Genomic DNA, 52960 nt, shown 5'->3' on the forward strand with positions numbered 1-52960 from the left:
AAATAATTCTTATATCTGATTTAATTTACTGTATTTTTCTATTATTATTTTTTATAATACATTCTGATGTTATTTTTCCTCTTTCTTCATTAACTGAATTGGTATGAATGATGGTACTTTATGTACTTCTATTTCAATTGTAAATTTTAACAAATGCTCTTAAAGTTGTTACATTTTCAAAACAACTCAATGTTTGACTTAACTGCAGGTTTTTTTTAAAAAGGGAAAAAATCCAATTGTTACTAGTAATAACTTAAGTGAGAGTAAGTAAGATATCCACAATACATTTGTGGATATCTGCAATTGCATTGTTTCTAGTCATAATTCTAATTGTAGATATCCGGCTAAAGTGGCGTCATTTTCCCTAGAATGAACAGTAGGCTACATCTCTACAACCAACAACACTATGTTTGTTAGTCACAGCGAGTAGCGTTATTAAGTAAAATACCATCTGTTAGGACCAGGAGACAGATTTCAATGCATTGTGGAAAACACAGAGTGCAATTATGTCATGTCACAGAAACTGAGTGGAATGTCAATATTTTATTGTTAAGATGACTCCAACTTTTTTTGGAAACACTTATCAAAAACAAATGAACAGTTGGCATATTCAGTGCATGTACTTACCACAATAAGCTTTACTGGTTGAGAACATGTGGGTCAAATTCTAATATGGATTTCTTTCATGTTCCAAGGCAAGTGCTCTACTTAGATCATTTTATCAAATGCAAAGCAACTTCATACAAACGCTGACTGACTTCAGCACATTTACAGGCCTTTGAATGATTTCAGTACAAAACAAACCCCAAAACAAACCCCAACCGCTGCATCACAGGTCACCCCTTTTGGCCTCTAGCCCCCGATTAGTCGAGTAACCCAATAACCGAACAGAAACTGTATTTTTACTGCAGTTCAAGTCTCTGTGTGAAGATTCAAGCCATCAAGACATTCAATTTCATCTCTTCACACCACAAGTTTAATTCTATTATCTTGTTATCCCTTCAAAGTTGTCTCTCTGCATTAGTCTGACTTCTCCTTCTCTTTCATGTGCAGGAAGACGATGCTGAAGACGAAGAGTCCTGCCATCATGGAGAAGACGCTGGCATAGTATGGGAAGGCTGAGGGGATGAAGCGCTCATACTGAGTGTGCTGCAGGGGACGCACTGATACCTGTAATGAAGGAACAAAGCAGTAGAAGTTAGGCCGCCATACATTAGAGCATGGGTATTAAATGTATTATAAGTAAAAGGAACCTCTTCTAAGCCATAGTACTCAGAAAGTAAACTTATAAATAATACACCAAGGTTTTGACAAAGGTATATAAACTATAAATTATTCGATCTCTAGTATTTCTGTCCATTTGCCACTTTCCATATCAGTATTTTGCTTTGGGTATGCCCAAGTGAAGTTCTGATTAACTTGCCTGAGTGGAGGAGTAGAGATGTGTGAATCCCAGTCGGTTGTAATCCACCTTGAACTGGAAGACTCCGTACACATCAGGCAGCTTGAACTGGACGCTATATATATCTCCTGGAAGAAATAAAACACAGAAACAGCATTAATAGTCAGTTTGTGACTGCAAATGTGCATACAGCTCAAACCCACAAATCACAAAGATGCAATACATTTAAGCCCCGTTTTGACTGCAGGAACTTTTACCCTGGAACTAGGAACCCTTAGAGGAACTTGTTGCGTTTCAACCGCAGGGACCAGGATCTCATTTAAGTTTCCGGGACATTTTACCCCCAAAAAGGCTCTAGTCTAGTCTCTAGTCTATAAGAAAATTAACTGATTTGAATTGAATAGATGAAACAGGTGGACACGCTGAACTGCAGGCTGCTGAGTGTGTTTACTGCTGTGGCCACCTGCAGCCCTCGTCCCATGTGATGTTGCTTTTTTATACGTCAGTGGACTAATTTGACTAATCTTCACAGGTCTTTGGACTGCTATGTAAACGCAGACAACAATGGGCTGAAGGAACCTTTTAATTCCTTTAAAAGTAGTTTGAGGGACTAAAATTACCAGGAACTTCTTGGTAGAGACCGAGCTTTAGACTGTAAGTATCAATTAAAATGAATTAATTAGTACTGTATATGTTCTATAACCACAGCAACGTACCTTTTCTCTTGAGATAAGTCCTGACGAAGGGATCGATCCTCACAAACTCAAGCTGAATATCATCTCCGTCGAAGGGAATCCAGCGGCCCTCAGACAACATCTCAATGACAATGGTGAACTCCTGCGTGGGAAAGTTTTACACTGATTGAGATATACACGTAAAACCACACAGGCAAGACAAACATTTTCAGGGTGATGATTGTTCACATAAGTCACCGAAATTTTAAACTCACCACAAGGTCAGTGATTGTGTATGCGGCAGGGGGAGTGAGCTCTCCAACAGGATGATGGGTAACAGCTCCGACCCTGAGGACTCCAGCCTCCTTGAACACCCAGCGAGACAGAGCCTCAGCCAGCTCCATGTTCCCTGTCTGCTCGTACCTAACAAAAACCACGACAACAAGAGGAGGGCTTTAAATACAGGAGACTGATAACTGGATAGCACAGACAGATGACAGCCTGATGACAACTCATTGACAGAAGCTGCATTGGTACGGTCTAGACATGCTCTACATGAAACGCGTCTTGAGATAACTTCTGTTATGATTTGCCGCTATATAAAAATATATTGAATTGAACATGGTTGAGTAGTAAGTGGACATCTCTTCTAACATCAAGCATTCTTGAGATAGAGAAAAGGAGTGATGTGATGAACAGTGAAGACTACCTCTGGGATCCAGGCGTGGCCTTCTGCACAGCAGAGTTGAAGAAGGCATCACTGAAGAAGTCCAGGGAGCCACTGAAAACCACTCTGGCATTGTTTCTGGCCTGAAGGCCGGCGATCATGAGCGTGTTCTTGCCAACAGCATGGGGGTACTGGAGAGGAAAATATGTTATTAGTCAGAAACAAGGATGTTAAATCCTGTGTAGTTCCTTTTTAATCTAGAGACTATAAGGCTATCTATGGTTTCTAACTCTCCACAGAAACACTTGCATCTCCAAAGCTTAGTCATAACTGGGGGAAACAACAGTATTTCCATTCAGGCCTCCAGTAGCTATATTCCCATCTGTCTATCTTGTGGAGGCATGACAGAGCAAATAATCTGCTTCTAGTCAAGTACAGGACATCAGGAGGAACATTATGAATAAACCTCTTTATAAATTAATAATCTGACATAATTCTTGTGTTCAGTGATTTTACCTGAGAGATGGGTCTGTCGGGGAAAAAGGAGTAGGTAGTAGACGAGCCGGTGAGGATATCCAGGACAAGAGGGTTCTCTGGGTCGGCCACCATGCTGCAAGAGGGGGATGGGGCATTGCATGTTAGTCAGATTTTATATGGCTTCCATTTGCAGTGAGTAATGCAGTTCATCTTTGAACATTATTAAACAGGTGCAACGTCAAATGCCGTCTCTTTATTCAAAAGTCTCTGCTACAGCCAAGTACAGGAAGGACTCTGTGAAAAAGTTAACCTGGGGAGGTGCTGCTCAAAGTAATAAAGTCATCATTTATTTTATTTAACATAGTAATTATTTAAAATTGGTAAACAAGTAAAACAGAGTGAATGTCTTTGAAGCTGCTTTGGAATATTAATAGCGTCGACATACTGAATGTTAGGGTGGAGAAGTGCAGAAATATACTTTGAATACTTGGTTGTTAGCATTTAAAATGTAAAGATGTGCTTACCCAACACCCTTGAATAAGACAGGTTTATTGGTGGGCTTGCCAACAATAGTTGGAGCTTTCATCAGGTTCTCTGGATCAGCAACAATCAGGTTGTGCTGGAGAGAAGAAGGATCACTTGTAAATAACAACATGGATTTGAGAAACAAACTGGATGTGTCTGCTGCCTGACAAGAATTCTGTTTACCTCTCCGGCGTCAGACACATCATAGTTGTGATGGTCAATGACGGAAGTCTTTTCTTCATCAAACTCAATGCCACACTCACTGCCCAGCTCCCTCAGAGGGTCACCTGTGTAACGGGAGAAGAGCATTAATATATGCAATATTATGGCATTTTATATAATATTACAGAAAAGCTGTTGGAAATCAACTGACCAATATCTGAACTGGCAGCAACCAGGACGTTTCCTCCACCATCGATAAAGGACGTAATGGTCTCCACATTTATATTTCCTCCAAAGTCTGCAGATGAACAAAGGCAAATTTATTTTAACGATTGTTTCAACAAGGAAAAAAACAAGCCTGTAAATTTGACTTTGAATTAAAGAGAGAAGAAAATTTACCCTCAACTGATGGCGCGAAGATGATTAAGTGGTCATAGAGGAACTGGCCATATTTGATCAGAGATAGGGAGGGATCATCAGCCGTCTTGAATGAGATGTCAAAGCCACGATCTGAAAAAGGAGAGATACATGATTATCGCTGAAACACTGACAAACTCGTCATGCATTTTTGCAGTAACTTCAACAAAGTGATAGTACACTGCATTTCCAAAGGACTGGGAACGTCCATACTATAACTCCCTGGCAATAAGCGTGGACCATAATCAGCGAAGATCGATAGATAGATAGATAGACGGATAGATAGATAGATAAACCGTTTCCTGTCAGTGGTTATCATCAAGTGTCAAAATTGCAGAAGTTGTATTTTCTAAAATCATGTATTTGTTCTGTTTGATTTCCTATGTACAGTCACCACACCTGATTCAACTATTATCAGGCTATTAAATAGGCGTTATCGGTCGCTATAAGCACTATAGATGTGGGTCAATAGGGGCCTACTACGCTGTAAAAGTGAATGTGAAACTTAAAAGCAACATATTCTAACAATTTTGTTCTTTTATTCCTTCTTTCTGTAATCTACCATGTGAATAGATGATAAAAACCTACTATTGGGTGTAGTAGGCCCCTATTGACCCACATCGATGGAGCTTATAGCGACTGATAACGCCTATTTAATAGCCTGACAACAGTCTAATCGGATACAAATGTCATTCCTTGCCTACAAATGTTAAATTCTACTGTCCAAATGGGAAAATAGGTTTCCCCCACTACATAATGTACCTGCAAATCTTTAAAGCATTTTAGCTACAGATAATAGAATTAAATAGATAAACGACACCTTCTCACACGAAAAGTACCTCAATCATACATCTTATACTGTATATACTGGATATGTTCTTAATGTATATACTATATATGTTATTAATGTATATGTTCTTAATATGCCCTTGTACAAAGTATTTCTTTTTATAATTGTAATATAACTTATTATTTTTAATGGAGCTTCCCAGCAAAAAGCATTTCACACCATTGTACCTGTATAACCGGCGTGACAATAAACATCTTGAATCTTGATAGATTAACAAGCCTTTTACATTATATTAGCATGCAAATCATTAGTTAATTCAGGATAACATGTTAATATCCTGTTAACAACCTTATGTATATTAAAATCAAGGCGTTATAATGTAGCCTCTATCAATGGCATCTGGCATAATTGAATATTTGGTGGATGACTGCTAAATAAATTATAAGATATAACTGTATTAAATTATTAATTATTTGGTGTAACTTTACAATAAGTATGCCGAATTGAAGAGTGACCCTGTGTCGATTGAATGCAATGTAAGTTAATATTACCAAGCACGTACATTTACATTAAATGATAAAAATACATAAAATTGCAGCTTTTTGAATGGAGTTTGGCGAGGACATAATGCAGCCAGCTAAGATGACGTTACCAGCTTTGTTTGCTCAAGTCCAGACGGCTCTAACGTTATATTCCCTCACAGAGACTTGTTAACAATACATATCTAATATAGGTATAAGAATATAGAGTGTTTATGGATGAATCTCGTACTGACCTGCCAGACTGCGGAAGAAGATTGAATGGGTGTCTCTGATGTTGAGGTTGTCCAGCAGAACCAACGTCTTACCGTCAGCTACAGCACAGTGCAACATGCAGGCTAACGACAGCAGTAAGAGGACATTGTTGTCCAACAGTCTGAACCGTCTTTGGGTCATCGTTCCGGTGCGTTTCTTGGAAGATAATAATAAAGAACCGGACTGGTTCGTCTGCACGGCTGTTGTCAACCACGCCATTTTGCTGCAGAAGACGGACGTCAGCGTTAAGAGACGAGTTAACTTTGACCCCCCGAGATTCAGCCAATCACAGAGAGGAACGCGTCATCTCTGACTAGCCCCTCAGCCAATAGGATGAGAGCTTTATTATAAGGCTGACAATCACGGAAGTAGATAGTCATAGATAAATAGATAGATAGATAGATAGATAGATAGATAGATAGATAGATAGATAGATACATAGATAGATAGATAGATAGATAGATAGATAAATAGATAGATAGATAGATAGATAGATAGATAGATAGATACATAGATAGATAGATAGATAGATAGATAGATAAATAGATAGATAGATAGATAGATAAATAGATAGATAGATAGATAGATAGATAGATAAATAGATATATAGATAGATGGATAGATAGATACATAGATAGATAGATAGATAGATAGATAGATAGATAGATAGATAGATTGTAACTTTATTGATCCCGAGGGAATATCAAGTTTACAGCATCACAGTTCCATAGTGCAAAACATGTTAGTAAAAAGGCAGTAAAAAAGTTAGTAGTACAAAGTACAAAAAAATATACAAGATGTAAAAATACAAGGAGATGAAGAAAACTGTTAAAACTGAATATAACAATGTAACAGCTATGATACAGGACTATTAAAAAAGTGAATATAGTGCAGAAGAGACTGTTAAAAGTGAGTATAGTGCATTATTATCCGTCCTGCAGACCGTCCTCCCTTGGCCCCCCCCCCCCCCCCCCCCCCCCCCCCCCCCGCCTCCCTCCTCCCTAGAGAGGTGTTGTACAGTTTGATGGCTCGGGGGACAAAGAAGTAGTCAAGTCGTAATCATAATCATAAATAATATAAATAATTCATCAAGGTGAGGTGCAGTGCCTCCATGACTTTAATTGTCCACGTTTGTTGATGTTTATCTTAAGAGATGCAGCAGTATGTTTGCCAATAATTTGGATGAAAATAATTTAAATGCAATCAATGTGTAAATGTGTACACTATTAGGGCTGCAGCTCACAAATATTTACATTGTCGACAAATCTGTCGACTATTTTCTCAATTAATTGATTAGTTGTTTGGTCTATAAAATTTCAGAAAATGGCGAAAAATGTTGATCAATGTTTCCAAAAGCCCAAGATGACGTCCTCAAATGTCTTGTTTTGTCCACAACTCAAAGATATTCAGTTTACTGTCACAGAGGAGTAAAGGTACCAGACAATATTCACATTCAAGAAGCTGGAATCAGAGATTTTTTTTTTATCGATCATCAAAATAGTTGGCAATTAAATTAATAGTTGACAACTAATCGATTAATCATTTCAGCTCTAAAATTAGTTATGCTATATTCCTGAAAGGTGACTTATTTTCTTTATTGAATTTATACATTTTATTACTTTATATATCTTGAACGCACCTTTCCCTGATATTCTAGATATTCTGAGAGCAATGTAAACTTAAAGGAAACAACAGAACATTGTTTTTTATATAAATAACAGCACAAGACAAGGCTGGTCAGACTGTGTGATGACTCTTTATTGATGAGATGATGACTTCCAGCGAGTCTAATCCATGTTAGGATGTTATGCAATGATATCTAACATTGCATCTGGCAGAGGTCTTAATATAAACAGACAAAATAATGACATAAAACCATTGGTGACAGACGGGGAACCGTCTTGTGACCAATTTACTGCAATACCAGAAAAAAATGTGAAACTGAGAATTTTTGACCAGGTTGTCATCACCACACATTTCTTTTTATATTTTATCAGAGGTATTAAGACTTTTTTTTAGAGGACACATAACAAATATACAAATATTATACATGCACAGCATTTACAATGTTTGCCTGTACATGAATATATGACATTCTACTTCTGGAAAGAGGAGGAGGTGATAATCACCCCTCAAATCTTTAATACCTCCACATGTTCATGTGGATAATCTCTGTATAATGTCATTTTCAGGAAAATACTTACAACTAAGTACAATAAAATAGTTTGACTATTTAAGGAAAATGTACATATCTCATCTAAGTGAGATGGGAAAATAACACAGAGGTCTTTCTTTAAGTGGATAAAGGTAAGACAGAATTGTGATCTAAATACAAAGGACATCACACAGTCCTGCTTTAAACAAACTATACAAAGTAGTATAACCATCTCTGGAAGAATTGATCAACAGTTTTCAACTGGATCTGACCTTGTTTCCTGGAATTAGGACTGCAAAAAACATGATTTTTTGACCATACATTCAAAGGCCTGTTGAAACTCCGAGGCCTCACCAACTCACTTCATTTCTTATATTTCCTTCCTCTGTATAAATTAGATTTCTGTTACCAGCAACATTTCATTCACTCTTCACAAATCTGCCTCGCTACGCCTGACTCTCACATTCCATCTCCTCTTCTTTTTCCTCCTCGACCTCTGCTGCAGCTTCATCTTTTCCTTCTGTGTGGAGCTCAGTGTGAGTTTCCACCTCTTCCTCCTCCCTCCCCTCCTCATGAATATCTCCTCCTGTCCCTTCTTCTTGTTCTTGTGTCTCCTCCACCATCCCTCCCTCTTCCTCTCCCTCTCCCTCTCCTTGTCCCTCTCCCTCTCCCTCTCCCTCTCCCTCTCCCTCTCCCTCCTGGGTACGGAAGATCAGCTCTCCTTCCTGGATGACTTGTTCAGCTGTGGGTTGCCATGTTGTGGCAGAATCCCCCTCGGCGGTGGTGGCTGTGGTGTACTGGTAGAAGTCGGAATCTGCCTGAAACATGACCAAGGCCTGAGCTGTGTGGATGCGTACGTGCTGGGCCAGGGAGCTGGCGTCCAAGAATTTATCACCACATGAATCACAAGCGTACAAGATCTGGGTGTTTGGGTCTGGGAACAGAAGAAGAGTTGACAAACAAAGTAAGTGATTAAAATTTCTCGTTTCCACCAAGAAGTTCCTGGTAATTTCATTCCCGGGACTACTTTTCAAGGAACTAAAATTTTCCTTCAGCCGATTGTTGTCTGCGTTTCCACCGTGGTCTAAAGACCTGCGAAGACTAGGCAAATTAGTCTGCTGATGTATGAAAAAGCAACATGACATGGGACGAGGGCTGCTGGTGGTCAATTTAGACCCGGGTCTAGTGGCCTAGTGAGTTACTGGTAGCTCTTGTTGGAGACCCCTGCTGTATGGTGATTTCCTTGTAGTCTTACCTGCTTCTTGCACTTTCTCTACTGCCTTGGTGATTTCAGCTTTCAAAGCCTCCGTCTCATCTGCAGACACTGAAGCAGCCACTGGAACTACTGTAAACAGACACATGACACAAAGCAAAGAAACACTCATCATTGTCTAAGTCCTTTAAATCCGCATGCTTCTTGTATTTTTCACAGAAGTTCAGGGTTATATCTGCAGCCACAGATCCAAGACTGGGATAATAATATTTCCCCCTAATATCCGTGAATATCACTGAAGATGAAGATGCTTTCTTACCTGTCAGCTGAGCTACAGCACTGGCTGCCAGGGCCTCGGTTGCCAGGGTGACGATGTCCTCTGTGGTGACGGTAACTATGTTGATCTCGCTGTCAGAGGTGGACGCCCCCGCGCACCCATCAACCCCGTCGTCTGTGCTGCCCCCGGCTACCACCAGCCGTTTCATGCCGGCCTTTCCTTGGTGGACGGTCTTGACGTGGGAGCGCAGGTTGTCCACCCGGTTGAACCCTCGGCCGCATTTATCACACAGGAAAGGTTTCTCCCCTGAGAGAGCAGGGCGAAGAAAAAGGAATCAGCTGAATGTAAGGGTGAACGATGTGAGCTCTGCTGGATGTAGAGACAGAGAGAAAGTCTGTCTCCCTATTTTTCTCCATTACCCAAAAGTCCCATAATGATTCTGTCCATACCCGTGTGAATGATGATATGCTTCGATAGATCTCCCACATTAACGAATGCCTTGTTGCACATCTGACACTTGTGCGGTCGGACGTTGTCGTGGTGCCGAATGTGATTGGCCAGTTGACTGGACTGCACAAACCTGTCCAGAGAGAGACATTAAATGCATCCCTCAGTTTGCTTCCTGCATATACCCTGGCATTGCAATTTAAAGGGCCAGTTCATAAATATTATAAAAGAAAAAAAAAGTAGACAAAACAAAGAACAAAACATCTGCTAAGCCATACATAAGACCTGTGATTCCCACACTTTCCTATGGAAGATCTGCTCCTGCATCTGATCTGTAGCTCCTAACAGAGTGAATTGCTTGTGATTAATTGGCTGGTAGTTTATCTCAGGCTTATGTTTGCATATGTGTTCTTATTTAATGTGTTTTATTGTGGTGTCTGGTCTTGATGCAACAATTATCCCAAGACAATTTTCCTCCTTGGGAGACAATAAAGTAACCTTAAGATAAAACTTTAAGCCAATAGTTAATGTTCTCTGCTCTCTTTTCACATATTTCCAAATCTCTTTGTTGGATAATCTCAGGTTATATTCCCCAGGTACAAGTGAATTTGAAAAATTTGCAACAGCTTGCTGACCTTTTGCCGCAGCGATCACACACATAGGGTTTCTCTCCGGTGTGCTGGCGGACGTGAGCGATGAGCGAGCTGGCCTGGGTGAAGGCCTTGCCACAGATGAGACAGACACAGGGCTTCTCTCCTGTAGAATATGAATTACAGTTTCACCATGGGTGGGAGGATGGAGATAATATTCGTGTGGAGTTTCAGATTGAAGAATGACAATATGTTGCTTTCACATTCCATAGTCTCGCTGAATGTCATGAAGTACTGTACCTGTGTGGATGCGTTCATGCCGCTGCAGAGCTCCAGGGTCACTGAACGCTCTCTGGCAGTGCATACAGACGTACGGTTTCTCCCCACTGTGGACTCGCAGGTGTCTCTTCAGATTTCCTAAAGAGTAGAATATCACACAAAGGTCAGGCCAAATGACAACTTATTTTAAATAATGTGCATTGTGTTTGCTCCAGAACTTTAACTGAAATCATGTGACAACAGTGGGGTGGCAACGCTTATTTTCATCATCCCAAAGATATATTTTACATTCATAATATAAGGAGAAAAGCAGCAAAACCTCACATTTGAGAGAGTTTGGGTATGTTGAGAGTCTTTCATTTGTATCAGCAAAAATGGCAACCTCAGCAAACTTACAAGTTAAACTCTCTGTAAAACAGAAGTAAACATAATTCAAGAAAAATATGGTCCATACTATCTTCTTACCTGAAGTAGTAAACTGTTTGCCACATTCCTTGCACTTAAGAGGCCCGTCTGTGATATGGATCTTTAAGTGAGCCTTCAGATTTCCCGGCTAAGAAAAACACAATTTCAGGCAGTGAGTTAGTTAACACACTCAATATAATATGATCAGTAACACATCACTGGTAATTATATGTGGCTTTTCTACATTAAAGATAATCTGTTAATGTTTGGAGTACAGTTGTTTGATACCTGGTTGAAGCGTTTGTCGCAGTATGAACACTTGTTGCCCTTCTCCGTGTCGTGCGTCTCCAGATGTCGCATCTTTGCGGTGGGGTCGGAGAAGGCCTTCTCACAGTAGTCACAGTGGTACGGCTTCTCGCCGCTATGCACCAACTGGTGGCGCTTCAGGTTCCCAGACGTGGTGAAGAGCTTGCCGCACACTTCGCAGCTGTATCGCGCTTCACCCGTGTGCCGTTTGCGGTGCAGGTTGAGCAGGCTGATCTGGCGGTAGCTTTTTCCGCAAGTCGAGCAGCTGTATGGCTTCAGAGGGCTAAGGAGGCGACAAGAGTGCGATTTAAAGACACAAACCTGACAGAGCTCAACAGGCAGGTGTCGGTAAACTGAATAAAATCAGTAATTCACCTGTGTGTTTTCTCGTGGGCTTTACAGGCTGCTGGGTCAGAGAAAGCTTTGTTGCAGTCCCGACAGCTGAACGGCTTCTCTCCGGTGTGAATACGCATGTGTCGCTTGAAATTACCAGTGTGGGTGAATTTCTTCCCGCAGTCCTGGAAAGAAGAAAATATGTCATGAAGAGTGAGCTGACAAAAGATTTTAAAGGAAGAGTGTATAGGATCTGGCGGCATTTAGCGGTGAGGTTGCAGATTGCAACCAACTGAAACTTCTTCCGTGTGCCAAGCGTGGTTATTATAGTAAACCAAAATTGTAACTAAAAAGCTAAAAACAGCATTAAGTCTGACAAACACTAAAGTAAAGAAGTTACAAATTATAGCTGTACTCCGTTACTTCCCTCCTGCACCTAGGCTGATGTTCCTCACCTCACACTTGTGCGTCACGGAGCTGTAAGGCTTCGACTCGGATCGGCTGCTCATAGACGCCGACAGAGTTTGTCTCCCGTCTCTGTCGCTGCCCGAATCGGTTCCTTCCATCTGCTGGATAACCTCGACGTCTTCCTCCTCTCCAGACCCCTCTTCATCATCAGCTTCCCCGTCGCACGTCTCCCCACAGTCGTCGTCGTCGTCGTCGTCGTCGTCGTCCTCTTCTGCGACCTCTTCTACCGGCTCCACCACCTTCTTCTCTGGTTTTCTCTTTGATGTGCCTTCTTCCTCTGAGTCGTTGTCTACGAGGGCAACAATAGAGAGAAAATGACACCCTGTCTGTATATCACATAAGTCTCGACTTGAAATGGCAATTGGTATCACAGCAAAGTCTCTGTGGGTTTCTGTAACCCTGTCGCTGATACCTGGAATTGAATATAAGACTAAAACAAAAGAGACACTAGAATAATTACACTAGGTCTACTGAAACCTTTTCTTTGACTTTCTCTGTCTGGAATATGTTTCTGTATGATGATAAGCTTCAAAGACAGGAGCTGATAAAGCAGAGAAAACCAGCAGCAACTCACCAGGCGGGAAGTTCCGTCGAGGAGGTTTTCTGATTCTTCTCCCTCGAGAACTCATGTAGGACGAGCTGCCGGCAGATTTCAACAGTGATTCTGTAAACATAAAACATTATCTTAAAATCTCTTAGTTTATTGGTCAAATAAAAAGAGCAACACTTGTTTAAGACACTGTAATGCCATGTGGACATGTGGACCTTAAAAGGGACATTTCATGCTCATTTCCGGGTTCATACTTGTATTTTGGGTTTCTACTAGAACATGTTTACATGCTTTAATGTTCAAAAAACACATTATTTTTCCTCCTACTGTCTGTCTGAATATACCTGTATTCACTCTGTCTGAAACGCTCTGTTTTAGCGCCTGTCTCTTTGTTAGTTGCAGCTCTACTCTAATGCATGTGACAAAGGAAGGGGAGCCAAATCTGAAGGGCATTTTAAATCACATGTTTTCTGATCTAGGCAGCCCACAAAAAACTGACTAGGTTGTCTTATTTCACAGTTTGTGGGTTGGTAGGTATTCCAGATACACAAGCATTAAACAAGTGAGTTTTTCATGATATGTTCCCTTTAAATGCCAAATGGTGAGATTAGAAGACATAAATATGTACTTACTGGGCGTGTAGTCTGCATCAGAGGGGTCGTCCTGAAATCCAGGTGCATCTTGTGCAGCACTTTCTTCCTCCATCTTTACAGATATGTTCTTCGGAGCAGAGACGGGGGTGGTTTTGGGGGTTCGTCCTCGGCCTGAGGTGGGACTGGTGGGGCTGGCGGGGCTGGCTGGGCTGGGCCCAGAAACAGTCTGTTGTGTTTCAGTGGAGATGTCTTCTTTCACATTTTCCTCATCTTGTGTTGTTTTTGTATCTTCTGTTGGAGTGCTAGGACTCTCCTCTGCTTGAGATGCCACTTCTGTCAGATCGCTCTCCAGTTCCTCTCTCTGCTCTACTTCCCCTTGTTTTTCTTCTTGTTTGTTAGTAAAGACAAAAATGGAAAGGTTTCCTTATTTAATAGAATATTGTGGACAATTACTGCATATCAGGACCTCCACATTTCATATTTGGACTGCAATGTAAAATTGAATTAAAGTGTTGAATTTGAATCCGGTTAATAGCTTAGCATAAACAATAATAAGTAGCCAGAATAGACTGATTGATTTGGCAAAAAAAAAAAGTGGAATTCATTAAATTGTAACACATTTTTCTTTTTAGATTATCAAATTCATTCAACACAGAAAACTTATCTTGTTAACCTCATCTGCTCCTTTCTACACTAGCAACAAATGATTGGTTAGTTGGTAAGTTGAAGACAATAACTATTACTTTAAAGATTCAGACGTGAAAATGTAAAGAGGTTTGAAGCATTTATCACAAAATAAATATTATATTGAGTATTTACAGAAGCCCTGCATTAAAAAAAAAAAGCAGACAAAAGCTTTGTGAAGATAGAACTCACCAACGGCGAAGTCCAGTGTTATGAGGGACGGAGTTGGATTTGCCATTGACTGGTACGCAGAGCAGGCATTTAAAATTTCTTGCATCTGTAGAAAGTTAGCAACAGCTATCACGTCTTCTACATTCTGTGGACTTAAACTCAGCTTGGCTGTGTACATAAACTCCAGGACTTGACCCAAACCTGTAACGATAATCAACAATACAACAGGTCTGGTTATACAGCAGTGATGGTGAGGTGCATTTACTATTATTTAAGTAAAGCACTGTGACGGTATGCAGAGTCAGAGCACTGGAAGATGAAAAGGAGAAAATATATTTATGTGAAAGTATGCAGAAATACGAGAACTATACCTGCTGCGTTGCTGATGTCCAGATGCACCACATCTTTCTGGTCCAGGAAGAGGGTGCGGAAGTAGACGCTGCAGGCCGCCAGCACAGCTTTGTGGGCCTTGAAGTCCACCCCGTCCACGACAAAGGTGCAGTCACACAGCAGGCCCTGCCTGCGCTGACGGTTAAGCTGCTCCAGGACCTTCCCGCTGTGCCACGGGAACTCCATCGTCCTGAAGGCTTGAGGATGGTGGAAGAGGCTGGCGGGCAGGAAGAAGTCACATGTGGCACATTAGGAAAGGCTCAAAAGGTCGATAGTTGGCTTGACCGGATTGTCTTTACACTGGCCTGACATTCACTGGCCTTTAATTAAACCCTACCAATCAATCAGTGTTGTTCACCTCTGATATGACTTAGTGCTGGGCAATATATTGATATTATACCGATATTGTGATATGAGACTAGATATCGTCTTAGATTTTTGGATATCGTAATATCGTGATTATGGCATAAAAGTTGTCTTTTCCAGCTTCTCAAGGCTGCATTACAGTAAAGTGATGTAATTTTCTGAACTTACCAGACTGTTCTAGCTGTTCTATTATTTGCCTTTATCCACTTAGTCATTATATCCACATTACCAAAGATTATTTATCAGAAATCTCATTGCGTAATTATTTCGTGAAAGCACCAATAGTCAACCGTACAACATTGTTATCAAGGTATTTGGTCAAAAATATTGTGCTATTTGATTTTCTCCATATCTCCCAGCCCTAATATGACTACGAATATATCCTACTTCTGCAAAGTAAAGCAATTTATTATTATTATTATTAATAATAATAATAATAATAATAATAATTCAGATGACTGACTAAAGCAATCATTCCAGTGAGTGATATACTTTCCAACATTAATAAAGTTCCATAGTATCAAAACTGTAGTCAGGATGGATAAATGTTTATCTTTAATGTTTTTTTCATTATTTAAATGTAATGAAACATTATCTTTGTTAACCAAAAATGAGCAGTGACATGTAGATGCTCAGAAGTAACAGTAGCTCCAGTTCTAACTCTCCTCAATTCAAACTGTCATATGAACCTACTGTGTACAGTATGACCACTTTTGTTTGAAAGGTGCTATATAAATAAAGCTTGATTGATTGATTGATAAAGCAAAAGTCCTCCCCTCCCCTCCTTTTTTTATTTTCTATTAACTCATCTGTTGATTTAATTTATTATTACTCTCGTATTTTTGTATTATTATTTTTTTTTTTTATGTGTTTTTTTTTTTTTAACTCTATTGTATCTTTTTGTCATTATTATTATTGTTATTTCTTTTCCTGGTTTTGTTTCGGTTCTGAATGTCGAACTTGTTTTCTCTATAGTGTACTTGATGGGTTTGTCTGTAAGCTCATCTACTTAAAAGTTGGTTTATAGACTGTTGTAATAACGAACAGTGGATTGCATATATGAAAAACAGCCTTAAAAAAAAAGGGAAAAAATAAAGTATAAAAAAATGCAAAAGTCAAACAGGTAGGCTACTTTATTGATCTTAGATAGATAGATAGTGTGTCTGGTTTGTGCTGCACTGTGTTAGTGAATGAATGGCAGTGGTGTCTGCACTAATAGGTGTAAATATCACCGTTAGTTTACAGGAGATATTCAATGAGATACGATTTCAACCCCAAACTGCGTTTTAACAACAACAACAACAAAACAATCACTAGAAAACACAGCTATCTTTATCTAATAAAAGAACAAATGAAGCACAATGACAGCAGATTATAGCTCCAACTGATGTCATGATGTCAAAGCAACTAGTTAAACACTAAATACAGCGGTTTTAAACCGCAGTACAGATGTTTTGTGACTAAATTAAGTTTTAAGACAGGTTGGGTTTGACAGTGCAATACATCGATTACAATGCCTCCATCCTTGTAGCTTTGTGATCAGGGATTAATTTAGCGTGCCTTGACATGCAAAGTGAAGGGGACAAGATGGCGGACCAACCGTCTTCATCTCTTGTTGTTTTCTGTTTCCTTTAACTTCAAACCGCCATCTTAACAACAAGCTAACCGCTGACTTACCTCCTTGTTGTCGCTTCTTCTCTCCGGTTTTAAAACCGCTGCTCGGGCCGTTAGATACAGACTGTTTCACTCTGTTAGGAAAAACAAAACCCAATCGAGTTTTTCGGTGATCGATCCTGCTGCGCTGACTCCATCCAGCGCCATCTTGCTCTCTCTGATCGATTGATAGGGACCGGCCGGATGTCTCACAGCAGAGCACGCGCAGTGGGAACACGTGCTGTGGTGCATGATGATGACCGCGTGGTGGCGCAATAGGATCGAGCTACATTAAATACACTGTTGATTATTGACTATTATATAATAGTATATATTATATATAATAGTATATTATAATATCATATCTAATATTATATATAATATATATAATAGTATATAATAATATCATATATAATAGTATATATTATATATACTATTATATATAATATAATAATATACTATTATACAGTATATATATAATATATATAATAGTATATATTATATATACTATATAATATAATAATATACTATTATACAGTATATATATAATATATATAATAGTATATAATAATATCATATATAATAGTATATATTATATATACTATTATATATGATATTATAATATATACTATTATATATATTATATATATACTGTATAATAGTATATTATTATATTATATATAATAGTACATATTATATATAATATATAATAGTGTGTTATATCATATATAATATATATAATAGTATATTATAATATAATATTTATAATAGTATATTATAATATCATATATATAATAGTATATATTATATATACTATTATATATATGATATTATAATATATACTATTATATATAATATGTACTATTATATATAATATAATAATATACTATTATATATATATAATATACACTATTATATATATGTGATATTATAGTGTTGTTGTGTTAATATTTTGAGTATTTTTGACCAGCCAACAGTATCTAAACTGAGAATAAAGTTCTTCAAATAACCCGTTCCACCCAAAACAAGAGAAATTCACTACAAAATAATGAATGATTTTTCTCTTCCAGTGAATTTTTTAAGTTAAGATTTGGCTTTGACAGCAATGAGTGTGTTTTCTGTAAAGGTGATATTGAAACAACAGATAATCTCTTTGTTTTATGCTCCCATACCCAGTTGTTCTGGAAACAATTCATGGAAAGGTTAAAAAGCAAATCCACAGCAAAACCTAATATTGATCATAATAGTATTATTTTTGGTGTTTTATTTGAAGACAACAATTGGACCTAATGATTCATGTTAATTTAGCCAAATTCTTTATTCATCAGGCAAATAAAGACCCCACATATAAAATATAATCACTTTATCCTTTTTTTCTTTTTTTTTTTAACTTTTTTTTATTTATTTCATGTTTTTATAATAATGTATTTTTCTTACTTTTTTTAAAATTTAATTTCTATTTTTGTTGTCTGTGTTAATATTTTATGTCTACTAAATCTGGTCAGTTTTGAGGATGATAACTGTAATTGTAATGATTGCCTTATTATTTGTAAATTCATCTTGTGAATAATAATTAAAGTAAAAAGAAGCCAACAGCAGCAACACATAAGACGTTATTAAACTGATTTACACATCAAAGTTGGAGCCATTGATGTACTGAATGGTAAACCCACTCAAACCCATCTTTTTAAGCTTTTAGTCTTACTTTTTATTTCAAAATAACAATCATAGCATAGACCTACTATACTGTACTGAATAGCCGAGTATCAAATTAATGTCTATTATGCAAGGTCTATTAAGAATAATTAATCACTTCCAAGCACTCTTCAAAGGAACATAAAAAGCATTCATTTCAAGGCTACTTAGTTACAGCACAACATTATGGGCTAAATAATGTTGTAATGTGGTTTTCCACATGGAGAAGCATGCCAAAATGCAAAGGCCAAAGTCTGGCTCAAACACAGAGTAAATCACAGCCACATAACAAAGGCGCCAACATTATTTTGCTTGAATAGAGCCTTTGAAATTCTTCTCTCATAAAAGCAGGACAGATGCCTTGTGTATGCCTCCACACACAAAAGAGTGAATAGCACCTTCTATCCCCTGAGCTCTGGCTCATATTGATTTTGAGAGTAGTTTGGTCGATGGTGTTCACTGCTTACCCACCTTTAGGTCTATATTTGTCTTATTTTTATCTTTATGTGGATATATGGTGAAGAAAACAATGGTGTCGGTCAGGTCATATACTTTTAAAAGTGGATTATTAATTCAGCAGCATATTGAATAAAGACAGGAATGGTTAAATTATGGCACTGTTCTAAAAAAAAAAAAGTTAGTAAAATTACTCTGATTGTTTGATGTTTTCACATGTTATTTTTTCAAATTAACCGTTCAGCCACACTTTCTGTTTTTCTAGCCGATTAGACTGTTGTCAGGCTATTACATAGACGTTATCAGTCACTATAAGCCCCATAGATGTGGGTCAATAGGGGCCTACTACACCTGCTAGAAGGTTTTATCATAAACACAGCGTTTTCACCCAGGTGACTGAAGTTCGCATCCTGTGTGAAACCAGCAATGTGTTGTTCTCTCTATGTTCGTCGTTATTTTAACCCAAAACACAATGTTTTTCCCTAAACTTAAAGAAGTTGTAGTTTTGTTGCCTAAACCTAAAGAAGCCTTTTTGTTTCTTTTCAAAACATGATGTTTCATTAGGTTTTACAACATGTTAGAATGTGTTGCTTTAAAGTTCCAATTTCACTAGTAGGTCCCTTCTGACACACATCTATGGTGCTTATAGTGACTGATAATGCCTACTTAATGGGCTGATAACAGTCAAATCGAGCGTTTTTATTCTGTTTTATTATCCAAAATGAAGCGCTAAATGGTGTTCCAAGACTTCTTCAGAAATATCCCAAAATATAAGTAGTAGGCTATAGTATACAAATATGGGAATCAGCTTTTCAAATCCCCAAGATGTGTGAGTTCTAATAATAGAATATTATACTATAAACTCTTTTATCATACCCTACGTCAATCAAAAGACTTACACATTGCCAGATGTTTATTGTCAAAGCAGGATAATTTTATTCACACAAATAATAATATACAATAAATTATTATTAACGTGGCAACAATCAATTTCAGAGGAGAGTCTTCATTTTTCAGACCGTGTTGCAGGATTGCTGTGTGTGTGTCTGTATAAGTGTGTGTGTGTGTTTGTGTAAGTGTGTGTGTGTGTCTGTATAAGTGTGTGTGTGTCTGTGTAAATTTGTGTGTGTGCATGTCCAACCCTCGTGTCTCAATATGTTATGTGCAGGTATGACCTATCGCTGCTGTGTAGGCTATGGTGAACTAACTCAGAATATAAATGAGCAGCAACAGGCATAGTTGCAGACATAGAGGAACGTGGCGTGTCTTTTTATAGAGCTCAGTGCCAACTCTCTGCTGGGTGTTTTATTAAAGTAGAATGGTTTAAGTGAAGACAGGAAATACAGGAAGTAGCATAAAAACACAAAGAGTGAGAGGTTTGTGATGAAGAAAGCGGGTCCCTCACTAGATCTTGATCTCGGTGCGGAAGGTCTGTACGAGCTCGTGTTTGGCCGGGTTTCGCCGTGCCGTGACTGTCAGGGTCCCCTCGGTTCCCAGTGATGACGTCACTGAGGTGGGGTCCACATCCTCAGGTAGTTGGCACTTGTGGGTGAAATTGTTCATCACCGTTCCATCCTGGGCCAACTGACAAAGAGAGAATATTGGCAATGACTTAAAGGGATTGGGCAGGTGTTTTGAAGTGGGGTTGTATGAGGTACTTATCCATAGTCAGTGTATAAAATACGTTTTGCTGCTGGCCCCGTCCAGAGCAGTACATTGCTTTGCTTCCGTGCCATAACTCCTGTCTGCTTCTCCAAACTGGGGGCGTGCCGACCTTCATCTACTGTAGGTAATACACTGACTATGGATAAGTACCTCATACAACCCCACTTCAATTGCATTATTGCAACCCTACAATTAAGACCACAGAGCCCAGTTCAATACGATTTTAATCTCAAGATTTAGTCCCTCATCATGGAAACACCATCATTGTTTTAAAGACTTATGTCACCATTCCAAATCAAAAAGAGGTCCGCCCACCTTTTCTGCACGAACTTCAATCTGGTTGTTGGACGTGGTGACGATGACATCTTCAGGGGAGAAGTCTCGCACGTCAACCGTGAACTGGTACGAATCCCCAAGAGTCTTGATATTTCCAGAGCTACCTATAAACCCATGACCAGATGAGGGAGAATGTTAGACCACAGGAGGAAACAGAAGTATATTGATATTTCTTTCTTCGCCAAATCCTTTTCACAGCATTTTCAGTTACACATATACACATGTTAAAGAGGGTAAACTCACATCTGGTCTGACAATGCAACGTGTTCTCATCCCGATAATTGTAATACAATACCTGCAGGTGGTGTTTCATTAGAGATCGGTTACAGACATGCTCCAGGCTCTCAGTGATTTACAGTAAAAGATTACATCAGATTTTCAATTATTTTCATTTACACTACATGCTAAAGAGGATAAACTCACATCTTTCTGGTGTGATAATTGTAGGCTGGTGATAATTACAATACCAGCTGCATCTGGTGCAGACGTGTCACAGGCTCTCATTGATTTCTCATGTTATTCAAAGATTTTGAATTATTTTCATTTCCGTCTTACATGCCAAATAATTAATTCTAAAATTAAATATTATTCAGGCTCATTATTTTCTGTTTTACTGGGTCTTTGCATCACAGCCCATAATGTATGCATAAAGTGGCATCATCAAATTAAATTCATGGAAGTATGGATGGGCTAACATAAAATAATAATAATAATAACAACAACAATAATAATTTATACAATAATAATAACAATAATAATAATAATAATAATAATAATAATTTATGATATAAAATAACTTTTATAACTTGACCAGCAATTTAAGTAAAATGCATGACATACTGTTGACCATGACACTAGTATTTATTGATAGATTTTTGGAATTGGTTTAAGTGAATGACTATGAGAATTATGAACGTAATTGTGGAACAGAATTAAAAATTGTAGGATTAGGATCTCTGTGGTTATACCATAGGTACTGTAAGAACTAGCATACCTGGCTGTAATATTGTTGTTGTAAATAGAGAGTCACTGTAAAGTCACAGTTCAGATATAGCAATGGTGTGATTTCCAAGCCAATCAAAGCAGACTGGGCTTTTTCGTGAGGGGGGCTCAAAGAGACAGGCGCTAAAACGGAGTTATTCAGATAGATGGTATGAGAAAATTAATGTGTTTATTGATCATTAAAGCATGTAAACATGTTCAAGTAGAAACCCAAAATACAAGTATGAACCTGAAAGTGAGCATGATGTGTCTCCTTTAATATAAAATATACTGAGTAGTGCAGCTTTAATGATCTGTAGGGGAAAACAGGCTCATGGCAGTAACAGGATACAGTAGAGGAACATGATAATCATCAGTGACTGTTTGTCCCCAGTGATTCTGAGCTCAGTGAAGAACTACGCGGTAACACATGACCTCATACACACACTGGAAATGAGTGTGTGGGTGTGCAGCCCGATTGCACTAAATGGTGTAATAATGACATGGTAATTCGTAAGTAATTTTGCGTGTAATAACAACGCTGTTCTTGCTTTTGGCGTGTCATTTGTACACTATGTAGTCTGTATTGACTGCAATGTAAATGCAAACGCAGCACTTTCAACCAGGAGATTTTGTGATTTTTTTAGTGAAGTTTGTGACATGTTTTCTATACTTCTGTTACGTTGTTTCAGTACATATTTTACTTAGTTTACGTACTTATTTTAAGCCCAACCATGATGTTTTTTCTAAACCTAACTAAGCAGATTTGTAGACTAAACCTAACTGTGGACATTACCGTAGTTTTGTTGCGTGGGGTAAAAATGACACGAGAAAAAAGGCTTACAAATGACACACAGAATGTCCTTGTAATGTCGCAGGCTGTCCGTAGCTAAACCTACGAAAAGTATGAACTGTAATTTGTGTATCTCCCAGGAAATCTATTAGTGTGTAATGCACGTAATCGTGGACCAGGAAATATAAAGAGCAGCAAACGCCGTGTAGGGAGAAGGTCGAGGTGGATGGGTAGGTCAAAAAATACAGGACTTTCACCCACTGTTTGTGTCCCGTGTGAAACCAGAAGTCAACGCTGATTTATTTGTCATGTAATTAACGCCACTTCTGGAGTTATTTTAATCCAAACTACCTAACTAAGTAGTTCTGTTGCCTAAACCTAACTAAGTTGTTTCCTGTGAAGACGGAAGTTCATTTGAAAAGACTGTATGCATGTAAGTAGAAATCGACACGTGTTGCTGGACATTCGTTGGAAAACAAAAGAATAAGGAGGAATAACTTTTTTCGTAAGATATCATACGAGCCGTTGCATGAGGATACGTTTAATGCCGTTATATTTACACGTCTTCCCATGAGATCAGGTTGGTGTATGAGATATTAGCTCTGACTTCACATATTAGTTTGACTGTGTGACATCATTTCAACTGTGTGCGTGTGTATGTATTTGGTGTGTACACTCGTCACCGGGCAACCATCTGGTCATTCCTTATGCAGGCGTCATTCCAGATACTCAGTGTGTGAAGTCACACTGCTGGCAGTCAGTCCAGCATTCTCCATGCATGTGTGTGTGTGTGCTTTTCCTTTAGCTGCACCCACCCTCACGCTCCTGTGCTGCACTGATGGGACACCAACAATGGCTCCAAAACAATTCTGCTCCGACCCTGACACATGAGCCACATGGACTCCAAGTCCATTTAAAGTTCAGATGTCACACATTCACACGTCTGTGTGCGCCAGCAGTGACCACTTCACACCAGCTCCACGCTACGACTGAGCTAGAAGACAAACCAGATAGATAGATAGATAGATAGTAACTTTATCAATTCCGAGGGAAATTCGATTGAGGCACTGCAAAGTGAAATGTCTCCTGAACTTAATGTGTATTTTAAAGGTTTTATTGATAAAATGTTTATGTAGAAGTAGAGTGCTACAGGAATGAGTCCTAAAACCCAGAAATTAGTTAGCATTTTAACACTTCCGGTTCCCTCGTCTGGAAGTCAATCGTTTTTTTTTATGTGGTTTTAGTTAGATGCCTGAACTAAAGTGAGAGATTTTAACGTTTTGTTCTACGACATAAAGTACATCAATAAATATCCCACTTGTGAATTTTGAAGCCTTTAAATGTCGTAAAGGTGCTGAATAAAAGTATGGCTTTTCCAGAAAATAAATATTATGATTGTGAATTAATCATTTCAAAAATGTTGGCGGGTCCAAAATGAATGTTTTGTTTATCTCTGTGGAAGATATCTAATGTTCAGTTCTCACTTCTAACAAGGCTTGTGAGTCAATAGTAAAACAACGTTAGTTTCATGTGGTATCTCTGGGTCGTCAGTTAGTGGAAAAAATGGATAAATGGATGAGATTGACGGTAAGTGCCTGGCAACTTGTGAAGTGAATGTAATGGAACTGGGGAAGGCAGCATCTAATGGCTGAATGTTATCAATGTTATCAATGTTATCGATCGCACCTTTAAACACACAAACACCTAAAAAAAAACCTAGAAGAGAAGGCCGAGCAGTGCCATCATTTCTACAAAAATACAACTTAGAGTGTTCCCTCAAGTATTTTCTTTTCATCTTTTATTTTTTTAAACTTTAGTTACTCCATCAAACCATGGCTACACTCATAGAAACACATTTGTCCACACATATCCACCACACCAGTGTCCCTTTGCCTTTCTGCTTGTTGTCTCCCTCCTCTGATCTGTCACCTCAGACATGTTTTATCACCTCTCTATGGAGAAAAACATCCCACTTTAAACAATTCGCTTCCCAAGCACTGATATGAATCTACTTTACAGTCAAAGCTGTCTCTTCAACTTGCCGCTGCTATTATTTTCACACCACTTTTGTATATATGAAACGAGTTACAGAGACCTGAAATCGCTTCCTACTTACTGGAAAACCCCAAGGCGTCGCTCCCAGGCCTCATGAAGGAGCCAAAGTCCTCGGCGAACAATCCCCGGCTCTTCTCCATGTATGGGTTACCAGAGGACGAGGATGAGGTCTGGTGGAAACTACGCTCCGATCGATAAGCAGAGGAGTTGGTCGCACTCATGGATGGCTGAGAGTGCTGGGTGAGGCAGAGGAGGAGAGTAAAGGGAGGGAAGAGGGAGGCGGAGAGAGTTGATTCTTCTATCTCTAGGAGTCTTCCAGAGGCTTAAATGTAAGAAATAATACACCTCTGTCTTCCTTCTTTTTCTTTATATTTTATTTTTTGTGTTAGGTAATTTCCCACTCTCCAGCAGCCACCCACCCTTGGCCCTTATATACTGTATGGTCCCATGCGTACTTGGGCGGTGCACGTGTGTCACAGCTCACTGGGAAAATAGCGTTCTATATTTATCAGGAGACGTACAGAGCGATGGAGAGGAGGGTCTGTTGTTGGACAAGTTCTGGGCATTGAAGGCTATGAGGTTAAGAGGAGGCGAGAGAGTGGGATTTGATAGAGCGAGGTAGAGAAGGAGCAGGGGGTGAGGGAAGAAGGGGGGGGGGGGGGCAACAGTTGTTATTTCAAACCCTGAAATAGCCTCCCTCTCTTCTCTTTAATTCACTCCCTTGCTTCCATCAGTCTGTTCTGCTTTCATGCCTTTGTCCTGAAACTAGATCCTCACATGGTTCTGCCATTAACCCGTGATCCGGACCAACTTTACTGTCTTTCAGAGGCTGTAGCGGGTTCAGTTTTAAAGCTTGAGTAATACAGATATCCTATGAAATGACAAATGACCTAAGGAACCCATTGGTACTATCAACCATGTCTTACTAGCTTGTTGGAAAGGAGGCTAAAAAACATTACAAAGTTCGGCTAAATTTTGGCCATTTTCAAAAGGGTCCCTTGACCTCTGACTTCAAGATATGTGAATGAAAATGGGTTATATGGGTACCCACGAGTCTCCCCTTTACAGACATGCCCACTTTATGATAATCACATGCAGTTTTGGGTGTTTCGGGTGTTTGAATATTTCTGCATACTGGGGTCCCTAAACAGACTTAGAATTACATAAATTGACTGTTGTGGATCCAATGAACCAATTATATTCAAGTGTGATGATGTGTGTCCCCATAGTAGCCATTTCATTGTAGTGAGACTATTTTTTGAAATTTGACCTCACTGTATAAAATGACCTGAGGAGACCTCTAGGATAATCACAGCCTCATGAAACTTTACAGCCACATACTAGAGACCAAGAGCATTCAGAGGATGGATGGCTTTCCTAGGTAGATTGGCAATAAGGGGGTTTATGAGCAGTTTCCAGAACAGACGTGGTCGCCATCCAATTGCTCAAAAATACAATTCTTGCAAAAGTCTCAAAATGTCAAAAGTTTTTGATACCAAATCACAGCATGGCTTTTTCTATGGTGTTCCTCAAGGTCTTGGTGAATTAATGTGGTATTTTGGAGAGATTATTAATTATTTGATTCAATTCTCAATTTGTAAAAAATGGTTAAATTTAGCATCAAATCTGTGTAACAAATGGTATCAACCCAAAAACTGCTGCAACAACTAATAAGACATAAGTGAGCATTGGAAAGACCATCATATACTTCTATTATAGCCCTTACACACTTTCACAATTTATTCTAATTAATTAATTAATGTTTGTTCCTGATTTATGACTAGAACAACGTGACACGCAGTGCTGAGCTGCATCTCAAATTAATCTTCAGGTTCGCAGCTTTCAGATGATGTACACTACTTCTATGTGACATCTACTGTTGACCTGCTATCACCCCCTAAAGATCCCCTGTACTCACTTAAAAAAGACAAAAACAGGTCTATTGTGGGTCTCAGAGGGTTAAATGCCATAGTGTCCAATCTTTTCACACCATGACTTCATGTCATTAGAGAGATTTATGTCATCGGTTTGTTGATTTAATCTCTTTTACGTTAAACCTCCGAGCACACGCCAAATGACTTGCTGGAAAATGCAGTTTTCTCCCGCAGAGCTGGGTGGGCAGGAGGGAGGAAACAGAGTTGAAAAGTGAAGAAAAGGAGGCTTGTCTCTTATCTCAGAGGACAAGTTAAGAGCAAAACAAAGATGGAAAGAATGTGCTAGAAAACAAAGCCGTCAGCGGGAGCAGGGGATTTAGTAGTGACATTGCTTTGTGGCTATTAATATCTGCACGGGGGGTACAGGCCATCGCGATTAGAAAACACTCTCCTCTCTAGTTGGTGCTGCTGACAGCTAATCCATTAAAATCCATTTATGGGCTCATTGACATTACATATCTGACATCCGCTTTGACTTGTCAGTCAAGAGTCTGCCTTTAATTTAGAGAATGACCTATAGATGACACATACATCACAACCGCAATGCCGAACACTTCGAACAGTCCTCTGTTGAAATAAAACACACAAAGGTTTCCGTCTTCTGTTTTGAAGCCATGTTTGAAAGGTTACCCAGCGGTACCAATGACACCACACAGTGATATGTGCTTCCAGTCTTATCAGTATACAGAGCCCACAGCCCCCTGCTGAAGGTCTAAATCCAGCCCAGCAACTCACCGAGTCCCTGCCAGGGAGCGAACAGAGGAGCCTCCTCCCCGTCATAGTAACAGCACTAATATTGTTAGTTCACACCGGCATTTTATTCTGAATTAAACTGTGTTTAGCACCTCTGATGGAGCTACCATCCTAGTGGTAGTCTGCAAAATGTGTCATGAAATAGCAAAGTTGGTGGTCATATTCATCATGTTTTTGTCATCTGTTTTAACTGATCTCAGGTCGTATCTCAGTTTTCAAAAAGTTGAAAACATTTCATATGAATGTCTTTTTTTTTATTATCCAAACAAATAAAAGTAACCCAATCCGTGGCTCCCAACCTGGGGGTTGGGACCCCCAGACGGATCGCAAGATAAGTTTGAGGGGTCGAAAGGTGCTTAATAAGATCGAAAATAATTACAGAAAAACATTTTTGATGCACAAATAATGTTTTTTCATTCTTTTTATTTTTTTAATTTTTCTAACTTTTTTTTTTTCCCGATCTCCAATCTCTTTGCCAATGTTGTTTTTTTTTTTACTGTGAAATACAGTAAAGTTTCACTTCTTTAGGCTTTTCAAAAAACATTCAAATAAAGAAGCAAAGTCCCTCCTGTTCCAGTGGACCACAATGGGACTTTATTTTGGAAAGAATATGAACGGTAGTCAACGGGGAGAGACAAATATATTTTTGATCCCGTTTGAATTGCACCTTGAATCACACATATGATGTTTGTCAATTTAAAAGATAATTTTGCAAGTCAAGAAAGTAACGAGTTTTGCTCGTTCCTTCACTTCTCAGCTGATAAAAAGACCAGCAGTCGCTGGATAAAACACATCAGATAAGATAACGTTTCATTTGGGCGTGGTCATAGCTAAGTTAGCTAGCCTTCTAGTGTTGGTGACGTAAATTGTGTGAGACAAGAGATGTAGTCCGCTGAGCGGTTTCACACAAAACTAAATTATACTACGACTTGAGTCAAATGTTTCAATAAGAGAGATAATCACAAATGAATAAGTTAAAATATTGCTGCTAATAATAACTTCAGGGAGCCGTCCAGGAACACAGGAATGATGAAAATGACAAACAAGAATAACAAGAGAGGAAGAAATTTAAGAGTCAATCTGATTTTAGCTGCCAGTAATCCACCTTGTCTCACCCATAGATATATCTATGGTCTCACCGGTGACATTGAGTCACCTCCATGTGTTTGTGTGTACGTTCCTATCTGCCCACATAGAGTACACACACACGCACGCACACGCACGCACGCACGCACACACACACACACGCACACACAAACACACACACACGCAGACACACACACAGTTTGTCTCAGCTGCTGCGTGTTACATAATGTTGCAGACCCAGTGACAGACACAGTGATAGACATCGCTCACTGTTGCTGATTTATATGCATAAGTAGTGTGTTCACGCGTTATTATTGTGTTAACTTTGACACCCTTAATAAAAGTACTTGCATGTTTCCCGATATGACAAAAAACAATTATAAATCAAAACAGAAAATAAATTCCTACTTCTGCAACAAGACTAAATGTACACATTAAGTACAGAATACACAACAGCAGCATGATCGGTCGACCTGTTGTGTTATTGGGTTTGGTTGACCTACCCACTCAAGTTGTTCTAAATGTAAAATCAGTATTGTAAAATCACAAGTTAAAGGGACTATTTGTAACTTTCAGAAATGCTTGTTAACAGCGACACCTGTGGCCGTGAAATCAACGAAAGTCAGCGTCGGGCTCGCGCTTGCTCGCTCTAAATATACCTGAACGAGCATCGCTCAAAACAGTGAGGCGACACATGTCAGCTAAAACCACAATATCACTCTATATTTCAGCTGCTTGGCAGTAATGTTAGCTGACCAGAAGAAGGTCTCTCCATGAATCACTGCTGATACTAGTGTTGGCTTTTCCGCTGGGCTCCGCAGCTAAACGTCTCGTCCCCGCCCATAGCCGGAGAGAGCAGGAAGACTCCGGCACCCGGTCGGTAACGAGACAACAACGTTTCTCTCTGCGGAGCCCCGTCACTTCACAAGAAACGGGAAACCTCTGTTGGTCTGGAGGAGCTGCAGCATTTATTTCTGCACAAACGTCCACTAGGTTAATCAATAGATATTCTCAGAGCTAAACTAACTCTTCTGCAGTGTGTAGTGAGCGCGCGTTCACGTCTAGAGGTGGAGCGAGTACGCGAGAACGCGCACGCTGTCTGAGTGAAGGCAAGCTGGCAGAGGAGGAGAGTACAGCGGCCACACGCGAGCGCGCATATGCGAGTGCGTATGTGTCCCGACCCGGTACATTTATACGCTTACAAAGTTACAAACAGTCCCTTTAAATTTATAAAATAAAACCTATTGATGTTTTTTTCTCTCTCAGTTCAATGAAATATTGTTCTGAGAACACTTTAAAATCTCTGCAAATCACAGATTAGTTTCATAATTTTTCATTTTATATTACCTTTATAAATAAAGGACATTTAACTTGCGCCTTTTTGTTTTACATTTGTAAACATATTCATATTCAGTTTTGGAAACGATTGAATTATTTGATTTGTCAAATTGTATTTTAAAGTATTTGCGTGAGGAGAAACCTCTCAGGTTGTCAACGATGATTGTTAATGAGAGTTATGAAAAGTAACCTCCCGCCTGGTTCCCCGGTCGCCTGCTGTTCCCATGGAAACGAGTTTTTATACCGAGGAAAGCGTTCTGTATGTGAACATTTACATGGTGTATATGCATTAATGTGTGGCTGACGCTCACAGCATGCAGCTGTCAAATCTCTATAATGACATAAGTGTTTATTGAAAGCCTGAACGAGAGGTGGAACTGAGATAAACATTAACTAAAGGCTCATTTAAAGTCTGTGTTTGTTCCAGGATCTGAACAATGATTACCTCGACCTTGAGCAGTCTGCTAGAACTAACAAAACCTTGATTCTTTTTTACAAGTGTCAAATATTTACAGGATTCATGATTACTGTTTCATGTTCAATGTCTTTTTTTCTGAGCCCCTTGGGGGCTTTTTCAAATCAGTCTTTGAAGCCAATCACTGACAGGAAGGTCATAGCAATGACGTCTGTTCATATTCATCTGAGCTGTAAAATCACTGAATAGATCTATCATGGTAATAATGGAGGACAGATCATCACAATAAAACTTTTAATTCACGACCTTGTGTTTAAGAATTATTCAAAATAATTAAAAGTTTTTGAACACCAGTGGTGCTATGGAGCAATGTCTTTGGAGAGGGCGACCGTTGCATCACAATATTCTACTGATCAATAGTCGGGGGCCAAGAAAGTTAGAGGGGCGAGGGCGATGAGAGGAGAATGGGGAAAACAACAACAACAATTGCAGCCCAGGAAATACTGTCTCTAGAAAACTTAAATATTGTTTTGAAAATTGATAAGGCGCACAGACTTGTCACTGACACAAGATACAAGAGACGTGTTTTCAGAATGGACCGAATCTTTCATTAAATAAATCAAAATAACCATAGAGGCAGTGACTGGAGCTGCTGGGGAGGAAAGGATATTAAATGAAATGATTAAGTGAAAATTACTGAAACCAATAAAGGGAATAAAAATAGTGCTTTTACAATTTTAGCAAAAAAGGCCTTAATGCAAAATCTAAAACTGAAAAAAGAACCCTAACGTATCTAAAACTACCAGTTAGGGCTGTCATTCGATTAAAATATTTAATCGCGATTAATTGCAAATTAATCACACATTTTTTTATCTGTTCAAAATGTACCTTAAAGGGAGTATTTAATACTCTTATCAACATGAGAGTGGGCAAATATGCTTGCTTTATGTAAATGTTTGTATATATTTATTACTGTAAATCAATTTACAACACAAAACAATGACAAATATTGCCCAGAAACCCTCACAGGTACTGCATTTACCATAGAAAATATGCTCAAATCATAACATAGCAAGTGTGTCAGTGTGCTGACTTGACTATGACTTGCCGCAAAACTGCATGTGATTATCATAAAGTGGGCATATCTGTAAAGGGGAGACTCGTGGGTACCCATAGAACCCATTTTCATTCACATATCTTGAGGTCAGAGGTCAAGGGATCCCTTTGAAAATGGACATGGCATTTTTTTTCTTGCCAAAATTTAGCGGAAGTTTGCAGGGTTTTTTAGCCTCTTTCGCTACAAGCTAGCTTTGACATGGTTGGTAACACTGGATTCCTTAGGTTTTCTAGTTTCATATGATACAAGTAACATATGAACATACTTCTGTGTAGCTGTGTAAATGCTTTGACAGCCAGTCTAACCTAAACTAAGCAAAACTGGGGACACTGAGCCAAGGCCACTGATAGAGAGGCAGACTTCACTGAGGAGGGATCCGTTGTTACCGTTTACTCACCACAGGTGCAAAACAGCAATCCTCACACTAAAAAATGGTGCATTCTACATTCGAGTCCCAGTGCTTTTACTTGCATTCATAAGGTGTAGGGATCTCACTACGGCTGCCTGGCCTCCCAACAATCTGGCACTCTGCTTCACTGAAAGAAAGGGAAGGAATACAAAAAGAATCAAGAACAAACCCAGTTGGTTTGACAATACAGGCATAAGAACGACAACTCAAGCAAAACAACAAGGAGCAAAACAGCAGCAGGTGGGTACAAAGGGGAGATTAACAGGGCTTACCGTGCTGCATGCTAAAATTATACATTTTGATGTTGTGACTCACCACCTCTGGTACGGAGCATTAACACACAGGAGCAGTCAAACAGGTATAAGAACGATGGGGTTCCAACACACACAATATGCTCAGCCAACACATCAGATCAGCACTAGAACAGAAGGCAGTCAACTTAGTATGCAGTGTAAAAAGGATGACTTGTGCATGTTAAGTGATCATTTTAACTACATACATGTAAAGCTGCATTCACACCAGACCAGGCAGTGCGGCGAAAACGCCAATCCTCCCATTCATTTTGAATGTGGGTAGTGTGTTTGGGAAAAAAACAAAAACGCTGCGACAGAAAAGTCAAAACAGAATCAACTTTTGGCGTAACGCCACTAAACGTCACACTGGCCAAGAGCCAGAGCTTTACAGCCCAGCCATGAGGGAACTAAAGACATTAATCGCCGTGCAGTCAATGGGCCATTAAAGTGACTCTCCCACACTGCCACATAACTTGATCTTGAACACCTGATCTGGTGTGAATGCAGCCTAACACCAAACACTACCCGCCATGACAGAGACAGAGGACATAGGCCAACAGGTGTCTTATATAATCTGTCCCTAATTAGGGAATTGTTGGGGGAGGAATGGGGCTGCGTTCACCAACGCTACACATGATACTGTCTTCACTTGCACTAGGGAGGCATTCTCCACCACATTAACATGCCAACAAAAGCACGGAAGGCCATTAAATGTGCGTTAACAGTGGTTATAAGCCTCATAGATGTGGGTCAGTAGGGCCCTGCTACACCCACTAGTAGGTTTTGTCATCTATTCACATGGTCGATATCCAAAATAAGGTATAAAAGAAGACAACAGCGACCTCTAGTGACCTTAGTAGTTATGACAGGAGCAAAAGCTTAAGTGAGGATAGTATAGACAGCGAGAAACTCCATAATGGGGTGGAGGGCGGGGGTGGTGGACATTGTGAAACCAACAGTGTGTAGTTGTCTTTGTGTTCACAAGCGTGAAGTTTCACTTTTGAAACTTAGTTATTTTGAGCAAAAACAGGATCTTTTTCCCCAAACTTAACTAAATGGTTTTGTTGCCTAAACCTAAAGAAGCCTTTTTGTTTGTGTTCAAAATGTAACGTTTCATGCAGTTTTACAACATGTTAGAACATGTTGCTTTTAAGTTTTGCTTTAATTTTACAACGTAGTAGGTGTAGCAGGCCCCAACTGATCCACATCTATGAGGGCTTATAGCGAGTGATAATGCACATTTACTGACCCGATAACAGTCAGGCCATTAAATGTGCAGCCGGCAAACATAGATGTAAACAATGAAGGTTTTGAATGATCAAACATCGGCTTTGCAAACGTTTCATGAGGTAGGAAATACAGTCCACGTATTTGTGAGGCCTCAAGGATACACACAACACTTTTTGGTGAACAATGCATACCGGTAACTGTGTTTGTTTACAAGAAAACTCCACAAGATACCTTTAATATGACCTTTTTATAACAACAATGTATCAAATGACAAGGTGAAAGGGGTCGCTCGTAGTGGTGAACCTTTCGAGAATCACCTGAATCTGCAGCTCCTCTCGACCTTACGGAGCTTTATAGTGAGTTTCAGCTCATTGTTTAGCTGTCTGGCTCGCAACTTTACTGTTTTGGTTCACTCTCGCAGCTCTCGTAGCTTCATTTTCGACTGAAGCACGCAGCTGTTTTAAACGAAAAAGCTCTAAAAAACCACAGTGAACTACCTGCTCAGCGACTGGCTGGTGAACATCATGGAGCATTTAGCAGCTAAAGAGACAGATATTTCCCTCAGGAGTTAGTAGAGACCAAAAGCAACGGCTAATAGATATATAATATTGGACTTACATTCATCAGGTGGCCAGAAACACGACTAAACTAAATGAATGATAACGTTGCTCCCTAACTGATGGATGTCAGCCATATCAACTTAAAAAGTGATATGTCAGTGTTATGTTCACAATTTGTTTCCGCTGCCCCCAAGTGACCCAAAAAATCTGCAAGTTTAAAAGTCTTACACTGCATTTCTGCGATCAAAACAGATGAAGGGCACTTCCTCCAAAGAGTTAATATTAGCTACCCGTTCATCCATGACTGCTCCATCACTTCTATGCTAATACCATAACAGAGGTCAGTGGTGGAACCAGCACACACTACACAAACTCACATAACCATACGGACAGATATAACACTTCCAGTGCAACTAGAAGGTAAGTCTACCTGTCTTCTAGCAATACCTGCAGCAGTGTGTTCATATTTTTTCTGTCATCACTGAGCCTCTGTGTTTGTTTGAGACTGTAATAAACACAAAATACTTGAAGCCAAAATGAAGAGCCTGGATGAGGCTCCTGGGAGCGACACCGCCGGAGAAAATCAATCATCCCATTATGAGAGTCTGCTCCTTGCTGATCCATGGAAACCATGCAGACGGTCCCGAGCAACTGTCAAAGGTCAGACTGCAGTCGAAAATTATTAGAATGTGATCGATACTGACCCGATCAATACATCAGAGAGGAGCTATTTCGAAGCCAATCTGCATGTGATATACATGAATTTGGGTTTTGTTTGACCTTAATCTGAGAAGTCACAGATTATTGTTGAGTTCAAAGACTTTTAGGATATGATAATATGCAGTGGTGGAATGTAACTAAGTACATTTACTTAAGTACTGTAATTTTGACTTAATTGTACTTGAGTGTTTCCATTTTATGCTACTTTATACTTTTACTCTACTACATTTGTTTGACACTTAAACTTAGTTACTTTTTACCTTAAAACATATATTATGCAGTTCTATACTACCAATCTACTAAGTAGTATACAAGGTATTTCAAAATTGCTCCATGTCGGGCATGGTCGGGCTTAAAACTACTACGTTTGTAACGTGAAAATGAGACTTAATGTTGTGAACACGGAACACGAGTGAACAGCCGATTGTACCGTGAAAGTGAAACTTTAGGAAGGCTAACCCACATGTTTGTGTCCTTTAGAGTGGCTGTTGAAGCTGAGGTGTTGTTTGGGAACAGTGTGTGGGATGGAGTGGTATGGATACGCTGCTCTAGGCGTTATGACTGCCGTCCTCAGCTTCCTGATGGACCTCAGTGTGACAAAGCTGCTGAGAGGTATGTACACACGCACACACACACAGATTTATAGGATGCAAAGTACACAGAGTATCAATGTTTCTCTTTGAATCCACATGCAGCTCACCTGTGGCTTTATACGAAGCTGGAGGGCAACAGTCTGCTGCAGTTCTTCTGTTGGACTCTTTACCCAGCATGCCTCTGTGCTGTCGCATCATCGTTCTCCCACAACATCTGTCCCTTCTCCACAGGTCTGTCCAACATAAAACAGCACAAAAAGCAGAGTGAATATTAGACTCACCTTTGTCAGGTGGACACAATCACAGATCAGAAAGTCACACAATAACCCAAACAAACTAACCGATCGATGCAGCGGTAGACCAGCAACTCTGCAAGGTAAAACGACGTTTTTGTGAATGTAGTCTGGTGACAATATATCGAATAGAACGCAGATGGACCCGCCGTTTAAAGTACCAACAATGCTAGCTGGCTAGTCTAAATGGAAAGGTATTCATTATAGTGGAAGATCATCAACTGGGTTTCCATTTTTGGTGCCAAGCACTCTTGAAAAATATGAGGTAAAGAACAGAGACCTAAATCTAGATTTTTTTCCTTTTAGAAACATCTTTCTTTCCTATTTAAGTAAATGGCATTAAGGGAAAAAGTCAAATGTGATATTATCTTTCAAATTCAGTGAGAGACGTACAGTTTGAAAAGTCAAGTGTGATTTTATCTGACTCACGGAAAATCTTTTAAGCGCGATGTATTTCCAGGAAGCAGGATCTCTACGCTGGTTTTTTGAATGTTGGGGTGTATGCATGGTGTTAAAGGCAGTGAAGGAGACGGCTTGGTGTGATATGAATGAAGTAGAGAGCCTACATCTACCTTTAATCACCCTGCCTCCACCCTTTCTACTCCAGTCGGCTACATGTTCATGTTTATTCCTCTCAGTACCTGCCAGATATTGCTCTCTTATTGCCAAGGAGAAAAGCTTTCAGATGAATCCTAAAAGGGCAAATGTGTTTGATTTAAGTTCCCCAAAGAAGCGTCTTCAAGACTAAAAACATGGTGTGTAGAGAAGACAACATAACTTCACCAATCACAAACTAAATGATGCTTCATTTTCAGCTGTTTTGTGCTGATGGTCCTTGACATCCCACAGTCCTTACCCTCTATTTCATCATTCTGAAATCCTTTCCTATGCATTCACTCTGAATAGCTTCTTTTAAACTCCTAGATTGCTTTAAAATTGCTTTTGCTTTTTCGCTCAAAAATCCCGTCCCGTTCACTTCATTTCTCCTCAGGCTCGGGGATACCAGAGGTGAGAACCATGCTGGCCGGCATAGAAATGCCTCATTACTTGTCTCTCACTAATATGTTTACCAAGTTCCTGGGTCTTATCTGTACACTGGCAGCCGGCAGCACTGTTTTCCTGGGCAAAGTGGTGAGAGACGTCTCAGTATACCTGTTTGTCATGCAAAATATGCAGCTATTTTTTAAAATGGCATGTTATGAACACAGTTTTCTATATTTGTCTGTTAACAAAAGGGTCCGTTTGTGCATCTGTCCACCATGGTTGGAGCCTACCTGAGCAACCTCTGCAATCTTGTACAAGACAATAAGAAGGTAAACCAGAGGAAAGTCATTAGAACATTAAGTGTTATCTACTTCACCTACATTTACAAGTATTTAAAACCTTTTACCTAAAGCTGTACTAACAATGGAAATGTGTGTGTAATATGTAAGGTGTCACTTGTAGTGACAAACCCACAGAGAATTATCACCACTGTCAACACTGCGTGGACATTTACTAATTTTTACGGGTTTTACAACATGTAAACTCCCAACACGTTCTCATCCCATCTCGTCACATACTGACGCTTTGTCAGACCCCTTGGCGTCACTTTTCGGTTGCAGTAAACACCTGCTTAATGTTGTGAATTGAACAAAAGCACTTGCTTAGGTTTAGGAAAATCAACATGGTGGGGCTTAAAATGACTATGTTTGTACAGTGACCATGAAACTGAACCTCGTTCCCTATGATAACTTATGATAACGAGAACCCGGCTTGTGAAAATGTTGGTAAAGTTCATTTTCTGTGTAAAGGTCTGAAAAGAGACGGCACATTACAGCATACGTATTTCTCTTTTAGGAAAAAGCTTCTGGAGAAATGCTGGTCGTAGCTGCTGCAGTCGGCGTAGCGAGCTGCTTCGGCGCTCCCATCAGCGGTGAGCATCAGGAATTTTTATGTATCTGCTCGCGCGTTATCTTTATCCGTCCTTCTCACACTTGTTGAGTTAATGCGTTTCCACCTTTGATTCTCCTCTTTTTTTAGCTTTACATATTTGCTCTTCACTTTTATCCTCCCTCACACCTCTGCTCCTCTATCATGTTTGTGCATGAATGTATTTTCATCACCTCTTCTTCCTTTGATCACCTCTCCACCTGATATTTTCATCCTCTCAGCTCACTGTTCATTTCACAACCTTGTTGGTGGTTCAGCTCCTCAGATTCAAACTCCATTTGCGCTCACACTGTAAGATAAATTCAAATTGTCATTATCACGATTAACATAAAACATTAACAATTGGAATATATGCATGTTTTTTTTTCACATTTCCTTTTTGCATGATTTTTGCCACATGCAGGCAAAAGGATCATTTTTCACTGTTGTCTGAAGACTTCTGCTCGTTTAGCTGAGAATACTTACCGCTCCTCTGCTCCTGTAGGTGTGTTGTTCAGTGTGGAAGTGATGTGGTCCCACTTCGCCCTGAGGCATTACTGCCCGTGTTTCTTCTCAGCCGTCTGTGGGGCGTTGACCTTCCGCCTGTTCTCAGTGTGGAGTGGAGATGGAGGTAATGGAGGCCCTGATCACCACTCGCCCCCTCATGGTCAACAAAGAGAAGGTTCACTTAACCCCTCTAGGTCCAACAGCCCGCCGGCGACCCGCTTAAGATAGTTCTAAGCGGCTTAGCATCAATCATGAAGATATAAATGTTTAACCTTTTGTCAATATGGACATGTTACACATGGTTAGATTCTCCACAGTTCAATAGTTCAGTTCATTTTACGGAAACCATGAGCACTAAAGCACAATTCATTAAGATTTACTGGCAAGTTGCCACTAAATCTTTCACACTGGTTCTTTAGCATTTTTTTCTCCCATGAGAACGTCACATTTGAAGGCAGACCGACACTACACTATTTTATTTCAAAGTAAATGTAACGCTTTGATCATTTTAGCTCGCCGGTGATGTTGACAGTCATCTAATTACTTGTCATGACAATGAGAACATCAGCTTTGGCAAAACTAGCAGTAGTAATTTAAGGTGACAGACACTGAATTTCAATAAAACGAGGGAAGATTAGATTTTGAAAGGCTGAGACACAAATTGGAGGGATGACTTCAATTTGTTTTTTGTCCGCAGAGACTCCTCAGGCGTTGTTCAAAACTAATTTCCCCACTACTTTACCTTTCTACCCGCTGGAGATTCTGCTGTTTGCTTTCCTGGGGTGAGTTTATATTTGACAGCATCTGTATAGTTAAACAAATCCTCTATTTATCTGTGTCTCACAAATAATAACTGACATTTGGTATTCATGTCCATATCAGTCACAGTGAAGAGTCTTTGACCAGTTCTGCTGTGTTTTCCTCCTATTCTAATCAGCATTCATAGTTTTTTTCCCCTCATACCAATCATTTCCTGGCCTCCTCTACCTCATCACTTCTAGTCTAATGACTTCCGATGATAAAAATGAGCCTCTTGTCTCCCACTGTGGGCTAAGTCGACCCTCTGTCTGGAAACAGGCTGCTGTGTGGAGCCGTGAGCTGCTGCTATCTCTTCTGCCATCGGTGGATGCTACAGTTCACCAAAACAAACCCGATCTTCATCAAAATGCTGACGACAGAGTGAGAGCTCTAATGTGAAAGCCAGATTGTGATGAGTCATCTCCTGTGTAAGACAAACTCATGAGATAGATTTCGGTGGGAGTATCAATCAATGTCCCAGAAACACGGTGTGTTTCTTTAAGGATAATTCACATTATACTCCACCGTACTAATGTTATGCAACTATATAAACACCTTTATGATACTTGATGATAAATGGCTGCACAGGGCCTTTCAAGTTGCATTTAAATGGTTTAAAAATCCCTGGTAATTTGATCTATACTCCAGATCTAAGTAGTGTAAAACCCTGTAAACCTTTGAAAGCATAGATGTGAAAAAAAGATTTTGCTAATGTTTATTCTGATGAGCCGCCAACCCATTAAAACACTCAAATTTCAATAGGACTGCAATGAAAGCAAAGTAAGAACAATGGTGCTTGTATAATATGTGAATACCTCTCTGCAGGAAGGGTCTGTACTCAGGCATGGTGACCTTCTTCCTGGCATCTCTGACATTTCCTCCCTCTGCTGGTCAATATATGGCTTCTAAGGTAGGAATGAACACAATCTGAAGGCACAGTTCATCATTTTTTTTGTGGATGTACACACATAATCGATGACTTGGAGCCATACTAAATACAGAAAATATGTGTTTCTCAACTGATTATCATCATTAAAATGTTTTACCCCGATGTTTTCAAACATTACTGATTTAAATAAACCTTTAATCAAAAGCATAATCAACTAGAATTACCGCCTCACGGTTGTATGCCTCCGCAAACCAGTCAAGTTGCAGTTTACATCCATGTCTGTCCAAAATGTTCTCACTTCGTCATTTTATCCTGTTAGACATTTGTGTGAAATTGTCATAATTAGCAAATTCTTGAGTTATGGACAAAAATGTGTTTTGTGAGGTCACAGTGACTTTTGACCTTGTTAGGTTTAGGCAACAAAACCACTTAGATATTTAGGAAAGACATCATGATTGGGCTTAAAATAAGTACGTAAACTAAGTAAAATAAAATGTATGTACATAAACAACGTAACATCAGTACCGAAAACACGTCACTAACGTAACTCCAAAATGACTCACAACACTTTGAGACACGAACACCGGTCTTGTATACATGGCGTACAAATGACATGACAAAAACAGTGTTCTTATTACATGCAAAATGACTTACGAATTACTGTGTCACTCATTGCGACCGGGCTGGAGGAAAAGCCATCAATGAGCACAAAGCTGTTTGAATCACTTCGAACGAATAGGACTGAGTGCCACAGACAGGGTAGGGAAGTCAGAAAGTATTGAGTGACGGACATATAAATAATCTTGTCTTTTCATGAGATTTGATGACGATAAGAAAATTGTCATTTAATGTTCAGCCTTTGTGTGCCTTTACACAGTAATCTGAATGACAGTAATCTATTTCACAGCTCACCATGAAGCAGCTCCTAACCTCCTTACTGGATAGCCAGCAGTGGAGCTCTCAATCCCACAATGCCTCTTTTCAACTGGGGCCCGAGCCTTTGTTGGAGTGGAGCTCATCAGGGAGTCCCGTCTTCCTTTCTTTGGCTGTCTTTCTGCTCATGAAGGTACAACGGAAAAGACAATTAAGGAGTCTTTTATCTTTATCTACGTGCACTGGTAACCAACAGGAATCATAGCTCAACAACCCACTCCCATTAGTCCCCTATGTCACAGTGACCCATCATTAACATACCGTAATTGACATTTTCAGAGTAAGGTAAGCGAGCTGAAGACTGTTTACCCTTTCAGGCTGAAATATCATCTGATATCTGACGTTCACCCGTAGCAACACTGAACATTGAAGGATGGGTTTTGTGATTTATAACAGAAATCTCATCACCGGTATTGATTAAGAGCCCATATCTATTATTCTCATTTGTCTTCCAAGCGGAGGAAAGCCTGTCCTTTCTGTTGCATAAAAATTGTGGGTGGACATTTCTGCATTGAGAACAGTTTCTTATACTTCAGTGGGATCCCACTTATTCTGACAATTTTCCACCCATTACCACAAGCAGATGGGAAATGTAAATGATTCAATTTATTTGTGCAAAACTGATTGGAGAGCACTGCAAACATTTCCCCGCACACAGATTGACAGTGACTCACTGCTAGTAGCGCTGTTGGCTGTTCAGATGGCGAGGAGAGATTTGACAGTCTGTCTCTGTTGTTGGTTCTGAGATGTGGATGTTGGTCCTTGCCTGTACGCTGCCTCTGCCAGCTGGATACGTCATGCCAGTGTTTGTCTATGGTGAGTGAAGGGAATACATACTCGGACGAATACCTGAAGGGCCTGACCTGAATTCTCACCAGAAGGTGGTGAAAGCTCTGCGGTAAACTGAAATATAAAGATCGAGAAACTCTTCTTTGTGTTATTTCTTTTAATTTCTGTTCTGCAGGGGCAGCTTTGGGCCGTTTGCTTGCAGAAGGAGTAGCTTATGGGTCTTCCATTGGACTGATTTCAGGCCAGCAGTGGGCTTCTATAAATCCTGGGGGCTACGCACTCGCTGGTAGAAAACATTGAGCTCTTTGTTGTTGATATAGTGATGACATGACCTGTATAACTGCAGTGTTTATATCCCTCTTTCATCTACATTAAAGGTACAGTGTGTAGGATTTGGCTGCATTTAGTGGTGTGGTTGCAGATTACAACCAAATGAGTATCCCTCCGCTCACTCCTCTGTTTCCAAGAGTGCGTAATGTGAGCCGCCGGGTGCAAAACCGTGGTAACGCCATTAGCCTCACTCAGAGGCCATCCTTCCCATAATAACACTACTTCAGGGGCAACAGCAGTCAGAGCATCATAGTTTGACGTGCTGGGCTACTCAGTGCATTGAATGCAGTGCTTGACAAAATGTGAGTATGTGATGAGTTGGAATAAGAATGTGTTAGGGACATGGGAGAAGTTTAAATTGGTTGCAATCTGCTTCCTCACCACTAAATGCCACCAAATCCTACACACTGCTCCTTTAAGTAGTACCGTTATATGATTTGTTTTTCCTTGTAGGTGCAGCAGCCTTCTCCGGGGCTGTGACCCACACCTTGTCCCCGGCCCTCCTGGCTCTAGAGTTAACGGGCCAGTTCAGCCATGCTGTACCCATCTTCCTCGCCACTCTGCTGGCCAATGCCATGGCTCGCTCTGGGCACCGCCCGTCTTTCTATGACGCACTCTCTATCAGCAAGAGGCTCCCACACCTGCCCTCTCTGACGAAGGCATGCCCCCGGTAAGTAGAAACTGAGGCCACGTTCCAAATCGCATACTTTTTCTTTTTACTCTTAGTACATACTGCAGCTGCTCTTATACAAAGTGCGTACTGTTGCATGCAGTTTGCACACAACTGGGACATACTACTTCATCATAATATTGTGCCTTGAACTTTAACCCTCTTGCTCATATATTCGCTGCACAGAGGATTATGGATGACAACTGCCAGAAAATCATGCTGGCTTGCATACTGCAAAATACGACCAGATATAGTAGGACATCCTGGTATTTTTGGCATACTGCATTTGAAATACTATGATTTGGGACATACTAAATCTTTTTCTGGCATACTAAATAGCATGGTTGTTTGAGTATTGGAACGCACAGAAAGTGACTGATTAAAGAAATACACAAGTTTTGGGGTGATCATCTCTGTGGTCGGCTGTTACAATAAATAAATAAATAAATAATCCGAAATAGGCGAATAAGTGCTTTTGTTCCAGGCGTGACATGAATGATTCGTCTCTTTTTCAGGCTTCCCTCCACACCAGTCGGACAGGTTTTGGGAGTGAAATCAGTGCAGCTTCAGAAAGCAGCCGGACAAGTGGAGGTTCAGCATGCTGTCAACAGCAGCACTGACACACAGATCCCTGTGGTGGACTCACACGGTGAGCAGACAAATATATTTGATAATATTTTACCCCAGTCCTCCTGCTAAGGCAGTCATATTGTTTATAAATCCTCCCACAAAAAATAAACACAATACCAAATTGAGTCCCTGAAAAGAAAAGAGGAAAATTATGAGAGAAAATGATGAAAAATTGTAACCGTGGTGTAACAGTTCCTCGATGAGGAGCGTGAGAAGTGTGAGAAAATAGTTAATCGGCCAGCTGAGCCACAATCACATTGAAACTGTCGCACCAAAAGTGGCAAAGAAAATTGATTTCCTCTCCTTTCTTCTGTTGAAGAGTCACAGATTGTTCTGGGCTTCGTTCTCCGATCAGAGCTGTTGGTGTTCCTGCGTCATTGTAAGACTGAGGTAAATGCTGCAGGTTCAGAAGAAGGTAGAGGAGTAAACTGTCTGATGCTGTTTAAAAGGCAGGTCACGTCTTTGCAATCCGTTGACTGAATGTAAAACAGCTGGTAAAAAAGAGGATGGGAGCAGGATGTACAGACAGGACTGCTGGCTCACGTGAAAGCTCATTTCATGACAGCTGACATCCATTTTGAAGCATGATAGAAAAATAGTCTTAAAAAACATATAATGTCCACTACTAGAGAACATCTTAAAGTTTTCAGGCAATAGACACAACAGTGAATCATAATTTCTCAAATAGTACTGAATGCTACTGCGTTACAAGCATGCATCTGACATACAAATGTGAATATTTTCAGCCGATTAGACTGTTATCAGGTCATTAAATGGCCGTTATCAGTGGTAATAAGGCTCATAGACGTGGGTCAGTAGGCCAAGTCAGGACAAGGATTTATGACTCTCAGTCGCCTAATCTGACAAAGTGACAACCGACAAAAATATTGTGTAGTCTGAATCAGGCATAAACCAAAACAAACTGTTTTGTTTGTGTTCAAAACGTAACATTTCATGCAGTTTTACAACGTGTTGCTTTTCAGTTTCGCTTTCACTTTAACAACGTACAGTAGTAGGTGTAATAGGCCCCTACTGACCCACATCTATGATGCTTATAGCGACTGATAACGCCCATTTAATGGCCTGATAACAGTCAAATCGAGTGATATTTCTGTGCTATTCTTTGCAGACTGTGGAGAAACATCTGGATGACATCTGCTGCATTTACCCGACCTCTGTCCTGTTATCACCTCACAACACCGTTCAGGAGGTGGCGTCATTAGTGAATTAATTCAACACTTTGGGAAATACTCTTATTCACTTTCTTGTCAAGACTTAGATGAGGAGATTATAACCCCTAACTCTCGGATAGAAAGTGAATAAGCATATTTCCCAAAAAACGGTGAGCAATTTTTTTTAGAAATCAGTTGCTTCAAATCCAGTTTCTTTGCGTCCTCACAGGCCCACAGTATCCTGAGTCTGGTTGGAGCTCAGACCTTGTTTGTTGCAGACAGGGGAAGGCTGGTCGGGGTCATCACATGGCCAGAGGTAATAACGTGTGAATTCACACTCACAAATATAACACTCAATATTTTCTTAATGACACATACAGCTTGATTCTGTTACATTCCTCTGTGGGTGTTTGTCTCGTCCGTATGCACTTTACAAACAAGACCATGTCCCCGAATGGATTTGTTAACATTATGCAGCGTCTAGGAGGCAAATGGAGGATTCAAAGCTGTCTTTCTTTCTCTCTTTTCTCCTCCAGATGAAGAGAATATTAGAAGATTTGGCCAAAGACATCTAAGCAGAGAGACACAGGAAATAAGCTCATCCCTTGACCTTTTCTTTTAAGCAAACATGAATCCATCTCTGTCGTGATTAGCTGTAACACAAGCCTGGCTCTGATAATGATATCACTTCTTCATTGCCCCGAGCTTAATAATATTTGCACACAAACAAAACTGTCATCAGCCTGGTTGTAATTAGCAGCATCTCGTCCACTGAGGAAATAGCTCACTATCTCATTCACTGATCCACACTTTGTGACACAGATATATTAAAACTGTGTCTACCCAGAATAATGTGTGGGGATGAAAACAGTTTGTATACCAATTGAACACCATTGAAACGTACTTGGGTTAAGTAAACCATCACATATCCACCGCTCCCATATTGCCTGGTTTGACAAAGTTGTATCAACATCTTGTCATGATGCAGAAGGCTAGTGGCTCACTCAACTTCAGTATTTCACCCCACGATTTCTTCTTAAAGGTTTGGAGTCCCAAGTTAAAGGTGCTATGTGTTGAATTTCAAAAAGGTCTGGCTTTGGCGCCCCCCAGTGGTAGCATCAGAAAATTCACTGTGGCGTACAGCAATGTATGCCTCTACACCCCCACTGAGAGCAACACATAGCAGCCCTGTTTCCTAAAAATTACATTTCCATGCGGTGAATGGGTCAAACAAACACAGGACTTTCCCCCAGGAGACCGCTGTTTGTATCCCATGTGAAACCAAAAGTCAACGTTGAGTTATTTTAAATGACGTCTGTTTTTTTTTTGTTTTTTTTTAATTTACAACATTAATCACATGTTTGAAACTCTTTCAAACTGCAACCTTAATTTGGGAGAAAAAACGTTTCCCTCGACACTTAATTGAGAATGCAGTTTAGTTGTATGGGAACATCATTTTATAGGAGACAGGGTCGCACATAGACTGCAGAGTGGTAACTCAAAAAAGAAAGAAAAACGTGCCATCAGAATTATGTTCATTACAATTCTTCTCATAGTGGCTTTAAGATAAAAAAACATTGAGTGATTTGTCACATCAGGAATATGACAAGAGTTGCCATGGTAACGAGGTTCTTGCTCAGCTTAATCAAGTCTTGATTGCAGTCCAAATTACTTTAAGTGCATTTCTAGTGTGATAATTAAAACTGTGTGAAACACTGGAATGAAATCAATCAAAATAAAAATGTTTTACAAAAAAGAATAACCCGTGTTGAACCTGCACAAAACATGTAAAGGGAAAAAGTCTAAAGTAACAAATATGGTGAGATATGACATTAAGTTAATTATTGTCTAAAAATCTTTGACACATACTGTCCATCGATGAAAAGTAAAGGTCTGCCATCATATGATATGATTATCCAATATGAATTAATTATGTATGCATTGGAGGCAGATTTTAAAGGGTCATGTTTTCATAGTTTCGGCCGCCATTCATCGGTTACCCAGTTCTCTGTATACATCAATGACCAGCTCAGCCGTCGCCATGTTGAGAGCCGTGTGGAGGCAATCCCTCACTCATAGATATGCTCTGAATTTGTAATTTAGCACCTTTAAAGATCTTGTTTTCATAGTTTTGGCCATCATTTCAATCAATTGCACTCACCAACGTAATTATTGAGATCTTGGACTATGGTGACATCACTCTGACAGACTTACAAAACTAACCGCAAAGTTTTAATAAACTGTAATTATTAAAAGTAATAAATCTCACTTTAGGATTATTATCTTAAGAGATGACTTATGCTTTTGTGAAACTCATTTTCTAAGGACATTTGAAGTCAACTAAAAGGGAAATTTATTTCTTAAGATTCTACATGCAACAGGACTCTAATCTAGCACTATCAAATATCACTTCTGAAGAGCAGCTCCAGTCTGTTTGATGTTTATTCCAGACTGAGTGTTCAGACGCTTTATTGATTTTAATGAAAATAATCTTTCTGTCTTTACAACAAGACGAAACACAACAACAACTTGCAGCTTGTCAGAGTGAACAGGTAGAACTGACTAGGCCTCAAATCAGTTCTGCTTAAGGGTTTTGTTTCCTGATGGACGTGATCACCTACTGTAGCCTTTTGTTTTGTTTTTGAGAATTACACTGAGATAATAAAAGGCCACGACAACAGCCATGACGCATCACACGTCACAGCTTAAATTTGTGTAAACCCGTGCTAAAAGAAACACCATGACAAGTAACACTAACACCTCCATTCTCCACCATCTCTCACTCTCAAAACACACAGGCATGCTAACATACATACGGGAATACACACCGACCACATACATGCTTACGAGTGTCCCTCTCCCTTTCTGTTTTTCTACACTCGTCTTTTCTCTGCACCGCTCTGCTCAACCCGTCGCTCTCAGAAAGAAAAGTGGAAATAATAGTTAATCAGAGTTGGGACCCAGACAGACAATTGGGTGTAGCCTATGCTTTCTTTACAACAAACTGCTTCTTCTTGAGAAACTCAAAGACACATTTTCAGTTTCTTTTGTATTTTCTCTACTCAGACTGCTTTAGGTTGGACTTGAAGTTATTTTCCTTTAACTTCATTCATCTGTTCTTTTCTTGTGAGGGAAAAAAGGGATAAAAAGCAGAATTGGACAGCATGTACTGTATATTAAAGGTGCTACATGTGAGCATTTCTATTGCCTCTGCATGACTCTCAATATGGCGACGGCTGAGCTGCCTCCTATAGCCCGTTGTTTGGGAACAGAGACGTTAATGCATCCACCACGGTACAGGCTTATAGCAAACAGCCCATGGGTGTATTATAAGATAATAAAAGTGATGAATTACAGCCAATATATCCATTATTACAGCTGCAAACAGGTAGCAGGAAGCTGGCAGAACTGGATATGTCATATGAGCGCACAGGGCGGTGCAGTCCTGTGGGTCTGATGCATGTTTATTATGCCGAGGAAAATAACTCTGGATTCAACTATTAGTTAATTTTACAACTTTTAGGACATAATGATTTAAACGAGAGCTATTTAAGTGTTCGTACTGGGAAGTTGATTTACCTAAAAAAAATGATCCTCTGATTTACAGACGTCTCTTTATACATCCATGACCACAGGCTCATTGGTGTTCTCAGTCCAAAATGGCGGCAGCACTACCGCAGTGCCATCTAGCGATTGTACGTAAGTTACATGACCAATACATCAACGTTGACTTCTGGGACTCGAATACTGGTCTCCTGGGTGAAAGTCAGGTATTTTTAGACCCCGCCCCCATACACCCCGCCCTGCTCCCGTATGAGACCAGCCTGCTCCACTATATCTTTACATAGGGAATAGTTCTTTATATTAATGCTCTGGATATCGAAATAGAGCACCTTTAAAATTCATATTTAATAACAAGATATTTACAACCAACTCTTCACAGTTCAGTTCTACCTATAATATGAAAGTGTTTATTGTACACTGAATAAAAAATTAAAATGTGACAGTGGAACTATGCACATTCACAAATGTATAAGCCTCAGCAGGAGAGAAAATACTATTTGGAGTATTTGTATCTGAAGACCAGGCGCTGAAACCGGACGAGCCATTTGAGGAATTGCCTCTTGAGATACCATCACAAATGTCAGTTTTTATGTTTTGTACCAGTCACTGCTGGTGGCTGAGACTCAAGTCCCCTCAGTGAGGATCATTTTAGAGATTGCCATCAAGATCGCTGGCTTTTGCTTTCGTGTTAAGCCTAGTTATAAAAAACGTCATCCTCGGATAGCGAGCTGCTGTCTACGTGTCGGACAGCAGCCTCTGCAGTCGCAGTGCTTCTGTCCTCGAGGGGACGATCTCTGACCTGCTGGGTGATGGACGTCGGGGAAATGGAGTCGACCATTGGTGGAAGGACCAGGTTGACCACCCTGTTGTCGCCATAAGTCTGGGCGTGGATGCTGTACAGGTGCTGAGGAACACTGACACTCCCACCGTCCAGCAGGAACTGGGACAAGAAGTGGTTTTGTGCTGCTGAGGAGGGATGATAACAGTATCAGTCAAATGGTTGCTACTTGAAAACACTGAAAAAAATGATTTGAGCAATGACAAACAGTGACAGCTGGGTCCTCTCAGGTTGTAGAAGCTGTAGCTCTTCACACTGGTGTAATATAGGAATAGTACAGATGCACACAGAGCTTGAATTGGCTAAAAAAAAAGGTGTAATTTACTCTGAACCAGCAGCTGCATATAGCTGCTATCTTAGATAAGTGCCTAGCAACCCAGACAGTATGAGAAAAATGTGTTTTTTGAACATTAAAGCATGTAAACATGTTCTAGTAGAAACCCAAAATACAAGTACGAACCTAAAAATGAGAATAATATGTGTCTTTTAAGCTCAAATTAGAGGTGAGATTTATTAGAATATTATTTGTTATTTATCATTATTTTCAAGATGTCCAAGTGTTGGACGGGGGTATTTTTTTTTTATCAGTTAGTGACGCCTGACAAACATGTCATGGCATCACCAAAGTCAACAGGCGTCGTCCTCTGATGAGCATCAATGTGTGTACACAATTTCATGGCAGTGCTTCAAAAGTGGAGAAATTTCACTCTAGGGCCAACAGAGTGGCTGTCAGACGGTCTGACAATACAGCAACGCCATTTACTGTGGCTGAAAACTGAATGAACCGGAACATCTGACAGTGACGCACACATCTCGCTCATGATTTGTCCACTCCTGTGGGTTAGAGCAAACCAAGTATTTGAAACATGCTAGATATTTTCATATAAGATGTTATAGAACAGATTATATCATATCATATATTTAAAGAACATACATGCAATCAATTGTATTGTGCAACAAGTATTGATTCTGTCATTTGTTATATGTCTCATTTGTCTCAAAAATCCATCATCAGCATTAAAGAAAAGACTTCAAGGTAGAATAAGGACTTTGAGATTATAATCAGCGAAACCCAGATTATTATCTCATTAATCTTTTGGTCACTTGTATTCAGACACAACGGGTCTGGAAATTTAAAATTAAGATAAAAGAGACATTTTAGACCAAAAGCTCAGTGACACACTTTTACATGACGAACCTTGTAAACTGGTGCAGGGCTGCTCTAAGCTGTCGTTCATGGGCCACACATTCATGGAGGCCTCAGCCAGGGCAAACTGCTCTGCTACTCCTGTGAAACAAACACATTTAATGTTCCTCTTCTCAGAAGTCGACCCCCAGTTGTTTTTCACCAAGTCCACCACCGTCACAAACAATGGGAAATCGAATGAGTGCTCTAGATTTGAGCCACTGTCATGGGACGTCTTAAGGGCTATTGATTTTTGAGGACGCTCCCTCTGCACGATCCAATCGAACAGAAAACGACGCCCAGAGGGATCACTGCATCTCCACTGACCACATCTTGTTTTTCTTGAATTCAATTCATTCGTCTGACTCACCTGCAGCGAAGCGAGCTTCCTTGATCTCGTCCGTCATTTGGGAGTAGAATTGTTCATCGTCGTGCAGCTCGGCCTCCAACCCCCCCCAGCCGCCGCCACCTTTACCCCGGGTCCCGCTCCATCCGCCCCCACCTGCCCCGGCCTCGCCGCCTCCGCCCCATCCCTTCCACTCAATCAGGTGAGCAACTCGCCCCTGGGCCATCGCCGTCGGCTTGGTGATATGCTCCTTTATCGTGGCCACCAGACCTGAATAAGGGGAAGAGAAGAGAAGGAGGGATACATCTTGATAAAGTGGATTAGATGGACATGCAGTAAGTGTGGTAGCAGAGGAAAAAGGAGACAATTTGAGGGAAAGATAAAGTGATAGGCTACATGAAATGTTGCACAGCAGGCGATAGAGAAGGGCGAAAAAATGTCACAGCAAGGGATGGGGATATAGAAATGGAGAAAGAAACTTGAGATATAAATCTTTTTGTTTTCAAGTCAAGTCTTTTTAATTAAGTCATGGTAGTCAAGTCCAAGTCAAATCTCAAGTGACAAGGGCTGGGTACGTTTAACGCTTTGTGATGACAGTTAGCTGCTAACTTCTGGCTCAGACATCTCCGTGTTCAGAGCCGTGTGCAGGCAGGCAATCCCGGTTGTAGCAGCTGTGGTAATGGGCCAATCACACGTCGCATTAAATCGAAGAACATTTGTGTTGAATGGCTGCCGGCAAAACCATACAAATAGTCTTTTTTTTCTAGATCTGGACACAAAAAAGGATCAATTACAGGTATTGTTTGACTGGGGCAGTTTCGATACTACTTGATACTGGGTGGGACCGGCGGAGCAGCGAGGCAAAGCTCTGCTCCTGGCTGCTTCCCGCCGAAGCTCCGGTCTGGTCTAATTTGCTTGTAGGTCATATAGAGGCATCAGTATTAAATTGAGGTTTCATAACCGGTTAAAAGTTCCTTGTAGTAACTTTAACTAAATTGACTCTTGTCTAGCAGGATCTAGTAGAGGTGCTGTGTCCCTGTATCTCTACAGTAATATGTTATTCATAACCCGTAGAATCACTGGGCAAAACTGCAAAGAAGCCATCATTTATTTTAATCATCAGAGACGAGGGCAGAAGGGTCCAGGGAAATGAAGAGTTGAAGCGAAAGTGACAGGATACCTTGGTCATACTGCAGAACAGGCAAATTAAACAGACGAAAAAGAGAGATTGGAAAGGCAAAGGTGGAAGAAGAGAACGAGGAGGAAAGGTTAAGATAAGAAGTAAAAGCAAAAATGCCAAGAAGAGAGAGAGGAGGAAAGAGAGGACAAGCTAGGAGAGAAATATATATGATTAAATAAAAGAAGGGAGCCAAGAGATTTTGGCAGCCTGGGCTAATTGAAACAGAGAAAAACATCCGGACATGTTATTTTCATTTGAGCTCAATATCTAGAGACTCATCTCTGTGTTTTGTTGTGCTCTGTGACGCCCACTGCTGTCTCACCCTGCGTTCACACTGTGACAAATCTGTTATGAGAGTCTGCTCTGGCTGACGCTCGATGGTGAGGAAGCTATGTTTGCATCTATTTATGTGCACACAGCAGGAAAATCCCATTTGTTTTCCAAATTGGATATTTTGGCCTTACTGTCCGCACTGCAGTGGACCAAATCATGCAGGACCAAATCATATTAGGCTGGCATCGCACCCGACGGAATAATAATGTGTCCATCTGAATGCAGTGGGTAGCATCAAGTTTGCCAAGATTTCTCTGTTGATTCATAGTGCAGCCAACAAAGAGTATTAAAAACACTGCACTGTTTCGGGCTACTGCATGTCCATATGAAGGCCTTATGCGGATTCCGTTTTGGTGTTCGCATATGAGAAAAAATATTTGATTTATATGCCAAACTATCTCATTGTCCGTGTGAACAAAACTAAAATTATTTCATTTTCACGTTTTTTTTGGTCACTAGGGGGCAGCAGAAACAAGTTGTAAACACAGCACTGATATATTACAAAGGTAATAGGATGGACTTGTTAATAAACAGTTATACAACCAACAGATACGGAGTATCATTAGCATTCATTTTCCACTAACTCCTGAGGGAAATGTGTCTGACTCTTTAGATGCTAAAAGCTCCATTATGTTGACTTGTCTGCTGTTTGGTGCTGGGCAGGTAGCAGTGGATTTATCACAGCTTTTTGCTGAAAACAGGAGCCTGCTGTGTTTGGAAACGAGATTGATGAGAGCAGTGATATTAGATTAGATTGTTTATTAGCCACACGAAGGCCAGTGGAGTTTGTTTGTACAGTACGTTATTCTCTGCAACATAAATACATAAATGGACAACAACAGACAGTCCTGGTACCATGTCAAGCACCATGTGAAGCGTTAAGTCTTAGTGGACAGCGACCCGTAGCACCCTGACTGAACCAAAAGTAAAGTTGCAGGCAGTAAAACTAAAACAATGGGCTGAAAGACACTAAAATGCTCCATCGAGCTGAGGGAATTCAGTGGGCTTATCTCTAAGAGCGAAACCTTACACATCGATATTTTTGGTTTGTTTTCTATTTAGTCTGGTTCAGTTTCAAAGTGCACAAAATTAAAGCAGACATAATTATTTAAGTTGCTGAGGGGGGTGTTCGGAGGAGCAAATTTTTCTTTTTCATCTCTACGGCTGCCACTACTATGCATTGAATTGCAGACTTTGATATACTGCTGTCTACATTTTTAAGGCCCTGACACACCAAGCCGACGGTCGGCCGACGGCCAATTTGGGGCCATTGGTGAGCGTCTGTCGGCCTAGTTCTTGCGGTATGTCCCGCTGCATCGGCTCTAGTCTGCCAGGGTTGGAGGTTTTTCGGCCGATCCAGCATGTTGATCGGTC

At 40.1% G+C, this 52960-nt stretch overlaps 5 protein-coding genes across 6 annotated transcripts in view; 1 reads left to right on the top strand and 4 right to left on the bottom strand.

Annotated features, from left to right (window-relative positions):
- Positions 1-528: 528 nt before the first annotated feature.
- On the bottom strand, positions 529-6153 carry ddost (dolichyl-diphosphooligosaccharide--protein glycosyltransferase subunit (non-catalytic)). The gene is made up of 11 exons (XM_037771436.1): positions 5890-6153; positions 4307-4417; positions 4119-4205; positions 3929-4032; positions 3745-3839; positions 3260-3353; positions 2786-2934; positions 2352-2499; positions 2119-2239; positions 1424-1530; positions 529-1170 (listed from the first exon to the last, which is right to left on the bottom strand). The coding sequence occupies exons 1-11, from the start codon at positions 6125-6127 to the stop codon at positions 1021-1023; spliced, it is 1404 nt and encodes a 467-aa protein (XP_037627364.1). The 5' UTR covers positions 6128-6153; the 3' UTR covers positions 529-1020.
- Positions 6154-7645: 1492 nt separating this feature from the next.
- zbtb17 (zinc finger and BTB domain containing 17) lies at positions 7646-16995 on the bottom strand. 2 transcript variants are annotated; one of them, XM_037771435.1, is made up of 16 exons: positions 16813-16995; positions 14751-14986; positions 14401-14580; positions 13564-13908; positions 12956-13045; positions 12369-12670; positions 11956-12098; positions 11563-11863; positions 11335-11422; positions 10891-11007; positions 10636-10756; positions 10003-10133; positions 9596-9859; positions 9319-9408; positions 8758-8997; positions 7646-8715 (listed from the first exon to the last, which is right to left on the bottom strand). In XM_037771435.1, exons 2-16 carry the CDS (start codon positions 14953-14955, stop codon positions 8510-8512), a joined length of 2823 nt encoding a protein of 940 aa, XP_037627363.1. In that variant the 5' UTR covers positions 14956-14986; positions 16813-16995; the 3' UTR covers positions 7646-8509. The 2 variants fall into 2 exon arrangements, with proteins under 2 accessions (XP_037627363.1, XP_037627362.1); XM_037771434.1 differs by having other exon boundaries at positions 13564-13911.
- A 2849-nt stretch (positions 16996-19844) lies between these two features.
- On the bottom strand, positions 19845-25198 carry hspb7 (heat shock protein family, member 7 (cardiovascular)). Its single transcript, XM_037774126.1, has 3 exons — positions 24831-25198; positions 20920-21044; positions 19845-20523 (listed from the first exon to the last, which is right to left on the bottom strand). The coding sequence occupies exons 1-3, from the start codon at positions 24988-24990 to the stop codon at positions 20344-20346; spliced, it is 465 nt and encodes a 154-aa protein (XP_037630054.1). The 5' UTR covers positions 24991-25198; the 3' UTR covers positions 19845-20343.
- Positions 25199-34201: 9003 nt separating this feature from the next.
- On the top strand, positions 34202-45898 carry clcnk (chloride channel K). Its single transcript, XM_037771557.1, has 19 exons — positions 34202-34564; positions 35105-35236; positions 35320-35448; positions 36502-36641; positions 36746-36823; positions 37350-37425; positions 37927-38052; positions 38626-38710; positions 39006-39107; positions 39552-39636; positions 40523-40681; positions 41295-41364; positions 41513-41623; positions 42121-42337; positions 42853-42986; positions 43287-43357; positions 44097-44177; positions 44369-44455; positions 44676-45898. Exons 1-19 carry the CDS (start codon positions 34441-34443, stop codon positions 44712-44714), a joined length of 2046 nt encoding a protein of 681 aa, XP_037627485.1. The 5' UTR covers positions 34202-34440; the 3' UTR covers positions 44715-45898.
- Positions 45899-48000: 2102 nt separating this feature from the next.
- fam131c (family with sequence similarity 131 member C) overlaps positions 48001-52960 on the bottom strand; it is a 14373-nt gene continuing 9413 nt past the window's right edge. Inside the window, exons 4-6 of the mRNA XM_037773158.1 lie at positions 50098-50343; positions 49740-49829; positions 48001-48669 (exon numbers count right to left, since the gene is read on the bottom strand). Coding sequence (XP_037629086.1) covers positions 48398-48669; positions 49740-49829; positions 50098-50343 — 608 coding nt within the window. The 3' untranslated portion in view covers positions 48001-48397. The remainder of the gene's footprint in view (positions 48670-49739; positions 49830-50097; positions 50344-52960) is intronic.

This window comes from Sebastes umbrosus, chromosome 6, assembly GCF_015220745.1.
Source record: "Sebastes umbrosus isolate fSebUmb1 chromosome 6, fSebUmb1.pri, whole genome shotgun sequence".
Taxonomy (NCBI): domain Eukaryota; kingdom Metazoa; phylum Chordata; class Actinopteri; order Perciformes; family Sebastidae; genus Sebastes; species Sebastes umbrosus.

Excerpts from the sequence above, each read along its gene's own strand:
- hspb7 (XM_037774126.1), bottom strand. The coding sequence starts at position 24,990 with ATGAGTGCGACCAACTCCTCTGCTTATCGATCGGAGCGTAGTTTCCAC. Across the intron at positions 21,045-24,830 it reads CGACGCCTTGGGGTTTTCCA|GTAGCTCTGGAAATATCAAG; the intron begins GTAAGTAGGAAG and ends ATGGGTTTATAG. Across the intron at positions 20,524-20,919 it reads TTGAAGTTCGTGCAGAAAAG|TTGGCCCAGGATGGAACGGT; the intron begins GTGGGCGGACCT and ends TCTCTTTGTCAG.
- clcnk (XM_037771557.1), top strand. The coding sequence starts at position 34,441 with ATGAAGAGCCTGGATGAGGCTCCTGGGAGCGACACCGCCGGAGAAAAT. Across the intron at positions 38,053-38,625 it reads AGTGTGGAGTGGAGATGGAG|AGACTCCTCAGGCGTTGTTC; the intron begins GTAATGGAGGCC and ends TTTTGTCCGCAG. Across the intron at positions 40,682-41,294 it reads CTGTCTTTCTGCTCATGAAG|ATGTGGATGTTGGTCCTTGC; the intron begins GTACAACGGAAA and ends GTTGGTTCTGAG.
- ddost (XM_037771436.1), bottom strand. The coding sequence starts at position 6,127 with ATGGCGTGGTTGACAACAGCCGTGCAGACGAACCAGTCCGGTTCTTTA. Across the intron at positions 3,840-3,928 it reads ATGTGTCTGACGCCGGAGAG|CACAACCTGATTGTTGCTGA; the intron begins GTAAACAGAATT and ends TCTTCTCTCCAG. Across the intron at positions 2,935-3,259 it reads CCGACAGACCCATCTCTCAG|TACCCCCATGCTGTTGGCAA; the intron begins GTAAAATCACTG and ends TTTCCTCTCCAG.
- zbtb17 (XM_037771434.1), bottom strand. The coding sequence starts at position 14,955 with ATGGAGTTCCCGTGGCACAGCGGGAAGGTCCTGGAGCAGCTTAACCGT. Across the intron at positions 11,423-11,562 it reads GCGACAAACGCTTCAACCAG|CCGGGAAATCTGAAGGCTCA; the intron begins GTATCAAACAAC and ends TGTTTTTCTTAG. Across the intron at positions 9,860-10,002 it reads GCATATCATCATTCACACGG|GGGAGAAACCTTTCCTGTGT; the intron begins GTATGGACAGAA and ends CTGCTCTCTCAG.